This window comes from Falco cherrug, chromosome 13 (assembly GCF_023634085.1).
Source record: "Falco cherrug isolate bFalChe1 chromosome 13, bFalChe1.pri, whole genome shotgun sequence".
Taxonomy (NCBI): Eukaryota; Metazoa; Chordata; class Aves; order Falconiformes; family Falconidae; genus Falco; species Falco cherrug.
Genome location: NC_073709.1, coordinates 30,765,553 through 30,835,525, shown reverse-complemented (window position 1 = coordinate 30,835,525; position 69,973 = coordinate 30,765,553). Strand labels below are relative to the sequence as shown.

Sequence of the window (69,973 nt, the reverse complement as noted above, 5' to 3'; positions counted from 1 at the left end):
GTGTGCGGGGTTTGTGGAGCATTTTGAGAGGCTGCTTGTGGGATGAGTGCCACTTCTCGTAGCATCGGTTATGACTGTGCTCGCAACCTGCTTCGTCGGCTGTTGAGTGCTCTTTTTTTTTTTTTTTTTTTTTCTTGGGGGGTGGTGGTGAGTGCGGGGAGGAAGCCGTGGTGGTAGTTTCCCATATTGCAGAAACACCTCAACTGCAAGACAAAGCTGGTGGTGGCTGAGGCTGTGTTTGGAAAGACACCTTCCCACTCACAAACCCTCTGGCACCGTCTGCCTACTAAAAGGGAGTCCCCTCTACAAAACTGGCATGCAGGCTTTCTCCGCGAGCTGCGAAACGCCGAGCAGCTCTGCACACAGCATGGCGTGCTGTCCTGTGTGCGAGGATACATGGGTGCGTGCACCCAGCCGGGGCCCGGCACCGGCTGCACATTCCCGGCAGAGAGCGTGTCCCACACGCGCTGGTGAGCACGGGTGGCCTCGCACATGAGGAGGAGGAGGAGGAGGAGGAGGAAGAGGAGAGCCCCAGATCCAGACTGTTTTCCTTGCTCACCAGGGCTGCAGCTGCAGTTTCAGTGTGCCTGACACTGGTCCAGAATGACTCAAAGACCTGGGCGAGCATCAGCTTGTGCCGCCGGTGCAGCTCTGGAGGCAATTTTCCCCTGACACGCTTTCTGCAGGAAGTTCAGTGCCCAGGTTTCAGTGGCGGGTAGGGGGGCTGTCCTCCTCTATGAGCATGGGGTGGGATGGGGGCCGCTGTGTGTCCTGGGTACCCTCAGCAGCTGGGAGTGGTACCTGCAAAGGGGTGGGATTTCCCCTGGTGCAATTGCGCTGAGATCAGTAGAAGTAAAGGTAGGTGAGCAAAGAGTTTGTCTCTTTTTTTGTGGCACAACTGAGCTGGATGATGACAATTTTTCAACAGTAGTGACAGATTTGAGATAAAGCCCATCCCTCCCCCCGTGGGCTGACGTCTGGCTGGCCAGAGGACAGCAGCTACCAGGCCACTTCCTACCATGGCAAGTACCCAGAGCTGTGTAAAACTGGCCACAGTGATCCTCAAGACTGTGTCCCACCCCCACATGTGTAACCATATGGGATGTGAGGAGCTAGGGCCAGGGCCCTTTCCCTGTGGCTTTGGGAATGGCAGGAGTAGCAGCCGATGAGGGGAGGGAGAAACCGTCCTGCCACGTTGATATTCTGGGCAGTGGGTCATGAAGCAGGGAGGGAGATGCCTCACTGGGAGCAGGAACCCCTGTTGGGACCAGGTCACAGCCTTTGGAGACGGAGAGAAGAGCTGCCACTGACTAGGCATGGGACTGGAGATCTGAGCTACCTTAGCTGTTCATTCCTCAAGTCCCTGAAGAAGCAATTACCGCAGCAACCCCATCTTAGCGAGCTCTTGGTGCAGAAGACAAAAGGATAACTAGCCTCTGCTTTTAAGTAGGAAGCTGAGGATTTTATGGGACTACTTCTTTCTCCTTGAAAGATGTAGGTCTCTTTGAGTCAGAGTTAAGGTCAGTGCTGAGCATCATGGTTTGATTTATTAGGCACCAGTAAGAACCTTTCATCAAGACCAGGATGGGACAGGCTTATGACCATACAGACCACGCTGGCTTTTGCACGCATGTGCACATGCAGGAGAGAGCAGGGACAGAAGCATCACCAAGTCCCATGCAGTCAAAGTCCTTCTCTCTGGAGTGCCTGGATCTGCCCCCCGAGCCCACCTGTCCCACAAACCCAGGGGAGCTGGGTGCCTGCGAGGAGTCACACCTTCCCAGCGCATCCCAGTCCGGGTGTCCTCTGCCCCCCAGCTGCTCTGTGGCCAGAGCTCTTCTAGTCTGCCTTTAAAAGGCTGTTATCCCACAACCAGTGGAGCCTGGGGCTCAGTGCTGGGTGAGCAACTATCCTCCTAACTTCATTAAATGTTCAGGACTGATTTTCTCTCCTCAGTCCTTTCAACTCTTCTTGACAAAGCTCCCATGGACTGCCTTGCACCCACCCGTTCAGCCTCTCCCATGCTTTGTGGTGGGGCTGCAACGGTTTGCCTGTGCTTACAGCAGCCACAGCCAGAGCATTGGCTAGTTATATCAGGGCAGATGTGCCTGACATTGATAACGTTAGTCTTCTTGCCATGCAAAAATAGTATTACTGGTATAAAAGCTGCTTTGTGCTATTATAGCAGCAGCTACAGCGCAGGGCTGGGTTGCTTTAATTACAGCAACAGAGCCCAAGAAGTACAGCAGCAGAGACGAGATCCTACAGAAGCAATAAACTCCCCAGGTCAGCTTCTGTGTTTTGGTGCCTTCTTGATGCTTGGGTCTAGATGTTGCCTTTCTCCCTCTTAGGCAGGGGACTCGCCTCTGTGCTCTGCGTTTCTCAGGCCCCCGCAGTCCCCCCGGTGCTAGCAAGTGACCTGCCAGAAAGTGGGAAGGGCTGGTGCTGCCTCTAGGGTCAGCTCTTCTCAGGGAACTACTCATCTGACCAACAGATGGAAAAAGAGAAATAAATACCAGCAGGACACCCTGTTAAAAGAAATAAACCTATTAATAAACAAGACCTTAGCCTAATGAAAAGGTGAAATGCAGTGATTCAGTGAAGGATTCAATTTTTAAAATGAAAATATCTTCCATACACTGATTCCAGCCAAAATGCATTTCACTTTCCCTGACAGAATATAAATATTAACCCAGACACTCTTTGTTCTTAACGTGTCCTTTTGTCTTGGCATGAGCTGGAGCCACACTGAGAGCTCACATCTCCTGCTGGCTTTCTGGTGGATGCCAGGTCCTCCGTGCATCTCCAGAGCAGGCTGGTGAGGACCCGTTTCCCCCCCCCTGAACACGGGGCTCTGCTGCTCATCCATGCCGTTTCAGAGCGGATCTGCCAGTGCCGCCGGGGTTCAGCGGAAGGATGGTGACACCTCCTTTCGCAGGAACCTGAAGGAGGTGCTAGTGGGACATCTAAGCCCTGTGAAGTCCCCATCAAACCCCCATGCCCAGGGTTTCAAGCCCGATTCGCTGCTGCTCAGTGGACTTCACCTTATTGCAAAATGGCTCTGAAAGTCTGGTGGGAGCGGTGGGCAAGGGAGGGAGCCAGGGAAGAGGAAAGATGCTGTTTCAGCATTTCAGCTGTGGGCTCCAAGAAAGACATCCCACCCCATCCCCAAGCAATCACTAGTTCTCAGCAGCACATAAAGCGAGGGCACAGACTCATTTATACCCCCCTTCTCTGCCCCTCTCCCCATCCTCCATGATTTTTATGTTGTGGCTGCACAGAAATTCAGGGACGAGCTTTGCAAGCAGCGCCTTTCCCTTGTCCCCATCACAGAGACAAACCCCGAGTGACAGACGTGCCTGGGAAGCCATAGGCTACGTGGGGGCATGTCCAGGACCAGGCGCTGCTTGAAACACTGGTCAGGATGGACATGGGGCTAACAAGCTGCGCTATCTTTAGCAACAGAGAAGAAAAGTGGGGTAAACCATGAAAAGGACAGGGTCATCATAGTTTAGGTTTCTTGAATCAGAGATGTGACTGGGTCCTCCAGTCTGTCACTGCATCATTCCCTCTCCTCCAGCTTAGCTATGGCAGCTGCCACCACGCAAGCAAAGGCCCCAGTTCAGCAAAGCCCTTAAGCACAAACTTAATTATCAAGACAAGCTTAAGGGCTTTGCTGAGCTGGGCCTGCAGAGCTGGATGGCAACCTGCTGAGCCACCCCAGGCCAGGCCCTCCGCCGTGGGCTCGGCTCCACCACGGCCCCATCACAGCAGAGGTGATGCTGCAAAAGCAGATGCAATTCCCAGCCCCTTAGCAGCCCACCCAGCTCCATTAGATCAAACCCCTCCACTCTGCCAGCTGTACCCATCCTCCTCACTTCTTGACATGGGGCACAAACCCCATTTTCCCTCTCTGTTCCCCAGCCCACCTCACAGCCAGCCGCACGGGGCAGGACGGCCACGTGTCGAGTGACTTTTCCTTCTCCAGCACCATCTGGAAGTCACCGCGAAATGCGATGCTGTGTGGAAAGCAGCTGGAAAGAATGACACTGTGAGAGCCTATTTTTTTTCCAAGGAAATAAATAGACTGTGCACCAGAAGCACGGAGAGGAGAGGGTTCGTGCCAGGTCAGGCGCAGGTAGGGCCATGCAGGGACAGCCCAGCGTTTGCCTGAGCAGTAGTCACTGCCTCTTCGGAAGTTTTTGCTGGGCAAAGGCATACAGGACAGTCTCTGGTGATGCTACCAAGGTGGCAGGCTGTGGGTGGCAGTGGTTTCAACCTGTCCCTAGCACCCCTGGGCATGCAAACTATTTATATGGGGCTATAAAACACGGGGGAGCAAAGCAAGCTATGGCATGCTGCATGGCAGCTCCCATGTGTGCAGGTATCAGGGAGAGGCTGCCCACCACTGCCCTCTCAGCCGAGGAGGGGGGCTTTAATGTCCCGGGTGCTGGCAGGGGTGTCAGACAAGCTGGAGCTCGAGGCCTGGCTCCGATATGGTTGTGGCAATGGCCTGGATTCAACTATTTCAAAGGGCACCAGCCGGTCAAATCGAGCCCCAAATTTAAATTTGTTAAAATAACTTTTTGCAAAACATTAGGATGGAGATAAATGTTTCCATGGTTTTGTTTTTAAATTCCAAGTGGGAAGAGTTTATTTTTTCACTAGGAAACTTTCCCTGTAGGATTTGCAACGCTGGCTGAGAGACAAGAGCCAGCAAGCTCCTCTCCCGAATGGAGGTGACCGCAGAGGTGACCCTGTGTTGGTCACGTCGCCTCACGCAGCCTTACTTACCCCCTCGGCTAAAGGGATATGGCAACGCGCATGGCTGCAGGGGGTCTGGGATGCCAGCGCTGCTGCAGGGATGCTCAGCCCCACAGCTATCGTGTGGCTGGCCCCTGCGGCTGCTGGGTTAAAATCCAGACAAGTAGTATGGTTATATTTGCATCGTTGGAGGTAAATGCAACAAAATCTCTTACACTGAAAGCATGTTAGAGGAAAAGCTGGGGAAGTGACCCCCCAGTAGTTTTATTTCTGCTTGGCTCTGGTTAGGCACAAATGCCTTCTGTGGGGAGAGCGATGGTCTGTTCTTCACCAGCATGCTGCTCCTGCTAGGCTGCTGCCAATTCGCAATGTACAAGCAAACAGCTGTTATCACTTGTTTGTCTTCTGTTGGTTTATACTGTCCTGAAAAACAAAATATTATAGAGATTTATAAAATTAACTGAAGAAAAAAAGAAGCCACGAGGGCTCATCTGGTTTCAATCAGCTCAGCGCCCTGGAAATCAGTTTACCCGAGCTGAGAGTCCAAGTGATGCTGCGCCTGCCCCCAGGTGACCAGGTAGTCCCAAGCGTTTAATGCAAAACCACACAGGGCTGGAACAGGGGTCTGGTGAGCACTTGAGAGCAGGAAAGGAGTGAAAAGCAGGGCAGGCTGTTTACCAGAACTGGCTGAAAACAAAAGGCAAAAAAATGGTGATGTGAAGTGCTTACATCTTGCTCCTATCACTGGAGCAGAGGAGGAGCACAGTGGTTCATTCTCATTTGCAATTAAATACTTTGATGTGATCCTGTTTTATCCTCTCCTCCCGGGTACTGCTGCATGGCTGCGGAGCCCTAGATAGCAGGAAACTCCTCTTGCTTTGCTCCCCAAGAGGAGCAAGAATTTGGCCTTTTAGGATCTGGGATGTAATGAAAACTGATTGTTGGGCATGTGGATTTCTAAGATGGAGGCTCAGCAGCTCGGGGGTTAACGGGGCTCCCTCACTTTCCACCCAGAGCTTGGTATAAAGGCTTATCTACAAGGGAAAGCTCGTTCTTGTTAAGGCAGGTGCTGCAGCTGAGGGTGCAACAGCTCCTCCTGCTTCGCCACTGTAGCCCCAGCTTCTGACCCTGGTGGGGGCAAGCACAGAAGGAGGAGGCACAGCTATTACAGGACAACTACCCTGCATGGAGAACACCTCCCCAGGCTTCTAAAACATCCTTCATCCCTGCAATACCTGAATACCTTCTCAAAGGCCTCCCTTGGAAGCAGCGTTCCTGGTATACACCTCACGCAAGAAACATTACACTTCTGGCGGGGGGCGGGGAGGGGGGTTTAAGCCACCCCTGATCCAGCCAAGCACCCGAGCGGTTGATGGAAACCATGGGAGGTGTGCCTTTTCTTTCAAAACGATTATTAACGTGCTTATGGTTAATCACACGAATAAATCTCACCGTGGCTTACAGCCAAAGCGAGCAATAAAAGCACCGATCCCCAGGCCTCCCGATGGGAATTGGCCAGGGCTTGGGCTGATGTTCTCACCAAGTCGCTGGGAAGTAATCCGTGCCATACGTGCCTGGGGGTTTTTATTCGTTTGTTGGTTTGGTATTTTTTTCCCCCCAAAAGGCTGTTATCTAGGTAGAAGCTCAAAACTATCTGCCCGTGCCAGCTGGGATGGCGAGGCAGGCACCCAGAGGGTGTGGGTGAGGAGTGGAGCTGAGCTGCTTTTTCTGGGTGGTGGCTGAGCGGAGGGGAGGGTGGAGAACCCAGGGAGACCCCTGTCCCTAGGTCTGCTCTGGGGCTTAGATATTTAAAGGAATGTGTTTTCCAGTGAGGGGAAAACCTTGAACCTCAAGCCCTGCCAATTTAGGGAGACAACTCGGCGTGCCTGGTGCAAGAGGGAATTGAGGCCATGTGGAGTTTTCACTTTTTGTAAGGATAAGACCAGGAAATCCATAGTGATACGTGTACGTCTGAGGGGGACAGGCAGAACATCACAGGGAATCGAGCTATGGCCCCCTCTCGTGTCCCAGGTTTCAGCTGGACACCGTGGAAGACAAGAGCACTGGGGGCAGGTGGTGAAGTTGATTTTAAGAGACCTCATAATATGGATCGACACTGCCCGAAGCAGCACCCGGCCTCTGTCCTTCTCCCAGAGCAGTCTCCCATCCCTTCTGCGTACCGCCAGGCACCAGCTTAGACCCTTCAGCTTCAAAAAAGTCTTCAGAATGTCAAGTCCTGGTGCTCTCTTAGGGCAGAAATTAGCAAAGCTGGTAAGCGTGAGTGCATGCATCCTGGGGTGTGCGGTGGGAGGCAGTGTGCTGGTGGCCAGGCCAGCGAGTCCCATAGGAGCCATTTCCCCAGCACTTTAGAGACTTGCTTGTCCTCTCACTTCTCTCCCTCACCCCAAACTTTGTTATCAGGAGGCTCAACGGGAGCAAGGGACTGTGTGCGCTGAGTCCACCCTGCTGCCTCCCTCCCATCAAGCCTGGGGACGGCTGCTGGTGGTCCTCTGCAGCGAGCTCATGTGCACCCACCTGAATTTCCTCACTCAGCTCCTTGTGATTCATTTTAATCTGGCACAAAGCAGCAGCTTGCTGAAGCCTGATGTAAAACACCCACGTATGCTCCCATTATATAATATGAATCTAAGAAGATTAAATTATCCGGTCCAAGGAAACACATGCACGTATGTATGTACATATTTATATACAGCCTGGGGGGGTGTGGCGGAGTGGAGCTTAGGGCAAAGCTTCCCTTCAGAAACACTGAACTGGCACTTGTTAGAGCTTAAACGACAGGGCACAGGGTATGTGCATCTCCCTGTGCACAGGCATGTACCCCGGGGTGCTGCAGCCGTGATAGAAGGGGAGAAGCATTCGTAGTTGTGTGATTGGTTTGCTGCTTTGCCAGTAAAGTCTGAGCAGCAGCCGGGAGCAACAGGTGGAACAGAACCCAGTCCCCGTGCCAAACCTCACCTGCCAGCGTGCAGCAGGGTAGTGCTCACCGGGATAGCAAACTGGGGGAGCGGGGGGCACTTCCCAAGACCACCGAGCATCTCTCAGCAGCCTCGGAGGGGCCTACGCCGTGGCCAAGAGCCCAACTGGGCACCTGTCCTGGGTGCAGCCGGTCCCTTGGGAGGCTGCATGAGCACCACCAGGGATTGCGCAGACGGGCAGGCCTCGAGCTGGGTTTGGGGGTGCCCAGGCCTGTTGCCCAAAGGTGCGTTTTGCAGCTTCACCTCGGGAGGGGATGGTTGGAAAGGCGCTACACCTACAGCTGCGCGCGGTGCTGGCGCTTGCTGGGCAGCGGATGGATTGGCCTGCTTCTTCCCATCCCTGATCCACATCGTTTTGCTAAATATAGCTCGGCCTCGTGGGGCTTCTCGCTCTGCTTCTGCTCCAGCTAAAGGTGCTGGGCACCGCCTGGCGCTGCCCCTGCCCTGGGCCGGTGCCCCCCCGGCTTTGCCCCCCGCCTGCCCCAGTCCCACCGCCCCCGGCGGGGGGGGCGCCTCCGGCAGGTGCAGCCTGGCCCGGGCCGCCCTCGGGGCAGCGCTGGCTGCATCACCGGCTCGGGGAGGCGGGGGGGGCTGCACCCCAGCGCGCCCAGGGCAGCCGAACAACGAACCCGCCGAGCCGAGCCGAGCCCAGCCTTGCCCAGCCGAGCCGGGACAACTACGGTGACACACTACCCCCGCCCGGCGAGGGCGGTGCGCGCCGAAGCCATTCATGAAAATACTGACGTCAAGCGAGGGGGCGGGGCTCAGGCCAGACCCCGCCCCCCGGGGCTATTTAAGGCGGCGCGGGGCCGCCGCTCGGCTCAGACGGGAGGCGGCGGCAGCGGCGGGCGGGTGGTCTCGGCCGGCAGCAGCGCATAGTCCCGCAGCCGGTGCCGCTCGGCTGTTCTGCTCGCGGGGCAGCGCATCTGCCACCCCCCACCCCTGAGGGCGCGGGGCAGCCTCCGCCGGGACTTCATGTCTGTGCTGTGTCCCCTGCCCTGGTGAGTGGGTGCTTCCCGTGTGTGGGGGGTGGCGCGACCCAGGGGCGGGGGGCGGCTGTACCCCTGCGGGTGGCCGGGGTGTGTTTGAAGCGGAGCCGCTGAGGGTCCAGCCGCCCCCTGTTACCCCGATAGGAGGCGGTGCGTGAAGCCCCGGGCCGTGGTTTCCCGAAGGCGGGGGGAAGGGGCTAGCAGCGGCGGCGCGAGCCGAGCGGCAGCGGGGATGAGCTGCGAACTGGGAATACACTTTCTGGGGCTGGAAATGCCATTAAGGCTGTAAAAGCAGACCTGGGCTTGGCGCCGTGCGCTCCGCTGGTGTGGAAGCCCCTGAGGTTGTAAAATAAGTCAGCAGGAGCGAAAGCACACCAGCGTAAAAAAAAAAACCCAAACAAAAAAATTCCCAACCGACCAAACCCCAGCGCTTTTACATATTTACTGTGGTTTTTTACTTCCCCCCCCCCCTTAGGGGGCAGAGCTGGAGGTAGCGGAGTTACAAGAGGCTCCAGCCCGCCGAGATGTTCCCGAGCCCAGCTCTTGGGGACAAAGCCAGGGACTTGCTCCCGGAGTGAGGGATGTAGCGCTGGTTTATGAGGCACTGAGCTTTTTTTCATCCCCTTGCAAGGGGGTGGGTGGGGGGGGAGGGCAGGAAGGAAGGGACCAGAAATAGGCTGCTGACAGCCTCCTCTGCTTGCTTTGCTTTCCTTATCCTACTTGCATGTTGCTCAGGCCTCCTGGAGTCCGTCAGACCATTTGAACACTGTCTTTTGTTTCTAGCTCTGATTATCTGAGATCAGCTGAAATGACTGAAGTGATGATGAACACCCCAGCCATAGATGAGATTGGGCTAAGCCCTCGCAAGGATGGCCTGTCATATCAGGTAAGTGCTTTGCTGGCTCCTTAGGCAGTAATCCTCTATGGAATTGCCTGGGCTGGACTGCAAACTGGGGCTGATACACCTTTCCATAGCCTGACCTAGTAGCGGCAGGTCTTGCTGTAGTGAGAGCTAGTCGACAGGCTGGAATGTTTGCTTGGCAGGAGCCGGTTGTCTAAAATACCGTTCTGTATCAGACCAGGTTGGCAGAGGACTCTGTTGTTTCTGAAGTGATCGAGCCCCGACTCATTGAGCATTTGTGGGGGCTCAGTGGGAGATGGGGAGGTCAGTTGAAGATGTTTGCACCACTCACCGGGCTGAGAGGGCTCCCGAGATGAGATAGCTTTTTAACATGCCATACAAATGAGCTGCCTAGACTAGGCAGGAGGGAATTGTTTATATGGCACTTAAGTGGTTTTTTTAAATTTACTTTTTGGTTTTCCTGAATGATGGACCCATTTGAGAGGGTTAACGAGTCTTCCATACAATACAGTGAGGCTGGAGGCAGCCTGAGCAAACAAGCCTTGGGAAATGTTACTGGAGATAGCAGTACCTGCAGGTGTGAGTTGCATTCATTCTGAAAGTTCTAAGCAATGTTAATTAGCTGCTAGGACTGGGGCGAAGAGGTGCTCTTAACTAGCTTGAGCCTTGATTCTTTAGTCTCAATAGCCCTTTCATTTCCTAGGGTATAGTTAATCAAAGGGCAGGTTGTGCAGCTTGAGCCTGCTAGATCCGTGTGTCCCTGCTCTTCCGGAGACCTGTTGATGAGGTTTAACATGGGTGCTGAGTGCATGCAGATGACTTGTGTTGGGGGACTCTTTAACGGCAGACCCCGATGCAGGGTTTTTCCTTTGCAGATGTTACACAACCTGCACAGAGGCAGTTGGTCTTAAGTGTGCATTCAAATGAGGTGTGCTGTTGTATGCTTGCATATTTAGGTTTGAAGAATGAGCTGCAAGGCAGTAACAGTGCTCTGAAGCATGAAATCGACTGAACTTTGGGCCATGGCTGAGGCTTCCAGCAGAAGCCAAAGCTGCGGGGAGGAAAAGGGGATGCATTGCTTTTTTTGGTCAGAATTCTGGCTCTAGATAGGGCAAGTTTGGTTTATTGCCTGTGTGTGGAAATAGCTGTGCTGTGCTTGAGATAGTGGAATGCATATGGCCTCTTTCCTGCAGAGGGAGTGTATAGTGATGAGAGTGGTGGTTAAACCTGAAGCAGACTAGTCCGCATGGGGTGTTCAGTTGTCTTTATGGGTCACCATGTGAAGAGGCTTAACCCAGTCAGGTCAAAGGCCTTTATTTACCTATCCAGATTTTCCACTGAGAGACAGAATCTAGGTGCCCTGCTTGTTCTAACAATTGCTTCAGTGAGTTGTTCCCCAGGTGCTAATGACTTTGATAAGTCTGCTTGGGCCAACTGGGGAACAAGCCTGTTCAGTTTTGAGTGGATCATCTGAACCTGAAGGTGTGTGAGTCATCATAAATGCTGACAATTCATATCTATGCAGAGCTTTTGCATCCTGGATCTCTTGTCTGTAGTGGTCTAGTCATAGATGACTTCCTTCAAATGCCTACAAGAGCTGGGAGCTGCCTGCTGGCGCTTCACCTTGATGTAAGCCGCACTGATGGCAGCACGGGCTGCAGTGTTGGAATGGAAGATCCTGATGGGGCACTGGTGGTGTGTGGGCTGTGTATGAGGTCTGCCTCTAAAATCGGGTTAGGGGAAAGAGGATTTGGGAGCAGGTTCCAGCCTTCCTCCTCTAGCTGCTGGGCTGAGAATGTCACAGTGTAAATCTAAGCTGAAAGCATCCTTAAAGGGTTGGAAACTCAAGGTAGAGCAGCAAGGACGAATCTGATGCAAACAGCACCGTGAACTCTTTGTTCTACCTCAGATTTCAGCACTTTGTGCTTCATCTTGCTGATGGAGAGTTTGGGATGTGGGAAATTGTGTGCTAGTGTGAGGGCTGTAGTGCCATAACTTAAAACCAGACAGGGCTACTGGAGCATGACTGCTCCTACACTGGGGCTGCTTCTTCTAAGCTGCAACATCTTCCTCCACTCCTCTGCAGTGTCCGGTGCTCATGATGTGAGTGTAACAGCCTTTGGCTGATGGTGAAAGGAAAAAAAAAAGGTGGAGCCAGAACTGGGAGAGGCAAGCTTTCAGTTTCAGAAGTTTCACTTGTTTTAATAGTAGGACTTGAATTTGTTTTACTGCAGAGATGACCTCAAACTGAGGTTTGCAATGTCCCCCCTTTGGGCCGCGTAGAGCAGGGTCTGCCTGGGAGTCGGTCTGTAGATTGCTTGCTGTGAGCCTGGGGGCTGCCCCTGCCACCCTGTGCAGGCATGAAACTGCCTCACCACAGGAGAGGCTACAGCAGCTTTGCTGGAACTGTAAAGTACATCAGTGTCTGTCTATGGCAGATTTGTCTCCTACCAGTGGTACTTTTCAAAGTATTTCTGCCTTTAAAGTAAACTGAGGAAGCAAACTCATACCATGAATATAAACTTCAAACTCCTCTGTCTGGTGGAGTTCACTGAACTTCAGGGCTCTGGGCTGCGTCCCTGGTTATGGAGGGAACTTGGTCTGACTTTTTCCTTCTGCCTCGTTCACCCCCTTGCTGCTGCTCATGCTCTGGAGTGTCTGTCTAGACATCACCTGAATTGTGCATCCCCCAGTGAAGTTTCCTGGCCTTTGGTGGGCTGGCCATCACCGCTCTGCAAGCGATGATGCGAAAACTCGAGACTGCAGAAGTTGTCACTGGTAACCGTGATTTGTACGGCTGCATTTGCGAAATGTGCTTTCTCAGCACATTAATTTTCCAGTTAATATGCAAAATGCTTGTAAGCTAATGTGTTCATTTCAAAACCTTTCTGTGAAAAGCAGCTTTTATTACTGTATTTGTGTGGTGAAGCTGCTTTCTGAGCCTCCTGAAGATGGTTCAGCCAACAGATCTCAAGTGCCTGCGCAGAAGTGAATGGTGAAATTGGGGCATGAGTCTCAGAGCAGGGTGGCACAGACAAAATAGAAGATGTGGCTGGAGAGATGATGTCATGTTGGGTCTTGTGCCTGCAGTGAAGAGCTATTTCTGGGTCTTTAATAGATGTCCCATAATTCCCATGGGACTTACTAAACAAAAAACTCATTGAAATGCAGCTGGTAGCTCAAGATGCCCCTGCTACAAACAGATGTGCCCGTGGAGGGATTCATGTGCTTCTTGCATGGCGGTCTCTGGTACCAGCCAGAGCTAATGCACTCTTTGCTGTTTTCCAGCCCCTAGCTATACCTGTTCTTGAGAAGCTTCATCAGCACTCTGCCAGCTTGTCCTCTGATGCCATGTCACAGCAGCACGAATGATTTGGCTGAAACAGAGAGGCAATTAATCATTTCACAGAGCTGTTGTCAAAACAGCACCTTGACCTGAATCCTCCCTTGCTTCTTGGAACTGGAGCGGGGTTTGAGCACAACTGAAAACACTTTGGTGCCCAAGGTGTTTATTTTTGAGCAAAGGCTGTGTCCTCAGTGAAGTGTGCTGCTTTGCTGTGACAGCTGGCTGGCCGGCTTGTTGGTCCTCTGGGACCTTAGGCTGCCTTTTAGGAGCCTGGCCTGTGGAGGCTGAGGTTGCCTTGTGCCGTCAGCTGGAGTTTGGTTGTCATGGGGAGCTTGAGCTCCTTTAACTCATGATCGCATCACACTGGGATCTGTCTGGGTTAATCATGGCCGCAGCTTGCTGTGAACCGTGTCAGGCTGACTGAGTCTTGGTAAATAGGCTTAATGCTCTGTCCAGTGTCTATAGCAAAACCTTAGGGTTGCCAGCCTTGTTGGGGATGTGGGTTTTGGTGAATGCAACACCTCTTCACCAGCACCAGTGAGGCACTGGCTTTCCCAAGGAGCTGTGGTGCTTGGTGCTGGGTGGTTTGAGCTGCATCCCCACCCCACGGAACTGGGGAACCAACATGTTACTGATGCAAGGGCTGATGGCAAAGGGTGGAAACTGAGCTTCCTCTGTAACTGCCTGGTTTGCTTTTAAGATGCTTCATGTCCCTGCAGCCTGGATTTGTGCACAAGTCCTGTGTCAGAGCTGGCACTTGCTGTTGTGGAAGGTCTTGAGACTGGGCTGCAGGAAGGTGGTGATAGCAAGCGAGGTTAGGATAACTTGTTCACACAGCGCAGCAGAGGCACGGTTACTAGACAAGATTAGTAGGCTGAGTCAATGTGTATTCCAGGGCTTGGGACCTTAAAGGAAGGCAGAAGCAGGATATGGGATAAACAGCCCAAACTAATCATGTTCGTAGCTATACTATGCCAGAAAGTGTTCCACTGAAATGCAAACTGAAGACAGCAGCTAACCGGAATGTCTCGGTGCGTGTTTTTTCCTCCTTACTTGATGCTTTGTTAGCCTGATGGAAAGTTGTTGCAACGTGTGAAGCTTCCCTGCTGCTGTCCCCCAAGCCAGGGCAATCTGTCACTCAGGAGCTGGCATAGTTCATAAACCTGAGTGCTGCGTGCGTGCTGTATGGAGCTGGGCTTGGAGTTGCAACGACTGTGTGAGTGAATGTGTATGTGCTAGCACTGTTCCTTAGAGCCGGAAAATTTCTCCGAAGAGGCTGCTGAGAGATGATTTAAATATTTCCTGAAATGAGCTTGCCTTGCTTCTCAATGGCAGTAAAGCTTTATTTTAAGAAACTTAAACACTGATTTGGAATATTGGCTTGATGCTGCTGAGGAGGCACAAAAGTTAGCTTTTTAGTACTGTATGGGTAAGTGATGTGTATATGTTGGGGGTGGGTCCTGTACCTGAAGGGTAATGCCTCTTGTATGAGACTGAGAAGTCTGTACCAGCATTACCACAATGAAGCAAAACTTTTCCCTAGACCAGTAACTTAATTTGGAAAGATCTCGTTGCTTTAGTTCTCCTGTAATATAGTTGAAATGGTGTTCAGCTCTGGGGGTGGGGGGAGACAAGTATTTTAACTATGGGTGTTGGTATGGGGTACACATGTGGAAGTTGTTTTGAATTTACAAGTGTCACTTGGATTATGGTAGTGCTGAGCTAATCCTCTTAATTGTCTGACATATCTCCTGCTTTTGGTGTTTCTCCATCCCTGTGAATGCTGAGAGAGGGTATGAGCTTCCCCAGGGCAATGAAAACTTTCCATTCTTGTTGCCAAGACTTCGTTCAAGGATAGTAAGCTAGATCATCTGAAACAGAGGCAAACTTTTGTTTCAAGTTCTGCTTTTCACTGCCCTTTTCCCAGCTGCAAGGCGAGAGTTTGGTTGATTTGTGTGTGATCTGGGTCAGTCTGTGAGGAGAGCAGTTCCCAAAACAGGATCTGGAGAGGGCTGTGAAAACCAGGCTTGCTGTGAGTGAGAAACTGAGTAGTGCAAGAAGCGGTGTATGTGTCCTCTGTGGGCTCTGAAGGTCTCCCTGTGGGCCAGGAGCTGGGGCTCAGCTATGGAAGGGGTGGTGGGAGCTCTGCAGAAGCAGCTGCAGCCCCTCATGCTGTATCATGCAGGTGAGGGTGAGAAGGAAACCTTTGAATAGCTACATTAGCTTTTAGGTAGCCTTCACAACCAGTGGTGGTTGTCACTTGTCCCCCATCAAGTGAGCAGATCAGCCAGAAGCTGGCATCCGCCTCTGCTGTGTGCGAGGTGGCTCCTGATAAATGAAGGGGAGAAGTGAACCAGTTGCTGCTGTGGTCTTTGGATGCTGGGGAGATGAAAAGTCTTCCTCCCCCACGCCTGAGCTGGGTGATGTGAACAAGACGGGCTCGTAGGCAGGTTTTGCTAGGCAAGCTGTCCTGGCTGCTGTGCAAAAGGGTGCGGAGCTGAGCCGCTGCATTTCCAGTGGGGACCCTGCTGCAAATTTTAGTTGTTTAGTTTTTGGTTTTTTTTTCCTTCCCATTGTCTAAATCTGGAGTGGGACCAGATGAAGCATATGGGACCAACAACTGCAGCATGGCACTGCTGGTGCCGGGCAGCAGAAAGCTGGTGCTTATCTTTTTTTTTTTACAAATAAGCTCGCAGTGCAGTTCAACCAGCCTCTGCACTTACTCCAAAATGGGGTAACTCTTCCACCTGGCCTCCCCAGATGTACAGTCTTAATCTGAAACCTTTTTTCCTTCAGTCCCTAGGCTTAGCTTGCTGTGTTGCCCCGCTTGTCACATGCAAGGAAATCTGCCTTTGTGTATTCTTTCCATTGACAATCCACACCCCTTGAAAGTGCGGTTGCAACATCTTGCTTCATGCTGCCTCAACGATTAAAAAGCATGACTTAGTGGAAAAAATCCTGACCTTCTTGGGTTCGGCCTGTCCTGCAGCTGTTTGAGATAAGATTGTGCTAGGGTTTTTCTTTTTTATTATTAAAAAAGCTGCACACCACATTTTGAGGATATTTGTTTGTAAGGAAATGACTACTACTTAGTTTCTGGAAAAAAAATATCTGGCAGGCTATTTCCAAAGAAATTGCTCCAATTTGACCTAATGTGCTTAAAATGATAGCAGCCAAAGGTTAGTTTAATTATTATACTGCTATTTTTCTTGCATGGGAGGCTATTTTCATGACATTATCAGCTTATGTAACCTCCTGAACCACACTTCTTTTTCCACTGCGACCTTCTACACCATGTAATGTCAAGGGTGTTTTTTTTCCTATCCGCAGTTCAGATAATGAGTTGATGCTTAAGAGCCACTGACTGTATTTCCAGTAATGCAGAATGTGTCTGAAACTGCCTTTGTTTGACCAGGCAGAAGCCACAGTGCTCCAAGAAAAAGTTACTGTCTCCCTTGCGCCGGGAGTGACTAATAGCAAGCAGCTCATGCTGCAATGCCCGTGTTAACGTGGCCACGTTCAAAGATCTCGCTTGCTCTTGTGCACCTGAATGGCAGTATGGATGGTGGGTGCGGGAGCTGGGCTCCTACATTGCTCTCCCCGGGACCAGATGGATGTGTGCAAGCAGCTCCTGCATTGTGCATTACCCCCAGTTACCTTGCCTGACTTTGCATTAAGGAGCAACCTGGTGGCTTTCTCAGGTTGGTAACCTGGTTGCCACAGAGCTTTGGATGTGAGGGAGGAAGGTGGCTGAACAGGAGAAGACTGAATATTGGTGAGGAGGTGGTGGTGTGGTTAATAGTTGCTAGGCAGAAGCACAAGTTGATAGGATGTTGTTCCACTTCGGGGTTTGGGCCAGGGCTTCCTAAGGTGGTGGGTACCTGCATGGCTGGGTGAGGAGAATGATGCTTCATGGTTAGTGCTCAGGGCTCCGGCATGGGGAACCTGCTTTCGTAACTGGAACCACAATCAAAGCTGATCAGATTTTGCTCTGAGGCACCCATGAGCAGCATGCCTGTCTGAAGCTGGCAGTGATGTTGCCTGCAAGGATGCTCTTACAGCTCGCTTGAATGGTGAAAAAGAAAAGAAAAAGTACAGTGCCTGACTTCTTGCCCCATCTGCAACCTTGAAGGGAAAATGCATTTTGTCACGTATCTTCTTTGGGATGTTTATATGCAACTGTAATGTGAAATGGGTGTTCTTATAAAATAGTTTGAAATAGGTGGTTATTGTTTGATCTTCTGTTACCAACCAGGGGATCTGATGTTGCAACTGGTTCTTGTCATCCAGCAGTTCTTTTCCAGATGAGCTGGGGTTTAAGGTGGTTCCTCTAACAGGGCATCCCTATAAGTAACAGCAACTTTTTCTGTTCACGTTGCAATGTAAACAGGAGCTTTGCATGACTAAATTGCAATTTAGTCATGCAAAGCTCCTGCTAACACTGCCCTGCAATGGCAAGTTTTTCTTCTGCCCATGTCTTTACCCCAGTTCCCAGTAGGATCATAGTGTGCAGCCCAGTGGCACTGCCAGCAAGTATGGGTCCTGGCGGTGCTGCAGCACTTGAGCTTGTGCATCCATATGGCAAGCTGGGGGTGGGGGGGAAAGGGGTAGGGCACTGCTCTGTGCACCGTGTGGGGCTGGAGATAAGGGGGTCCTCATATTCCTTGCACAAGGAATATGGTGAGTCACTGCTGGCTATGCCACAGGTACCTCCTGCCTGAAGAAATACGGTCCAGTCTCCAACCCTTCAATAAAATGTGTGTCCTCCTGCTGAGTTTCACTGCCGATGTATGGAAGCAGTAGCATGCGGAACACTGCCAGAATTATCTCTAAAATGCAGCTGAACTTCTCTTTCAGTCTGGTGCTGTGGCAGTGGAATGATACCAGATGCAAGTCCTTGCTGCAAGGGGCTTGGACTGCTCTAGGCTGGGTTGCCGTGTGCCTCCTCTCCCTTGTAGCAGCGGAGGCTGCAGCACCAGCCTGTTCTTGTGTGCAGCATGGCCAGCAGCAGGAAATGACATCTCGGCATCTTGGATCGAGATAGCTCAGTGTGCACACTCACGAGTGTTAATGCAAAAGTGGGGTGTACGTGGGGCGTTTGGATGAATATCCAAAAGGGCAGATGCCAGTTTGCTGAGCGCTACCCAGACAAGCGTGTGCTTTGGAAGCCTCTCAAGCAGCGCTCATTTCCAATACTTGGAGATTAGAGAAGCTTTTTTACAAGTTCAAGAGCCTTCCCATCACTCAGTGGCTTATGCTGCGTCCAGACTAGTTTGCCTTGAAGACCCAAGTGCCTTGAGTTGGGTTTGGGCTAAGACTGCTTGAACATGGCCCCTCTCACAGTGTGTTTCTTGGTTCTTTCAGATCTTCCCTGATCCCTCAGACTTCGACCGTTACTGTAAGCTGAAGGACCGCCTGCCCTCCATCGTGGTGGAGCCAACGGAGGGCGATGTGGAGAGCGGCGAGCTGAGATGGCCACCTGAAGAGTTCCTTGTGCAGGAGGAGGAGGAAGAGGAGGAAGAAAACTGTGACGGCGCAAAGAAGGACAACAAGGAGCAATAAATGGCATCTGAGGAAAGGCAAGGGACTGCACCCTTCTGAAGGAAGAGCCACACTTCTTTTGAAAGTCTTTTTTTTAAAAAAAGACAAGTTCAATTTTGCACCTGCGAGATCTTAGTTTTTTTGTATTCTCTGTATTGAGAACTGAAGCCCTCGGTGTCACCAGACCTCCTGAGGAAGGAAGGAAGTAACGCAGAGAAATGTTTGCTGTTCTCGAGATCACTATCTGTATTTTTCCGAGGCGGAGGCAGCAGTGAAATTCCAAGCACATGGCAGAGGGTGACTACGCGAGGACTGCTGGAGGGGGGAGCTTGGGGAGGGGAAGGAAAGTGGGAGGCAGCAGCATTTGGCCAGGAGCTGCCTCTGGCTAAAAGCATGAGAGCAGAGCTGTAATCTCTCAGATTTGCCTTTCTTACAGCTTCCATTTTATGTGTTGGGGGGTCGAAGTGTGTCCGTAGCAAAGCATGGCTAAACGCTCTACTGATGAGGGGCCTGTAGCTCTCCCCGGTTGGGCACCTCCTAGGGTAACATAAGTGTCCGTGGGAGTCATCTGGTTTCTTGCTCTTGCTGTTGAGCCTGTTTTCCAGCCACTTTTCCCAAAGCTGTTTTCTCCCCCTCTGTTTGCCTTTAGACTCTTCAACGCTGAACAGCTGTATTTGCAGGGTAATGTTAGGCTGCTGCTTGTCATCTCCGCTGTGAGGCCCTTGTTTATCTTGCAGGTGGTTAGTGTGAGGCAATGGGCATTGGATGTGAAGGGGCTTCTGTCTGCAGCAAGAGCTCATGTAGGTTTGAACACCGTGGATTTTTCTCTCCTATTTGCTGAGGCAGCTGTGGTCTTTCTCATTTCGGACGCTGCCCAAAGCCAGTGGGTGGAGGTTGTGCCTCCTTACCTTGGCATCTTTGAGGGTTTCATGTGTCTGACTTGCTGGTCAATGGGCTTGAGAGGGCTGGGGTGGGGGATCTCCTCTAGCTTGGCGCTGCAGAGGCTCCTCAGTGTGGAATGGGCATGGTGAGGAGTGCTGGCAGACCTGGAGGTAATCCAAAAATGAAACACTGGTGAGATCTGGTGTGGATCACCAGTGGAAAAGGGGGGTTTGCAGGGGGGGTCTGTGGGGAGAGGATTGGCCTGGGTGTCCTGAGGCAAGATGTGTTTTGGCTTCTTGGCAAGGGCAAAACATTCATGGGTGTTTAATGAAGTGCAGACTGGCTTGCAGAGTCTGTGGTTGTGTCCTCATCACCATGTCCTGCTTCAAGGAGAAGTCATCTGTCCCTGTTTGGGGGGGGGGGGGGCAGTCTGCTGCCAGACAGGGTCACCCACTGCTTTCCTGGGAAGTGATGGTCTTGCAGCTTTGGGCACTAGCTCAGGAGTTGGTTGGTCTTGGGATAGGATGAGAACAGTTACCACCTAAACCAAATCTGGGGTCATGGAAGACAAAAATGTCAAGGCCTTAACCAAACTTTCATAATAATCCCAACGCCACCCCCTTTGCTTGTAACTGGTTCCATTTTTAAAATCTATTTGGACATGTGTGTATTTGTATTTTTATTACCTCATGAGTAGTTGAACGCTGGTGGGGGTTGGGAACTGCTTTTAACATGTTGGCAGGAATGTTTTAGTCTTGTCTTGCTTGTGTTTAAACATAATGGCAATAATTTATCAGCTCTGCATAACTGTTTCAGACAGATAGGAGTTTGGAGATGAGTTAGCACAAAGCAGGAGAAATGCAGCGTTCCTACGCTGCGCTGGTCTCTGGTCCAGCAGTGCAGACCCGGTTCTACGCGCTCCCTGCCCGTCTTGGTGGACGGTTGATCACCGAATGGTCATGATGTGGTGATGCCATTTTCTCTAGTGATGGATTCAGCTGTTGTATCTGTAACGCTTGTTCTAGTCTTGCTGTCTTACTGGAATGAGCTTGTACACCTGCATACCAGCCAGTCGTCTTATTTCTAAGTGTTACTCTCTATTGGTCTCTATCATCTGTACCACCAAGTCAAAGCTGTATATCAAAGATATTACCATGTGGGCAGCAATGGGATGGCAATCCTTGGACTTCAGACCTGCCGTCTGCCCTAAAGACTTGCATATTTCTGTCTGCATCCTTTTTTTGGAAGTATTGTGTATATTTCTATTTGTTGTTGAGCGTATCTAAAGAACAAAGCACTCCAGTAAAACTCCTCCTGTTGTATGATATACATTCTATATTTCTGTAATTCTTTTTTGAGCCTCAGGGAGAAGCTAGCATTTTTTTCAAACTACATTTTTGTCACTGTGACAGTTGTAAATAAAGTTTGAAAATGCTTTCCAAACGTACCGGCTTTGTTCTTACTGCCGAAATGGGTTGGGATGGTCAACCTTCTGGATAATGGCTGGTGCTTGTGTTTCAGGTCTGAGGTGTGCTGGCTTGCAAGGCTAATGCAAGTATCTGAGGAGACTTGGGTCTGTCAGTTGAGGTTGTTCTGTGAAGCTGGAGACACTTGGTTCGTGCCCGTGGCAGACCTCAGAGCATGCCCTATGGGACTGTAAACCTAAATCAAGAGTGAGGGGCGAGCAGCCTCGCCTTCCATTTTCTTGCAGTTGCTTATTGCTGTGTGAGAGGCTGCAGCGAAGTGGTGCTCCAACTTACTCCGTCCTGAGAAATTTGTATATCTATAATTACCTTTATTGGTAACCTGTTTCTAACCCCTTAACCTTGCAGAGCATGAAGCCTTGGACAGTGGAGGCTATTCACAGCTGCTCTTGGGACTAATGCAGTACCTGTGCGTGCTCTTACCCTAACCCTGAGCAACAGGCACGAAAGCAAGTCTGGCCATGCTGTGTGCTGGTGGGGTCACAGCCAGCCTGCCTGGGCTTGTCTGCTTTGGCTGTCCTGGGTCTAGAGGTCAACTCCGCTTGAGTAGTTGGTTGTACCTTGCCACACGCTGATGGCTGTGTGCTACAGCACACAGTGCTGCCAGAGGGGGACCTGGAGGAAAAGGCATTTCTGAGTGTGATTCTGAACTCGTTTGGTACCAAGGCACTGTCCTGGCTGTAGAAATCTGACCAGGATTCAGTAATTTAAATTGTGTGCTTAATGGGATTAAATTTTCCACTAAAACCAGGTGATCTGAAGCAAATGCCCTGGAATACTCCTATCTTTCAGATACATGGAGAAGTGGTTCCTGTGATTTGGCAAGTAACAGACTTTAATCTTACCTAGGCAAACAAGCTGGGCTGAGGCTGGAGTGTTACATTTACATGAGACTGATTTAAATGGGAAATGACCCTCGTTTAATGTTTGAACTGAGGGCATGCTCGACATGAGCCCCACAGTTCAAAGATGAATTGTATTGTGCTCAACCCTCGTGGATGTTTTATGCCATAGTAACATAAATATGATGTTGGAGCTTGCCTCTCCTTTTCTTCAATCATCCTCTAAAGTGCCTTGATTTCTTCTCCTCCTTAGGCATGGAGTTACTTTCTTTGTAGAAGCTGCTGCAGCATTTCAAAGATGAAATGCTGGTCTGAAATCGGTGAGGTTGAATCCTGCCCCAGGTTTCTGATTAAAATACAGCCCTGGTTAGGGAAGCTGCAAATGAATAGAACTTGCATGTGCTTCGCATGAACAGGTTTTTCAGGCTCATGTCAGAGTGAAGCCACTTGCTTTGGTTCCTGATGCATCATGCTATTTTAGGGCCAGACCAGAAGGGCTGGTCTCAGGGGAGGGTCTGCCCTGTATCAGCCTGGAGCAGTGCTGGCAGGGCAGCTGTGGTGGGAAGGGGGCTCTTCCCTGGTCCTTGTCTCCAGCTGTTACAGTCAAACTGGAACTTGTGTCACTACGTGAAAATGGCCTTGCTGCTGAACGGGTGACCCAAGAACTTGATGGGTGGCATAAGGGCCTTCCTTTTCACATGGAACAATTTTTCTTCTTATGGCTCTCGTTTAAACTGGAGGCGTTTGTCCTCAGAGCTTTGCCCTGTAGTGGCAACTGATGACAAAGCAAGCTGTGCACTGCTGCCCTTCCTTCAGCCTGCTTTATTTCTTGGTTTGTTGGGGTTTTTTTATATATACTATATCTCCGAAGTTATTTCTTGTTTTCAGTGTGTATCTGCTGCTGTTTGGCTTCATCAAAGCATGCAGTCACTTCAAGCACACTGTGGAGGTGAACTTTTGGAATCTGACTTTGCCTGTGTTTGGGTGCAGTTGGGTGAAATTGTTGCTCTGCTGGAGCACAAAGGTAATTAATTCGCCATCAGCACTGCATGGGGGGAGCAGCCACCCCCTGCATGCATGTCCCCTTAATGCAGGGCCAAGTCCTGCTCTGGTGTAACCACGTTTCTCCTTACCATTGCAAGCAACAGGAGAACCAGCCTTCTTCCAGCTACCAGGCGAGCTGTCTCCTTCCCGTTTTAATCCCTGTAGGAAGTTCCCAGCAGCTGAGGACATGGAGTTTCATCCTTGTGATGTTGATCTGCTTTGAGATGCCTTGAAGCAAAACCAAAGCAAAATCCCCCAAATGCTAGCCTAGTCGCCTGGAACAAGCAGCGGGATGCAAGGAGCAACAGCCTGTAACGCACATGCTCTGAGCTCTCAGAAAGCAATCCTGGGCACCAAGCATCTCTATAAACAAGATCAATTACTTCCCCTAATTCCTTGCTGGAGGAGAAAAGGTCTGGGTGCTTCATGGTTCAAATGATGCCTTTTTGCTTATGTTTGAACAGAAAAGGAACAGTTTTAGGAAAGCAAAGATCTGGGTGGGCCTGGACCTGAGAGAAGCACCCCAGGATTTAATGATACACCTGTCCAATGCCCCCGTGGTTGGTGGCATCTGTGCTTTTAGGAGCATGCTGCAGGTACGTGTCTTCCTGCAATGTCATCACTGCTGTGTTTCAGAGTCTCCTGGTGAAAAGCTGGATTAAGGGATGGGGTGGGTGGGTACTGCTGTCACCCATTTAGGGTTTCTTTGCCCTGGGTATGCTTGGGCAGGGGTGAAGTGTGCTGGAGCTCCCGGCAGCAGAAGGGCTGCTGGTGACGGTGTGGGGCATCCCTTGAGTGCTCATCGTGGCCAGCAGTGTTGAGAGCACAGCAGCATCGTTTTTTCAGCCACTCTGGTTAAAAAGGTGTCTCTTCTACCATCCACCTTCAGAAAGGGCTGAGAGAGCCTGGCTGGAGGGTGGCTCTGCTTCAGTCTGAGTGGAAGCTCAACCCGGTCATAAAAATAATGAAAGCTTGTGAGCATTGTTTTTAGGAGGGGGAGGGAGGAGGTTTCAGGCCCCAAACTGAGGCGGGGAAACGAGCACAGCGAAACCTGCTTCGCCCAGGCAGTGCCCAGGACTGGTGGCAGTGCTGTACGTGAACACAGTGGTGAGCAGAGCTGGGGAAATGAGAGCTGCCACAAAGTGAGGCAGGGAGGGGAGGAGGATGGGATGGGGCTGTAAGGTGTGATAGTGGGGGCTGCGCTGCCGAAGGGCCTTTGTGGCTCCATGGTTTCATGCCTGGAGGGCTGGTTGTGCAGGCAGGAGGTACTCTGGGGCTCCTAACATTCGCTCGGTGGACGGTCACCTGGAGGAAGGGGCAAGTGGGGCTGGGCTTTGTCATGCTGCGCTGATGGCCACAGCACAAGCTGAAAGCCTGGGGTAGCTGCTTGTAATACCCTCATGTGCTTTGGGTGCCAAAGCTGGAGACAGACTGACCAGGGAAGAGCTTCAGAGCCTGAAAATGTCTTCAAGTACAATAAGCCATAACCCTTGCTAGTGAAACACCATCAACAGAAGTTACTTTGGTGGGGCTGGAGGATGGATAAATCCACTGATGAGGCTCTGGTACCCCCCCAGGAGACGTGGGTCGTTGCTGCCTGGGGCTGGTGGGAAGTCCTGAGAGATGAACTGGTCCCCACAGTGTAGGGCAGAGCACCAGCCTTTATCCTCTGCTCCCACCATCCCTATAATGACTCTAAAAGGGGAAGAAGCAGACTCAAGGCAAGGAAGTACTTTTTTTTTTTTTTTTTTTTTTTTTTTATTCAAATCAGACTTTATCCTGTCAATGCAGAGCTTTTTTTCCCTGAACGACATTATCAGCCCCAGAGTTGTTTTGTGCTTTTTCCACATTAAAACAAAAAACCCCAGCCCCGTGCTTGGGCTCAGAGACCTATGCCTTGCCCACTGAAGGCAGCAAAGGCAGGTCAAGAAGAGGGGGAAGGCAGCAGCGGGTGGTGGAACAAGTGAGTGGAGCCTGGAAGGGTGAACCCCTGCCCATCACAACAGGCAGTGTTCACAACTGAGGCATAACAAAGTCGAAGACACTATTTTGAGAGCCTTGAGGGGTGGGAAGACAGAGCGGGGAGGGAAGCCGCAAAGGAAACATGCATTGAACACTTGTTCACTGCCAGAGCTGTAACCACACAGGGTTACCGTAGCAGCAAACATCGGCTTCATCTGATAAAAATAAGCAAGGAAGTCAAGTGTACGAGAGGGAGAGGATGTCAGAAGCCAACCATGAAAATGTCATAGCAGCTCTGCTTTTATTTTCAATACTTTCTTCTTTATTCTGCCCTTGGCTGGCTCAGGAGCCTAGCTATTTCCTTGCTCCATCAGTCCCAAAGTGTGTCCTGCCACTAAGTGCTTCTGTCCCAAACATCCCCCTGGCCCATGTGGCTCCATGGCCACATGCTGGTGTGCACGATACCCTGCCATACCTGCTGGGAGCTGCACGCACACAGACACGGCTCTGCTGCAAGCTGCAGGGATGGAGCAGCGGCCAGGTCCTCGGCCGGTTGCAGCGAGGCAGCTTCCCCAGCTCCTCTGGGCTCCTGGCGGCTGATGCCTTTGGCTCTGGCCTGCAAAGGTGGGGATCAATACAAGGGAAAACACGGGAATGAAATCCCAGCGTGTTCGCTGCCACCTGACAGCCCACTCCTGTGCTCCGTGCTGGGAGTAGCTCAGCTGGGGCGAGGAAACAGCCCAGGACTGCAGCTTTCTCCAGCTGCACCAGGGGAGGAAAAAAGGGTGGCTGCATTATTGGGGGGGTTTAAGCTCTTCCCCACAGGTTCTCTGCATTCAGAAGCATGAGCCAGGCAGGTTATAATTAGCTTAACAAATATTTGTCAAGCGCAAGCCTTCCTGAGCGGTGTTTGACACCTCCTTTCCACTGCAGTTGTTGCCAGCGCTGTGGCTGTCAGGTCTGCTTTGGATGCTGCCTGGGGGGGTGAGGACCGACCCTTGCTTCCACAAGAGCCGCCATGGGATTTCTCTTTGGTAAAACGGTGCCTGTTTGGTGGCCAAGGTGGCAACACCCTTGTATCCCATGGGGTGGAGTTGACCTGGCTGAAGTTGGGTGGTCAGGCAAGCTGCAGAGGTGGAGCTACTCTCCAGGCACCCTTGGGTGGGGAAACCCATTCCAGTGTGCTGAAATGGCCGTGCACATGTGTGCCCATGTGTGCATGTGGGATTTGCCTCTCAGCCCTCCTACCCTCTTCTGGTTTGGTGCCCACAGCTTGCTTTACCCTCTGCACAGCCTTTTAAGTAATTGGCACATTCTGACATTGAACTGGTAGGTTTAATCTGGTAATGGTCCAGCTGATGGGATTTGGGATACCCTCGTGAGAGGGGGAGACGGGGAGCTTTAGAGCAGGGCCTCGTGCATAAACTCGCTCCGACGATGGAACGGAGGGGAGGCTTTGTAGGGGCTTGTCAGTCCCCGCCAGGCTCAGCCGATCTGTGCCAGGGTTATTATCCCCTGCACCCGAGGACAAAGGGACTTTGTAGTGTTCAATCTCATGACCCGTCTATCCTTGAGATGCTCAGCTGAGCTGGAATGGGGTTTGCCAAAATCCGCAGCACTCGGATGCCAACCCCTGTCTGGGTCTGCTGTAGGTGCCTGTGTGCGGTACAGGGGAGGGCCTGTGGGCATTCATATAGGGCAGGCGAGAGCCGTGCTGTGTGTCACCATGCACCCCGCTGGCACTTCTGGACAGATATTCAGGCTGTCCTGGCCCATTCCAGGGCCTTTATGAGCTGCCCGGCAGGTGTTTGGTGCAGCATGTTTCACAGACCACATCCTGCCCCTGTGCTCCTCTCCATGCAGCATCCTTTTAGGTTTTCCCAGTAGCAGCCCAAGAGATTTCTCCAGGGCCTCCTCCTCTCTCTGCCTTGCTTAATCTGAGCAGCTAAACCTCTGTAACTATTACTGACCTCTGTAAAATAGGACTGGCCACAGTTTGCCTGAAGTATAATATTTAACTTAAGTATTTGGTGCTTTGTAGGGACTTGCCATCAGTGACTTTCCATACCTTTGTCTTCCAACAAACCGTAGATGTTTGTCTACAGGGGAAGTTCCCAGTGGGATGAAACAGCTGTCAGTTTTGAGGAAACCTGATCAGAAGAAATCTCCAGAGACACTGCTGTCAGGAGAGATGTTTTTTTTGGCTGAGTTTCAGCCAGGGAGCCAACACAAAGCTCCCAGCTGCAGAGCCTGTGATGCCACCTCCCACCCTGGCATTGGGCTGGTCATGCTGAACTGCCTCCATTGCAATTAAAACTTGGGTGTCTAGCCTGAGATAGTTGTTTAGTCTTCTCCTGTACTCCACAGCAGGAGGTAAACACCTCCAGAAGGTGATTCATTTTAACAGCCTATCTGAAAAGAAAGACTTCTTGGAGGTCCATTAGCAAGAAGATGTAGATTACCATGTGGTTTGCATGCCTGACTCTCAGGTAGCTGAAGCTAGGTGAGATGAACCTCATTTTTAATTTCTTTTGTACTTCTGCCTTCTTGGCCCCTTCACATGTCAATTCCTGCATTTCTATACATCCGTGGCCAACCATTCTGTGTGCACCCAGTGCACTGGGTTCACTGTAAAATTCACATTCCTTGATCGCCAAAAAAACCCACCCCAAACTAGCGAGGTGTTGGTGACATGAAGTGACACAACCAGGTGAAAAAAAATCTCAACGAGGAATGGAAGAATGAGGAAAACATGGGAGGAGGGTGCAATGAAGACCATGAAGGTGGAAGGAGAGGTTGCAGGGGCACAGCACATGCAGCTTGTGCCACCTGCATGCTGCTTGTGCTGGCTTAGCTTGGGGGAGCAGGGTAGGGAGGAAGGCAGAACTGTCCTCTGCCTCCCAGCCAGGTCCAGTTCAGGGGCACGCTCATTCCCAGTCACAACTGCCCAACCCACGGACATCCCATTGACTTTGATCGTGCTGAAAGTCCGACACGTGCTGGAGATGCTACCCATCACAGGAGGGAGCTTTCCTGAAGTGTGGCCACACAGTGCGGGGCTCCCTTTAGCCCAGGAAGCATATGGTTTAAATAGCAGCAGTCTCTCCTAGGGGGAAATAGTTCAAAGTGTAAGAAAACGGGGTCTGTGAACTCATTTTCTGAACCCAAAATTAGCTAGAGAGGTTCACAAACCCTTGAACTTCATGAGGCTCATCCTGCCTGAGCTGAGGAAAGCAGTGAGACCGAGAACGTTGAATACACTCCCCGTCTTTTGTTGCCAGCCCAGCTGTAGGGCTTGATCCTGTTTGCTCCCTTGCTCCCATACACATGGTTTCCCTCCTGAAGAAACCTCTGGCTGCAGGTGGGTCTGGCACAGTGCTGCTGTCTTTCTGCACGTACCAAAGTGTCACCGCAACAAGCGGCAGACAAGCCCAATCTACTTACCAGGAATCACTTGAATTATTCAGGAAAAGTTGTTCTTTCCACTCTAATTTTTCATACTAAGATGTTGTGGACTTCAGTATTTCTCTTGAGCATTTTTCTGTCCCCACACGTGCCAGTCCAAGTGCTACCAGCAGTGGCTCACCCGTGCGGGTTGGCTGGACCAGCGTCTTCCCATGGATTTCAAGGGGAGGCTGATGGTTCAACCTCCTCTGCTCTGGTCTTGCAACTCGTCTGTCCCACCAGAGAAGAAAATATGGGGGCCGCCAGCATGCTTGAGGGAACAGCGGCCTTGCCTGTCTCCTCGTGAAACGTAGGCTCCATAACCCCCTGTGCAGCGTTCCGTAGGCTGAACGCCCGTGAGCGGTGGTAAGGAGCAGATTGCCCTTCGTCTGGCTGCGGATGCAGCGGTACGTGGCGATGTACAGGGAGTGAAGCGCATTGTGAGCAAGGCAGATGAAAGCCACTGTAAAAGCATGGTAGGAGAATTGTTGTTAGCAAGGACAGTATTTTCACTTTGCATCCTTCAGTGCCTGCCTAGCCATAACTAGAAAGAGAAGTGAGAAAACGATGCCTCTAAAGTTTTATTTCATGTCTTGCTTGCTATTTACCATGCTATGTAAAGACCCAGTCTGGAGCTACTTCAGTGTTCAGGTGCTTAAATGAAGATGTGTGGAAGGGCTTGCAGGTTTAGGACCTATTTTGCTCACTTGGCCGCCTCGGCCCTCTGGACAAAAGCAAGCCTTGGGAAATGACTGCCAAAGCTTTGCCTGTGACCAAAACACAGCGGAGGACTGGCGGGTTACCGACAGGAGCTGATAACAAGCTTGCTTGGCTAATTACTGTTTTTAAAGTCCAAAGTCATTGGAAAAAATGACTAAAGTTATATTTCACACAGCGACGACAAGAAGAAAGAGCGCTGGAATGTCTGAGTCACTACTCTGAGCACTCTTAATTATACAGAGATATAGATTTCATATGCTGCGTTACATATTACAAGCGTGTGGATGCTCAGAGAAGCCTGGTGGCTGTCATTATGCATGTTGTTTACCAGGAGATTCGAGGCTGGGTGAGGTGACCCAGCGGGCTGTAGTTAGAGGGAGTTTTTTTGGTTGGGTTTTGTTGGTGGTTTTTTTGCAGGTGATTTTATTGGTTTTACAGAAATTGGAGCAAAGCCTGAAACAAGCAAACTGAAATAGTAGGTAATGATTTTCTTCCAGACCTGATGCACAGCACGTGGGAGCGTGGCTCACCCACCCAGCTGCTTCATGCACGTGTGCTCCATGCAAGCACACGCTCACACGTGACATGCTTTCTACGCTGCGTCTGTACGGTGCTTGGCTCAAAACCTGCCACCGTGCTTGGTCCCTTGGGAGTTACTGGGGGTGTGCAGCCCAAGTGGCCTGTGGAAACCAGCCGCTGGTCCAAACTTCCCAGATGGAATCGAAGCGACCGCACCAGTCAGGGCACGGCTGGTCCCCGCTGATGGTGAGCCCTTGGCAAGGGGTGGCAGACCTGGGGAGGTCTGTCCGGTGTCCTGGTGCATCTGGGTGGTGCACAGTAAAGGTATGGCTGCCTCTGCAAGAGGATGCTGCCCTGGTAGGTCCTGGACCATATCTGCCAGCCCTGGGTAGGTGCCTCAGGCAGCCAAAGGCATTTCAGAAAGCAGTATACGGTACCTAGGCACAGGCTCCCGCATACCTCCTTGGCCATCACGTGGGCTTCCTGGACAATCCCAGGGCAAAGGGCATGTGGGCTCTGCTATGAGCCGTTTCCTGCAGGGCACGTGGACCAGGAGCTGGAGAGCCAGCGCCAGTCTGCACTGAGAACTGTGAAGATGCCCTTTTGCTGAGTGACCTCCTGGGATGCTGGTCCCGAGGTTGTGGGCAGAGTTCAATACCAAAGGCAGTGCCAGCCCCTGTAATTGGGCATGCTGATAGTACTTTTCCTGGATTACCTTTGCACCCATGTGACTGAGCTTTCCCAACAAAGCATGCAAGCAATTAAGGAGCTGAAGGCTCATTAAAAAAAAACCCAACAACAACCAGCCACACAGCTGGGCTTGTGACTGGTCGCTGGTGTCTCCAGCACCCAATAAGCATAAGGCTTTGGAAAAATCCAGCATGGAAAGGGTTAGGAGCTCAGTTACGTAATTCCTTTAATAAGTTGTTTTGTCATAAGCCATATCATAAACAGGCAGGAACAGGGACAGGAGGACAAGAAAGAGGAGGAGGAGGAGGAGGAGGATGGAAGGCTTCTCATAGCCTCCACTGCAGGCTGAGGAGGCTATAGGTCATTTGCTGGGTGGTGACTAATGTCATTATCTATTTTTCCCCCTTGAAGTGGTAATATTTCATCTGTGGTTTGGCCTTTTTATTCTTCTGTTCAAAACATGCCTGTTTGCCTTTTTCTTGCAGCCCTCATCACCCCCCTCCCTTGGGATGGGAGGGATGCACGGGGCAGCTCCCAGGGTCCCAAGGGCAAGGATGTGCAGCCCCAAACAGTGGGCTGGGGTTGAAAGGAGGTATAAATCTGGGAAGAAAAAAGGCAGTTTATGAGTTTTGGACCCCAGGTTTGCATGCTCTCCAGCAGCGCTGGCAGCGTCTGCAGCAAGGACCTCAACCCCTCCCGCTTCACTGCTGCCAAAATTTCCCCAGCCCACAGGCAGATGCATCAAGAGAGGCCAACGTTGCACTGCAGTGAGGGTTTGGGGGTTTCATAACATAACCTGTGAAAATAAGGCCTGCTGGGTGGACTGGCTTTCTGCTGGCCCAGGCTCCCAGGAAACACAGTGGTGGGCACCCCATGCCCCCCCAGCTCCCAGGGAAGAAGGTGGCTGATAACCAGAGCTGCTAATTGCTGCGAGGAGCTGGAGACAGGCAATTAGTCACTTCTGCGATGGCCAAGCCCCGTCAAATGCATTAGTTAAGCTGGTGTCCCCGGGTGCTTGGTTAGTCCCCCTGCGCCTGGCTTTCCACTGCACCAGGGTTTTTTTTAGAACATTCGTATTTTCCATCCTCTGGCAGGGATGATGCCTGCTTATTAGTGTCACCGTCGCCCCGAGAGGGAGAGATGCACTCAGGCACGGGTACCAGCAGGAGGGCTGGAGGTGCCTTGGTGGCGCTTGTGCTTTCCAACAAAATCCAGGGAAAGCAAGGGGCAGGGGGAGGGCAGCACTGCCCGGTGGTGATCCCATGGGCAGTGACATGCCCGTGCACGTGGGAGCATCTCAGCATCTTGTCTTTGCACTCACATGTGTGTGCACGTGTGCATGTGGATGTTCAGCTAGCCCCTCGTGAGGCGAGGTTTCCCCGTGGTGCCCAGTGCTGGGAGGGCATGTGAGCACGTGTGTGTGGGGGGGTGTCACTGGGTCTTCCCCCTGCTCCCCAGGGTGTACCACAGCAAGGCAGGCCTGATCTCTCCTGCAGGAAAAAAATCTAACCAGCTTGAATGACATAAGAAATGACCTGAAACATAGAGCTGAGACACGGGTAAGCATAATCAAAAAAATAATAGGAACTTTCTGGTAACGGCATGGCGGGGCCTGGGTTGTTTTATGGTGTCAGGTCAGTGCCCTGAGACAGGCAAGGAGGGAGGGAAGGGGCCCCTCTCCCAGCTCCTGCCTGCTTTTTCCCTTTAGGGAAGGCGTTGCTTTTACATTTGACATCCAAACACTTCTCTCCCAGCTGCCACCCCAAGCTGTGAGCGTTGTACTCTTCTCTTTGAGGGGGTCAAGGAGGGGGTTGAACGGCGAGCCTGGATGCGAAGGTGCAAATTCAGCCTCAGCAGTGCAGACAGTACCAAAGGAGCCACAGCTCCTTCTGCTTCTGGAGGGATAATTAATCCCCAGAGGTGGCTGCTGGCCGCTGTTTTGGGAAACCAGCTTACAAGTCAGGGGCTAGAGCACTGAGGACCAGCTACTAGAGGTGGCTGGGGTTGCAGAAGAGGAGGAGGACTTTAATTTAAAACAAGTGTTTGAAGCTTGGGGCTGGAGTGGCTGTGCCTGTGAGAAGGGAACGGAGCAGGGATCTAATTTTTAAATAAGCACCGTCCGACCTCTGCCTCGTGCCAGCCACCCCACTCCACCCCGGTAACAGGCTCTTTACCACGACGCAGAAGGAAAAAAAAAAAAGAATAAAAAGAGAACAGGGAAATTCTTGAGATTCTTTCCAATGGAAAAAATGTCTCCACTTATCACTCAGTGTCAACAGCAGCAGACACCTGTGTTTGAACACCCAGCAGTGAGTGGCCAGGCAAAAGGTAACTTAAAGCTTCTGCTTCCACCTCCCTGCACACACGCAGGTGGGACGATGGACTTGGACACCTCTCGTCAGCCCAGTGGGGCTGCGGCCAGTGTCCGGAGGCAAGCTCAGAGGTGGCAAAGCTGGCAGCATCCCGTGGCCAGGAAATGCCAGCAGCCTGACTGCCGACGTGAGGCGTTATCATACGTTCCTTAATTAGACCGTCACCGACTTACCCCTCCCTCCTCCCCATCCTCCCTCCAACTCTTGCTTCATCGCATGCAGCGGTAAGCCCTGGTGCTCGCTATTTTCCCTGCTGGCCAGCCAGTGTGGGAAGCTCAGGAAGGAGGATGAAGGATGTGGCACAGCGTGGTGGGAAGTACTGGGAAACCCAGTGCGCTTCCCCCAGCCTGGGGATGCACGGAGTCTATACTCTGGGGTGAAGTGATGCTCTGTGAGTGGCACAGTTATTTGCTCTTGTGGCATCACAGCATGGCACACCAAAGCCATGTGCTGCTGATCTTCACCAGCCGGGAAGGCTGGGCACATCACGTACTTGTGGCACAAGGATTTCTTGGTCAATCCATCAAAGCTTCTGCTCTTCCCACCACTCCGTCCATCGCTCTCCCTGCTAACCAGCACCTGTGAAGCAGAGATGAGGGCCTACAAAGATTTTCCTCTATTCCCTTCCCACCTTCGCTCAAGTTCTTGTCCATTACAAATGTCAAAGTTTTGGGGAAGAGGACCTCCAAACGTCACAGCAGCCTTGTGTTTTACAGGTTCTATGCAATGCTAAGGTGCTGGTAGGAAGCCACTACCACGTGATGGTCTGTTTGGGGGAACACCTACTTCCCATCCCTCAGTCCTCCCCTGTTACCTGCATGATCTTGAGCAAGCTGCTTATCTTCTGCATTAATTTCTTAATTAACGCTTAATTTCAGCTTGATTCCTACATGTAAAGAACAGAAATAATAACAATACTGAAGCCCATTCACAGAGTGTGCAGCAATACCCTGCACGTGAACACATAGAGATGGTCAGCGATTAGTGAACATATATATGAAATCATAGAATGGTTTGGGTTGGAAGGGACCTTTAAAGGTCACCTAGTCCAACCCCCCTGCAATGAGCATACATCACCCGGCATCACTGACCACATATCCATTGTGTTTCTTTTGTTATTTCTATTGCTGCTGTTTTTCTTTTGGCTTGTTAGCGATAATGCTCCTGAGATGTTTTCTAAATATTTTTTTGAACAAAAAAAAAAAAGAAAAGAATTTCTTGTAGTCACTATGAGATAATTTATCAAGCTAGGAAGATGCGTCTTGGTTAAGTTCCATGCATCCCACAGCATCTGAGCCACAGAAAGGAAACACTGGCTCACACCTGCCTCCAAGGCTGGTTCATCCTGACTGATGCGTGTTACCTGAAGTGCTTGGATTCAGCGTGTGGTCACTCTCGGCACCTCCTACAGCAACGCAGGTGCTCCAGAGCAGGGTGTATAAATATGGTGGGTTGAAATGTTCTCTAAAAGCAGAGGTCCTTTGCCAGCGCAGGTTTAACTGTTTAAAATGAGATTCCTCTGGTCCAGCCCTATCATGCAGCTGAAGGAAGAATCCCATTTTTTTTACCAATAGAGTTGAAAGCAGTGAAAGCTTTTGCTAGCATTCCCGTATCATTTGGAGAAGTGATTTTTTTCTCATGTTTTCCAACATTTTTCCCCATATCAATCCACTAAGCAAAGTCCGCTAAGTGCTGCATAATTCAGCATCATTTGGTGCCTGTAATGCTACAATTACTCTTCAAGGCTCATTTGCTTCAAGGTCTTCAGGCTGTAAAGTTATGGGAGTGCGGTTAGTTGATTTTCAGGAATGTCTGCTCTCTGGCAGGGGCTGGAGAAGGAAGGAACTGAAAAGAAATGCATGCAAATTCAATGACATAGCAGGAACTTTAGAGGCATTTCAACACTGCGATACCCACAGGCAAAGAAATCATAATTGTTCAGAGGAAATACAGCCTTGCCAACTCCTACGATTTTATCAGGAGTCTTGTAATTTTCAGTGTCCTTAAAAGCCCAGCTTCTGGAGTCATCCCATTGTCAGGGAGTCTCAGCTTCCTTTTAAATGAAAAAGAATGTTTCCAGCCTTTTTTTTTTTTTTTTTAACCCTCCAGAGAAAACCTTTAGAAAGTATGCTGAAGGTTCAGAAATGGAAGGAAAAGAGAACCCAGGTCATATTAAAACAAGCAGAAAACCAACACAAAAGTGCATGCTTAAAAATATGCTCACTCTGTGGGTTTTTTTGGAAAAACTCAATGCCAAAATCACATCTATTGCCATTTTTATCTGGACACCTGATTTGCAGATGCTTGTGCTTGGCTCTCCCAGCCTTGTGCACTTACCTCACAAAGGCTCAGGTAGCCTTTGGTGGCTCCCGGATGGGGCAGGATGAGATGCTGAGGCTCCACTCTTGCTCTTTCTCTTTGTCTTCTCCCCATTTTCACCTGTGACTTGCTGTTCCCCAGCTCTCAGAGGCATTGTCAGCCCTAAAAGTCTGTCTGCCCTGACACAAATGCTTGTTGCTTTGCTACTGGCCTTGTCAACTACTTGTATATCATCTTTGGGCAGTACCTGCTTAGGTATTCCTCACTGCCCTTACAGTGTAGATGATGGTGGGCATCCAACGTGAATCGCTGTCCTGCATCCCTTCCACCTCTCTGTGCGGTGGCTTAGCCACCTGGCATTGCTTAGTTCCCTGAAGGCACCGCTTTCCTCTGTGTTTCCATCCAAGTTCACATCTACAGGGATGCCTTGGCATGCACTGCCCGTGTTCCCTGGCCTCAGCTGGCACCTGGCTGCTCACTCAGCTCTCCCCATCGTGAGCATCACCCCAGCCCCAGGGCCTGTGCTGCAGTGGGATCTGCTTCCCTGGGTGTCGGGCACCTGGGACAAAGGGTGCACAGGGTGGCTGATGGAGGGCATTGGCTTCACTAGAGCCAGTGAGAATTTGGCGAGACCTGAGGAGAGTTAACCTTCATGGGGAGGCTTGAAGGCACTTTGGTAGGGGAGGAGCAGGCTGCTATGGCTGGCGTGGACAGTTTTTTGAGAGCTAAAGTAGTGGTGTGGAAAGTTGGCTGTGCTTTGCCTTCCGTCATGGCTGCAAAGTCAAAATCATGACAAGCACGGGGGAAGGTGGAGGAGTTGTATCTCCCCGGTGTTGTGGCAACGAGGTCAGGCGAGGGGATTGCAAACCAGCTGCAAAGGCATGGTTATGCTTGCAGGGTAGCTGGGCCCTTAATTATGTGAGTAATCTTCCCGAGCGGGCTTGTGCAGATACAAGGGATGAGTAAGTGCGCAGGGCCACGTTTGCAAGAGGCACGTAGGCTGGAGGGCCAGCCAAAGCCTGCACATGGACGTAGAGGAGAGGCAAGGGCAGCAGGGAGGCGGGTGAGCAGCAGGGCGAGGGGAGGACGGTGGTCAGTCTTGACCAGAGGGCATCACCTGCCTTTCCTGGGAGGGTCATTGTAAAGACCTGAGGTGAGATGCCAAACTGGAAGTGAGGAGACTATGATTTTTTAAGCAATGCGCCCTTCCGTTCAGAAAACGGTGCTGGGCTTTTCTGTGAGAGGCCGTGAGCCTTTGCCGCACCTTTCAGCAGCACCGTGTGTCTGTCCCCTCACTGCTCAAGGCAGCGGCTCAGGCAAGGCTGGAGATAAATATAGCCAGGGATGGGAAAACTTCACGTCTTTAGAAGCTTCACTCAGCACTGGATCAGCACCAGAAGGTTTCAGCACCTATTTTGAGCACATTTCGACTTAACTGGGTCTCCTGCCTCCTGGAGGCAAAAAATAAGCTTTGTCACAGCATTTGTTCTGCTTCCCACAGGCTTGTGGCGATGCAAGCACAATTCTGCTTTCCTCTAGCCCTCTGAAATAGCCCTTTGGCTACCCAAGGAGCCTCCCCATGCACGGAAGCTGCGACTTTAATAATTTCCTAGCGAGCTGTTGGCTGTCACAGGGGAGGTACATGTATGATGCTCTCTCCATGGCTTTGCTGCTGGTCCAAAATAGAAATCCCCAAATTCCAGAATGGGTTTCCCCCTTCGTGTGTGTGGAGGTATGAAGTGTTGCAATACTGCAGGCTGCTTATGGAGGTGTAGCAGTTGCGATGTGAGGAACTGTTCAACGGGACTGCACAAGCCCAAGGTACTGCAGCCTGAGCCCTTCCCCGCGCTGCCTGTGCAGCATGGGCTCCGCAAACACCTCTGGGAAGGACTCCCGCGCCCTTCGTGCGACGCTGAGCTGCAATCCCCTTTGCTCTTCATATTTCAATGAAGTCTCTCTTTCTGTCTCCCTGCCTGTGCGATTCTGCCAAAGGTTTGGATTCGTAATGCTGCCAAAATGTCTTGCTGAAATCAAAGAGTGAAAATATTTCTGTTTCTGAAAGGATGGGCATTGCTGCTGACAAGGAGTGAACTCTTTCTTTCCATAGACAAACCCCCAAATGTCTGTTCTGGCTTTAAGTAGATATTAGCTTCAGCCTAAGGAAAACAGCAACAAATCAGGAAAACCGAGTTTCCTGCAGAAAGCCCGGTGTTTGTCTGTCCGGTAACGGACTGCTAATTCCAGGAATAAAACAGCTGCTATCCTTGCACGCAGGCAGTTGTCTTGGACTTTAAAGAGGAAATGAAATGGGGAAAGGAAACAAAAAATATTAAAACATCACGTATAAAACCATGCCAAAGGTATAGAGAAGCAGAAGTTCTCATTCAGTGAAGCATTACATGATTGTTCGATAGGTCAGCAAGTACTGCAGGTGAAATTCTGAGTTCTCTGAAGCGGATTGTTAAACCTTGGAGGCTGGGGCTTGCTCACATTTTGCCTAAAATGCTTAGCCTGCTTTCATGCTGTTCATGGGGGAGACTGAGTCCTGACCCATGGAAAAACGATGCCTGAGATGCAACCGGCACTAAGTCAAGGTGGTCCCACAAGTACAAATTCAGGAAACAAGTACAAAATCTAGGAAAAAGCGATCAGCAAGACAGTTTCTGCTATTGATTGGGTTGAAACAGAAAGTTTTAATTCTGTGGGAACTTGCATAGCCCCCATTACGTTATCATCTTGGTGGTGCTTTATCACCTGTATTGCATTCATTCTCATGCAGCCGTAGGAGATGCAGGTGTCTCCTGGCACAGGTGAAGAACATAATGAGAGACAACAGAGAGAGATTTACTAACATCCCTCAGCCTGGCTGGTCTTGCCTGTAAAAGGTCTTGCCTTTGGTTGTGGTTTAAGTGTTGATGCAGGGTCTTTTCTTGGTGTACTTTTCTGCTGTCTCTGCCCCTTCCTGGCATCAAGAGCAGATTGGCTTCCTCTGTAGTAGGGATGCTGTGTGACACTGAAGAGCAACATCCTGAGGTAAGTCCCCAAATGGCATTTGTTCATGCTGTGCTGCTGCTTGCTGAGAGCTCCTGGCTTCCCTTTGCCACATCTGCTTTACCCTTCTGCCCCCCATTCCCCTCTTCTCCAGAAATCCCTTCTGCGAGACCCCTGTTTGCTTCTCCCTCCTGGCCTCTGCTTTCCTGTCCGTCCCCACTGATGTGTGTGACCAGGGTGGGGTGGGATGGAGGGGTCTGCTCCCTCCCCCTGGGCTGCACTGGGACCCTGCTGGCATGCCCTCCCTTTGCAGGGGGCTCCAGGCATCCTTGTGGTGTGACATTGATCTGTGTCCATCGGAAAACATAATGGCTTTGGAGAAGGGATGGCTTTGAACCATCTGAGAAGCTGACATCCCTCAAAAGGTTTTAAAGCTCCTGTCATTGGATCTACAAGGACTTTAGAGCGCATTTGCAACTTCTAGATTGCCAGAGAAGAAAACCTTCTGCTGTACTTCTTGCTTTTCTGCTGTCAGAAGATGCCTGGGGAGGGAGAAGCTGCGCTCCCAGCCCTCTGACCACCCCTCTCTGCGCTGCTCCCGGAGCAGGAGGTGGAAAATCACCGACTTTACTGGTGCCTTTTGCTTTGTCTCTCTCTTCCTCTCCCCTGGCAGCCTCCTGACAGCATGGGAACAATGGGATGACGTGACCGGAGCCCTGTAAATGCTAATTCCCCTTTGAGGCTCTTGCACCAAACAGGAAGCACAAACTGCCCCGGAATAGAAATCCAGTCCTTGCTCCGCTCCTCAGCAGAGCCTGCTCCCAAATAATGCCACCTGGCAGGCCCCTCTCTGCGTGGCCGAGCTGCTCTGCCCCTCGCCGTGCTCCCCAGCCCCACTGCTCTGGCTGGCCATGCTCACCAGGGGGTCGTCTCCTGCCCGGGGCTGGCAGGCAGGTGGGTTTGGGGATGGGACTCGCCCTGGCAGAGCTGGGGCTGCCAAGTGGTGTTGTTGGAAGAGGGCAGAGGTATGTTGGGAGAGTAGCAGGAGCCTTGGGAAGCTGAGCTAGGCAGTGATGCCGGTTTTGAGGATGGATCGTGGAAGGGAGGCTGTCTGCACCTGCTCATGTTACCCCTGCTCTGAGGTAGGCTGCTTGGTGCCAGAATGACAAGCATCATGTTGACCTGCCAATAACCTACCCTCTTCAAAACTAATTTTCCTTTTCACACTGAACAGTGGGGCGTTAGCGTGCAAACTTGCAATTGCTCCTGGGCTGTTGTTCCCTCTGTAACACATTTGCTGGGACATCTGCTGCAATCAATAGATCATTAGGAAGTACCCTGTAAGGAGCGAAGTGTTGATCCAAGTGAGGATGCAACCCAGGTGGAGGGTTTGGATGTGTCAGCTGGATTGCAGGGCCTCTGCTAAAGCAAAACTTCCATGCCTGCTCCCTTTAAACTGCCTTGAGCATTCAGAGCAATCCCTTTGCTTCCTTCGCTTGTCCTTCGCATGTGGTGTATTTGCAGTTCCTGCGGGTGGGCATGCTGCATTTAAATGAGGCTTCAGTCATCGCAACCTGCCGCTCCTTATCCTGCAGTCCAGCAGTGATGTGACAGGGCTGGATTTTGGATGTCGGAAGATTAATTGCCACAGAGCAAGTGCTGCTCGGTGGTGCAGAGACAATGCTGTGCAGGTCAGTGGTGCTGAGTGGGTGCAGAAGCATGGTGGTGCAGTGTGGTGACGCATGCGGTCTTGAGGACATTCACAGACTTTTCAGGAAAATCCTTTTCTCTCCTGAGCTTTGACTGACTCTCCATAAATTGAGGACAGTAGGTCTCTATCTATTAGACTGAGCTGTTTGGAGCAGGTACCATCTCCTGGTCTTTGTGCAGTAGCAAAGCCCCTTACCCTGGAAAGTGAGGTATTACCTGCAGCACTGGCAGTATAAAGGCAGGAGCTGTGCTGTAGTCAGAGCTAAATCTTTGGTGTTGACTTCAGCAGAAAGTGCTTGGGCTGGGAGGGGGCTCACAAGAGACAGTTACAAGAAAAGTGTCCCAGTGTGGGCAGATGAGTTCCTCCTCTGGGTGAGGAGGGATGCAGTGATGTGTTCCTGGAGGATGCAGGTCTGCTCCCTAGCTCAGGACCCACCAAACCACAAAGTTTCCCTGAAGGCTGATGGGCTCTGGGTGTGCAGATGGACTATGGAGTTGTAAACATGTCCTCCCCTGCCAACCTGGCTACCCGACAGCATGGCAGGTCTTGCCTCTACCCATCTTGAGTCTCTCCATCAGTGTCTAGATTGCTTTAGGCTTTGCTGGGTTAGGAGAAGAGTTGAGGGGCTGGTGACAGGCAAAAGTGTTCCTCCCTTCATGCCGCTGACATGTTTTAGCATGGTTTTATCTGGTATTTCCTAGAGGTAGCCCTGAGCAGCTAAATGGAAGTAAAAATGGAGACGTCCACATGGAGGAAGAATACTAGGCTTGGTAAGCCCCAGCCTGGCTTTTTGGATGGCTTCAGTCAGCCTTTTAAAGACCCACTTCTAGGGGCTTTCTCTGAAAATGGGGACATCCTGACCGGTACTGGTTACAGAGGCCACAGATTTACTTGGCTTCCCTGGCTGCCTTCTGTGCTTCTGTATCATTTCCATTACTGGTTCTTTAACCTCAGCCTTGCCACCTCTTCACCGCTCTCCAAAAAGTGCAGCAGTGACGGTGACATGCTGCTTTCATCTGCACAGCACGCTGGTACATCCACATGATGAAAACGGGCGTGAGATTCTGCTGTACTGCTGGTAGGGGAGGGATCTTCTGCCCTGGCACTGCCAGGCTTCCCTTGCACGTGTAGGTAGTCAGGAGGGTCACCAAGCCTGCGGAGTTTCAAGATGGGAGCAAGATATTTCCCATAATGATCTCTAATCATTATTTTAACTAAGGGAGAAGGGATTGAGCTTGTTGCTTGTGTGAGGCTGAAGACGCATCTAGTTTTCAGCAAGCGGTTTGTAGGATCGCAGCCCTCTGGGAGTTAGGCTGAGATAAAAGAAGACATCCCTGCATCCTCCCATGGCTGTGCCTGAAGTTTCCAGGTTACACCACTTATTCTCAGCTTCTTGCCTACAGCACTACTGCTAATGCGTGTTTCCAGCTTCCATCAATGCACGAGGTTAAACGTGACATCTCCTTAAATGCTGAGTGTCGTCTTCCCTGCACCCTGAAGGTGACGGGCTGGGAGCAGATCTGCTGAGGAGGAAAAAAAAAAAAAAAAAAAGGGACTTGAAGACAGGAAGATGTGTTTTTACACTCTGTTTCCAAGCTGAGATTGGAGGAGAAAAAGAGCAGGGACCAAGGTTCTGAGTAGCATGGTGATCTGTCAGGAGCCGTGGCAGCTGGGACCTGCATGGCTCGGGGGCTGGGTAATGGGCTGTGCAGTCCTTCACCTCCGGGTCCACAATGTTCATCCAGGCACTGGCCGGCAGCGAGGGAATAGTGTTGCTCTGGCAGAGCTGCTCAGCAGTTTCTGTGAAAATAAAAGGACTCGCTGCTGCCTGACAAGCCCTGTTCCTGCCGTGGCTCCTAGCAAGTGCCTGGGGAACCGAGAGTGGGTGTTAGCAAGACCCTTTGGAAATTACCGGGAGAAATGGCTCCAGTTAGACCAGCTGATACTGGTGTGCGCTTGGGCACACAAATGTTTTCTCATCTATTTGGTGCCAGATGAGGAAATCGGTATGCTCAGATCAAAGGAACGGAAGAGATGGGCTAGATATCAGAAGCAGTAACTGGGTGGACCAGCAAGACAAGAAGGGAATGGGAGTGTGTTCATATGGGCTGGTCAAACCTTGCTGGTGGTAGCTGAGAGCCTGGTAAATAGCTCAGCTTTACAACCGAGTCCTTGATGGTCCCTTCCTGGACTTCACATGTTGATGGAAACTACTACACACTCTTGTTATTGGTACTTTATCAAAATGTTGCTGTGCCAGATCCTGGAGAAATTTGCACCCAAGATAGAGAACTTCCTAGCTGAAGGACCATCTGGCTTGATGCTCAGAAAGGAAGTGCGCTATTCCAGGGAGTGCTGGGAAGGTGGTGGGTGCTTTTGGTAACTGTGCAGGTGTCAGCAGTGATAAAGCGCAAACCTCCCTGAGTAAGGCTGGGGGTGGCAAAAACACGGAAAGGCTGGTGACAGGTGTGAGTGTTGCAGTGGCTGTGGGCAAGGAGCGGGATAATTGGCTTGACCTTAGGATAGGTGTCAGGCAGGCTTGTGCTCCAGCACCGGCTTGTTTGGAGAGACACTGGGGAAAAAAGATGTTCAAAAGAACCACTGATGGGAAATCTGCAGGAGGGTGCTTTGTAGCCCTCTGGGGATGGGGGAGTAGTTTACTGTACGCTTTACTGATGAGACTGGCCTGACCGGACCTTCGCGGGAAGACTGATGAAAATTTTTAGGAAGGAGGTTCAGAAGAAGATGCATTAGATCTAGAGAGCTAATGAGGAATGACAGTGGTAATATCCACCTTGGCATATGTTTTCCTAGGCAGATCTTGAGAGATTGCAATGTTTTACCCTTCCTGTGTATCTTGGGCATCCTGGCAATGAGGTGACAAGGAACTTTAAGCACTGCCTCAAAATCTGGTGTCGAGCTGGCTGTGTGACCCTGCTCCAGCTAAACTCACCTGCTTTTCGAATAGGTCACCACGCTACAAAGCTGTGTAAAATTGAGCTGGTGGTGCCTGGGTCAGGATCCTTGTACTGCATGTGAGACAGGCATGGAGAAAACCTGGCATTGGGAAGCTCTCTGAACTGGGAAGATAAGGAATGGCAAAGTGTGGCTGCAGCCTGGTTTTACAGCAGCTTCAGTGGTGATGGGCATCAGGGTTAAGGGAGTGAAGGGCTGCAGCCAGTGAGCCGAGGGGGCTGGGGGCCACTGAGTGGGGTGCCCTGGTGAAGCAGTGACCTGGCTGAAGAGCCTGGAAGCACGCAGAGGTGGTGAAGGATGGAGATGGCTGACCACTGGCTTCCATGTGTGCAATCTGCTGCTGGCAGTGCTGACACTGGGCTGAGCTGTGTGGTGTAAGGCAGGAGGGAAGGGATGGGACACCCAGCCTGTTGTGCGGGTGCAGGTGGCAGTGGCATCTTTGAGGTTGGGGGACCTGCTGTCGTGGCACGAAATCCTTCTGTCAGGGATCAGGGGAGGGGCTGGGGCTCTTCTGTTTACCTTGGCATCCTGCACCCACTCCCTGGAGCTCCTTGGGTCTTTGTGAGCCTGTGCATCGCATTACTGCAGCGACCTTTCTTGAATTGCTTTGGGCTCAGTATCAGCACAGTCTAGCCCTGTCTACATTGGAAATAGGATTACTTTCTACTTTCCACCTCGAGAGGCAAATTGGAGTCCACAGAGCAGGATTTAAGCCGTTAAGGCATTCCTATTAATTAGTCTCCTTTCCAGCAAACTGCCTGGATGGAAAAAGAAAAAAGCTGAGAGGTAAGGTGTACAGCCCCTCATCTCTGGGGTGGGCTCTGCCAGAGTTGTTGAGATTTTTTTTTTTATCGGTTTATTCTGCTTCTGAGGTAAGTATGCTCACTAATGTCTCGTGGGGGAGAAGTAGGGTTTAGCAAACAAAGCCCTGTGAAAAGGGAGAGCCAGAAATAGAAAGGCTGTGAATATAGAAGCCCCAGGCAGTGTCTTCCTCTGCCTGGAAGACTCTTTCCTTGTCACAAAAGCCACCCTCCGACTGGCTTTCCATGGCCCCAAGCAGTCAGGGGAAAGCAAGGCCATCAGAGAGGCAATCTTTTTTTTTTTTTTTGAGGCACAGTAAAGACCTATTCATGAAAGAAGCAGCAGGAGGGAAGGTGGGGAAGGGAGGAGGGAAACAAAGGGAGGTAGTAGGCAGACCTTTCAGTCTGAAAACTGTCTTGCTATTAACCTTTTGCAGTGCTCTGAGCATCCTCAAGCCCTGGGAATCTCCTAATTAATCCACAGGCTTTTATAAAGGTAATGGGGAAGTGGGAACTGAAGCCTGCAGATTTTGGTGGATTATCAATCACCACTCTGCCCATCCTGGCAGGCAACAGTGTCGTTCCCAGCAGGTGTATTCCTGCGAAGGACAGATCTTCTGGTGCAGAAGACTTCAAAGCTCTTTCAAGGACAGCGGAAACTCTCCTACCTTTGAGTTTTGTTCCAAATGAGAAACTTGCCTGCTGGTTTGAACTTTCTGGTGTGTCCCAGCGGTCTTCAATGAAGCTGGCTTTTTTCAGCAAGAAATTGGTGAACACCTTGCACAGGATCCAACCTGGGACTATGTTTTGCTGAAGAAGTGCTCTGCTTGCGCTTGATGCTTAAAAATAGAAGTGTGGGACGAAGGAGAAAGTTCCAGGGACATAAGTTTGCATGGCTGAAAGGAGGCAAATCACTTGGAAGAAAGCTTGGGGGAGATCGGTCAGTGTAAGGCTGCTGAGTCCACGTGCCCATGTTAAGGGCATGGACATGAAGCTGTTTCTGGAGAGACTGTGGCAAGTATTAAATGGTTTTAAAAAAACACCTCACAAGGCAAAGGGAGTTCTGGGCTTTACAAAATGATGCTCAGTGTAGTTAGTGGCGCCCACAGAAGACATTGTTCTACAATATGCCTGTAACGCTCCACATCTCAGGGTTTTTTTTAAAGAAACATTTTGTATTTTTAGGGGGGAAGTAATAGAAATTCATAGGAAACGTGAAAAAGCTGCTCTCAAATGGATTTCCAGGGATTTTTCTAAAAACAGGCTTTGATTTTTTTGCAGGTAGTGGTAGTCAGTCACGCAATCACAGCGCGCACATGACTATGCACAGCATGCAGCATCCCAGTGCCTTCTCTGCTAATACCTTTCAGCTGGATTATGCCTTAACATCAGATATGAAAGGGCTACAACCATGTTTTTTGTGCCTTAGGTGCCCCAATGGGCTTCTGAGGGACTGCTCCACACCAGTAGCAATACCTCTGTTCTGGGGAGAAGGGATTGCGGAGATCCACCACAGAACTGCAAACTCCAAACACAACTCCTCCTCGCTGACCCCTTCCCAGCTCTTGTGGCCCTGCTCTACCTGAAGCAAATGCCGTGCTTGTGTCCTTACGCGCCCAGCAGGGCTCCGGCGGGGGATACCCTGTCCACATGGAGTAGGCATGGGGCAAACAGACCAAGCAGCTCCAGCAGGAAGCTCAGGGGGGGATGTGGAGTTCATTCCTTGTGCACAAGTGGCTCGCTCCGTAGGTTTGATCCACTGATGCTACATTTCTTGCTGATAGAACATCATTGGGTAATTCAAGCCCTGAAATAAGGGGCATCTGAAAGGCATAGCATGTCTATAGGGGTGCCATGTAAGTTTCTAACCTGAATTACTTGCACCTGAGGCATGTCAGAAATGGGTATGGCAGCTAAATACAGTTAGAGCTGCTCAGGGTGGTGGGGTTGTGGAGGAAGGGTTAAGTAGAAACAATGGAATAAACTGGCCGAGGGGAAATGTAGGCTGAATACTAGGAAAACATTTCTTCACGCTAAGGTCACTTGTGCTACGAGAGGGGGAAGTGGCAGCTCACCCGGGCTGCCTTCTCCAGGCGTGGGATGGCTGGGGATGCTGAGGCAAGAGGGAATGGTTTCTACAGAGATGCAGGCTGCCTAGCATGTGTTTTCTGCTTCTGAGCGCTCGTGAGCAGCTGGAAAGGGAAATGTCCTAATGCTGGTGCCCCCTGAGGGTTTTTGCTGCAGTCCAGCAGCACGGTTGGGATCTGACATAAGAAAGAAGGAAAACCAGGGAGTGAGTAAGGAAAAGGAGTGACCTTAAAAGGAATTAATTGGAAACATTTCCCTGAATAGACTGCAACCGTTGCCCAGAAATATCTGCAAAGAGATGTGAAAGGGACACCTTTGGCCTTGTGTGGGGCTGACCGGGGGTCCCTGTGGGGCAGAGCAAGGTGGGGGGCTGGCCTCATGCTCAGGGCTGGCACTGCGGTGCCAGGGCAGTTTGGGCTGTAACGTTTTCCTGCAACCCCTGCCCTGGTCAGGTCAGCGCAGCTGCAGACACTCATGCCTCTGCAGCCTGATCTTCTGCCCTGATGGAAGTAGAATGGGTTGGTCTAAACTGTGCCTGGGTAGCCATAGGCTGCAGTGTGGATGTGCAGAGGTAAACTGTCGTGTGCAGGTATGAGGGAGTTTGTCTGTGAGGAAATAAATAGAATAAATATAGAATCTTGGAAGAATAATTTTCTTCATTTAGCTTTTGGGGCTATTCAGCCCTTTGTGCTGAAGACAGTTTACGATACACAAGTAAAAGGAAACGAGGTTCCAATAATACTGGCATGTGCCCTGGCTTTTCTGTATTGCACCGTTCTACTGAAAATAACTTTGGAAACCTGATTTTCCTCCTGCTCTAAATGTTTATGCAGAATATTTTTGGGTCAAGCCTTTCGTCGTCCCTTGGAAGGGTGTCTGAGTGGAGATGGTCTTTGTGTGCTGAAGTTTGGCTCCTCTGCCTTCTGAAAGGTCACTGTCACAGTGCAGAGCAGAGGCGGCTGGCACTGAAATTAATTCTGCAGTAATTCAGTGACTGGTCAGCTCATGCAGTTGTACTCCTGCGTTTAGTATAAGTGGTGCTCTGGTTACTAGAAATCCTCTTTAATTCTTCATTCTTGGTTGCTAACTCAAGTATCAACTGGAGCTGTACAAGAAGAAAATGGAAAGACCAACGTTCATTACTTGAAGTGACTTGAGAACTGCTCAAGGTGTATTTATACACCTGGGCAGTGTGGGTGAAGCCACTGAGCTATTAGCGTTAGCAGGGGAGCTGTAACCAGGAGACCTCAGAAAACCATCAAGTGATTTCAGTCCTTCTCTAAAGCTTTCAGAAGAGGAGGCCAGATGGGAAAGGGATTTATTATTGAATCTGAGGATATTGGCATCTGGTTTTTGTTCTGGCCTGGGCGCAAAACATCTGAGGACAGTTAGTATTTGAAGGCTACTCTGCTGCAGAAATTGTGTGGAGGAGACTTGGTCTTGTCCCACTCCCTGATCTAACTGGCCTCCTTTTAATTCAGCTTTAGTAAAGATGTTGCTGCCTGGAAAGGGAACCTGAGCCTGGGGGGAACCTGAGCATCCTTCCTCTCTGCAGTGTCAGAGGTGAAGAACTGGTTTGGGTTGTTCACTTTCAGGACTAGAATGGGCATCGTTTCCACACTGTGGGGGGACGTGCTTGTTGACTCACTCCTTGGCTTGGCCATCCCAGTCTCACTGGTGAGGCTGATGGTTCTGTGGTCTGAACACCTGGATGCTCCCAGCTGGTGACCAGGCAGCTCCGGAGTGACACTGCCTGCTGGCCATGGGTGATAAGCACGACTTTTGTTCAAGACCGCTCACCGGCACTAAGAAATACAAAACAGGTGTCATTGGTGGGCTGAAATGTGACACTTCCATATGGATATGCTGGTAGTGCTGCAAGCCCTCTGCAAGGGGGTGAGCCAAGAACAGCACAAACAGTATTAGAAGGGATTGCACTGGCTGAGAATGCATTAGGGCAAATGCAGGTTTCACCTTTTCTGCTGCTAGTGACACCAGGGCAACAATGTGAGTGGCCAGGCATTGCAGTCTGCCCAACCTACCAGACCCTCCTGCCTGCCCAGAACTCCCTCGAGAACAGGTATGGCTGCAGGCAGCGACTGAAAAGAAATGATGTGGTTAACAAATGGGAGAAAATCAAGTTGGTGAGATGTACTCGTCATCTGAGCTGGTGGCAGAGCGTGGATAAGTGATGGTGGGGTACAACAGCTGGTCCTGGAGCAGCCTAGGAGAGCAGGCGGTGTTTGGCTGGATGCTGCGCTAAGTGATCATCATTTTGCTTACTTGCTGGAAATCCTCCTTCTGCTCAGAGGTCCTCTCTGTCTCCTTTGGTTTTCCTCTCTGTGTTGTAGTAATTCTGCTTGGGTGAGACAGAACTTGTTTTGCTTTCAACAGCAGAGGAAAGCCACCAAACAGTGTTAAAATTGGGATGCAATATGCTTGTTCTGTAATGGTGAGTGGGTGGCTGAGAGACTCTCAGGGGATGCCTGGGGATGCTAGAGGAGAGGAAACAGCAATAGGAAGTCCCTACCCAAACAGAACTAAGAGCAGAGTGCTAAACTATGGTTGTAAGACAAGCAAATAGGGAAAAGCCTCCATGATATTGCACAAAGTTTAAAGCTTTGGCTTCATCGCTGTGGAAGCCCCTCATGGGGTTTGTAGGGAGAGAGAGCCTTAAGAAAGGGGACTGAATGTCTTGAACCACAGCGTCCAACAGGATGGAGAGTGCTTGTGTCCCACAGGGGCCAGCTCCTAAACCTGGTAGGAACGATCTCCAGTACTCTGTCGGCTGGGGAAAGCAAACCACTGCAGCAGGGTTACTGCAGAGCTTGAGATTTGCAAGGGAATGTCAGCATTTTATTTTGTTTCTCTTTCCTTTTTAAAGCAGAGCTAAGCTGTTCCTTCCTCCTCAAACCACTGGACTGAAGTTCCAGTCTAGCTTGCACCCACAAAACCACGCTGACTTCAGCGCATGAGCTGAATTTAGCCTTTGGCCCTAACCCCCATGGTAGCAGAGACACCTCAGGTCTGTGCTGGCTGGCCCCTGTGGCTGTGTGCTCCCAGCTCTGGGAAGTGGGGGAGGAGAAGCTGCTGCCACCTTGCTTTTTACCCCTTCAGGTTTTGCTGACTTTCACAGAGCTCACCTCTATTCTAGCAAAGGCATCGACACACCAGCATGGTAAATGGCAGCGTGGGTTTTGGCCAAGCTCCATTATGCAACAGGAAACAAGACATTGTAGCTGAGAGCAAGAGATCAGGGCTTCAGAGAACCTACTGGGACACTTTCATCCCTTTTTTTTTTTTTTTTTTATTTTTTTATTATTACAGGAAGGCCTGGTGGGTTTTTTGTTTGCTTTCTGATATCTACTTTCCCACCATGTTAGTGCACGGAGAGCCTGGTCCCTGCAGCGTGTGCTCGTGCAGAGCGAGCGTGGATGCTCATTTCCAGAGCTAGCGCTGGCTGGAAGCAGCTCTGACTTTCCTGCCTGGTGCAGTGATGGAGCCCAGCCAGAAGCAGGGCAACTGGGAGCCACAGGGCCAGTGCTAGCCCCAGCACGGCTGTGCTTGGCCACAGCCACCGAAGCTCTGCCAGCAGGGAGTCACGCAGCATCCCTGTGTGCTCCTGCTCCGTGCGGTACCCATCCTGCCTGCTTGCCCTGGGCATCCTCTTCCTCCTGTGCCCCAGACAGTGGGGAACTAACCAGAGGAGCAGAGTGGCTGTGGCCTCTCTCAAACATTTTCTGCCACCGTGCACTTCAATAAGCTGTGGTCCTTTTTCCACAGGGAAGAAGTTTTGGGTATCACAGTTTATAACCAATAAAAACTGAGATTTTGTTGGCCTGATGTGGCCCCTGTCTGACTGTAGTTGTAGCGTGGGTGTTTGCTGCTCTCAGGATCAGGGCATCAATGTGCTGGTCTGGGGGACTTGACATTGCAGCTCCTGGATCCAGGAGCCCATCCTGGGAACCTTCCTGTGGTAGCTGGAAGCATAAAACTACAGGTGGGAGGAAACGCAACTATTTTCTGTCCTGTTTCTGCTGTCTCCTCAGCCTTTGAAGGACTCTGAAACTCTGAGAACAAGGGAGTCCAGAACTCTGGGTTACCAATATTCAATATATTCTCCACACTGGCGTAAGCCCTTCGACAGTTGTTGTTCTTTGGGCAACTGAATGAAGGAAATACAGGCTTCTTGCACCGAGAGAAGGATGAGCTTGCAGGTTTTGGTGGAGAACTAGGCTGGACTGGTCTCCTCTGACACAGACTTTTGGCATGACCACAGACAAAGCACTTAACATCTGGCCCCGCTGAATGCAGTGACAGAAGACTTATTTTAACAGGATGGGAAATCAGCTGGTTACAAAAATACTATATATTTGATGATTGCTCATAGGAAGTGATGTCTGTTGTCAGACCCGAGGTCTGTACAGGCTTATGTCTTTAACACTGGGCAGCAGTGAAAGGTTGGGGACAAGGACATAAAGAACAAGGCACCAGTAGGACAATCACTTTTAGATTTGTAGGTGTTTTTTTTTGCCCCATAACATGCTTGCTAACGTCTTAGCAAATCTGGCATTTGAGTTATTCTCTTCTCTCTGTCTCTTCTTGGTTATCTCTTTGCTCCTGGTGAGAATGATTTGACGTGCAGCAAAGCCAGCGGTGTTTCCAGCCCCTCGCCTCTGCCTGCTGTCCAGCCTGGGACGCAGTGTTAGATGTTATCGCAAGCTGAGCAAAGAGCCCTCCCCAAGCTTTGAATCAGATGCTTTCAGAACAAGCCCCAAGTTCTTAGGAATATTTAAAGCAGCACACAGGATTGTTTGTGTGGTTTTTTTTTTTATTTTTTATTTTTTAGCTCAGCATTGACATTCCTGTGTTATCAACCTCTAGAGCTTGTTGCTTGCGCAGGAAGGAGGGCCATGAATGGTCCAGGCATGTGATGTTCCACTCACTTAACCCTATCTCTTATCAGCACACAGGAGGCTGCTGTGTCTTGTGGAGAGTTTTTCCATTGCCATTAGCAGCTTGTTGCTGCTCCTAAAGCTGCTATTCATTTTATATATATCCTGCCTGTTCCCCTCCCCAAGGTACTCATCCAGCTGTAACTGCAGCTCCCTCATTTTCTTTGAAATCTCTTTTTTTCCCTGCCTGCTCCTGCACGCCCAGGGCAGGTATGCTGGCTTGCTCTGGGGACACCCAGCCGGTGGTCTTCCCTACCTCATAACTTCGGAAAGAGCCTTCCCTGAGGCAGTGGTGTGTGCTTCAGAGGGTGGTGATGGGCAGGAGGACTGGTGGTGTGGGTGGTGGCTCTTCCCTACCTCATAACTTCGGAAAGAGCCTTCCCTGAGGCAGTGGTGTGTGCTTCAGAGGGTGGTGATGGGCAGGAGGACTGGTGGTGTGGGTGGTGGCTCCCCACAGCCAAAAATCACCCCCATGTGTACCCTGGTAGCACGATGGTGAGTGAGATTAAAGCAGGGGCAATAAGCTGGTATCTATATCTCTATGTATAACGTACAGGCAGATAGCTGTAGGGAATTATGTCCTTACAGGACACGGGATCAAGCAATGACTCCAAGGGCCAGACTGTGCCTTGTGCATCAGTTACAGCTTGATTACCATGACTGGGACATGTGGTGGTGCTCGGACAACCTGACCCTGAAAGAATCCTTTGGAGAGACTGATGAAAACAACCAGGCCATAAAAAAAACCCAAAAAACCAACCAACCCACAACCCCAAAAGCAACCAACTATCAACTTTGGTATTTGTTTAAGAGATTAGATAAGCTGACAGAAATGCAGAAGATAATTATTTACTCACGAACGAAGACACATATACCAGGAAGAAAATTCTTTTCCAAAAATAGCCACTTACTCTTTATTTATAGCTTCCCCACTCCCACCCCCCGCCCCCTGTCCTTTCTTCTGAGATAGAGCAGAACATTTACATAAGGGGCAAGGAGATCTCATGATGAATAACCATTTCTTGTGCAGAGCAAAGTCCTCATTAGACCTGCCAGCAGGGATAGATGTCTGGACCTAGCAGAGCACCAGAATTAGCAAATATCATTTAACTGCCTGAAGTCTTTAACTGACAGTAGATGATCTCCTAGAAGTTCAGTGGGTTTTTTTCAAAGCATCTAAATGATAACAGGCCTGATTTGTTCAGTGTAAGAAGTTTCACAGGACAGAAGCAAAGGCTTAGCTTGTGCCTGAGCTACACCCAGTTCATTTTGGCTCCTGCTCCCATCTCCTTGGTCATGTCCCAGTGAACAAGAAATGTGTAATGCCAGCGCTGGGGCAGCGAGGGCTATGCTGCCACCTGAATTTTACGGAGGGAGGAACCGAGGCACACTGACTTTTGCTGTTTGGCCATCTCCTGAAGGCCTTTCTGCAGACCTTTGTGGGGATCTGTGCCGAAGGTACTGACTCAAGATCGCTCCGAAAATTGTGGGCAGAGCAGAGAAGCGATAATGCTGCATTGCCTGGTCCCCTCTACGTGCTGCTCTGAGACAGGAGGATGGACCTGCGGGGCTCTTGCTTCCTTATAGCACTGACTTCTGCTAAAACAAAGCAGCTGTTCACCATGGAGCTGCCGGTGGGCTCACAGCCCCTTGTGCCACCCTCACCTGGCTTGCAGGACATCCTTCTTCCCTGTCATCTGGGGTCACAATGCTGTTGCTTTGCAGAAAGGACTTTGCAGCCAGCAGGTGAGGGCTGCCGGGCACTGAGCACAGTCTGGTTGCAGAGCTGCAGCAGTTGCCTGTGGCTACCTTAAGTTAATCTTATTTTGTGCTGCAATGTTGCTGCTACATTTTTGTGACCAAAGTGCTTGTGGTCCTGAGTGCAGGATTGTGGTCTCGGAGGATGATGAAGGGAGTGGAGGAGGCTGGTTATGAAGGAGGAGCCTCGATCTTCACAGTGCACATAAACCTATGGTAGATGCTGCCACCAGGAAGAAGATTGCTGGAGAAAGGGCACGGCTGATTGATGAGTTTTAGAAACATGTTCTTTTTAGCTTTGTGTGCATGTATTTTTAGTCTCGTAGGGTACAGAACTAAACTTTGAGCAAAAATAGCGATCGGCTTACATAACATCCTTGCTTACAAAACTCCCCCTGCTTCAGCTCTCCGGAGGCTTGTGGAGCGGAGGGCTGTCAATCACAGCGAAGCCATGACTCAGGCGCCTTCGCACAGCTCAGCAGCGCAAAGTCAAGATCTGCCGTGTTTACACGGGATGCTCTGCACAAGGCACGTGATGGCAAAGCAGCATCCCAGCTCCACTACCTCACAGGCAAGGCGGGGTGTTGACCAGAGCAGAGAGGTGCAGCTGGGGCAGTGTTTCCCCTTTCTTCCCACGTGCCCGTGACAGGGGGAAGAAAGGATGAGGGAAAGTTTTTCATTCTATGGGTTACTGTTTTGTTTTGGTTTTTTTTTTTTTTTGTTTAGGTTGTCTTGTAGAGTAGGCAGTCCAGACACTGAGCCTTTGCTCTCAGTTGCCTTGCAGTGGGAGTTGTGGGTCATCTGGTACAGCCCAGTTTGCATCCCTGCATCCCTGCCACTGCTGTGATTAGCAGTCCTAGCCAAGAAGCTCTGGAGCTGAAGAGGTTTGGAGTCACAGCTCTCCTTGACCCTCTGCTTAGGACAGAGGCCTAGTCGTGCTATGGGGAAAGTTACCGGGTCACAGCCAGGGCTTCATTTATTCCAGTGATAAACAGGGGAGTGTAGTGTCAAGGGTGTTCATTCTTTCCATTTGCACTTTGAACATGCGTGGTTAGAGATTAATAATGTGTCATCCTTTCTTCATCCTGTTTTCCCTTGGCAGCCATGCTGTACGTGGATGAGCCCGGGCAAGTAGGTGATACTGGTTTGGTTGCCAAAAGTAACATTATGTTGTGATAGTACATGTTGACTCTAAAGAACCGATTCTGCTGAACACGCTTGTTTTCCTGAGACACCAAGGTGGAATGGGTTTCGGTTAAAAATAACTGACCTCCCCTTGCTAAGCCTGAGCATTTCTTCCTGGGAAGCCATTTTTAACCACAGATGATCACCAGATGCAGTGGTTTTCAAGGAGATCAAAGTTGGAAGCCCACCATGGGGATGAGCTGAATTCTTTCCTTTTGCTATCAGACCTTCTCAAGTGGAACACCTTCTTGGCTGTCCTCTGGCGTGAAGAGAAAGGTCTGTTTGGGGGGGAACGTGTGGGAACCATCAGGTCAAGGAGAGACGTGCCGTGGTGTGTGTGCATGCATGCTTAGTAACAAACATTTACTGGGACGCTGATGGATTCTGAGAAAGCCAGGGCTGTCCGCTCCGTCTTGAAATAGCTCATGAAAACAGACAGCCTTACACTGCTTCCATACTCTGCGATGGAGATGTACAGCCCTGAAACGTAATTGGTTATGCAATTTATCGTAATAGTTATCCTCCAGGGGCTTTAGAGCCTTAGTGAGAAGAGACAAGGAAAAACTAGGGACTAGCTTTCTTCAGTGGGATAAACAGTAAATTGTTTTCTGAATGCTTGGGAGTGATTTTATTGGGAGTCTTATTCGACCTCGGAATACAGTGGTGCATTTATAGAAAGGTTATTTTTGTCTTAGCTATGTGGAGGGTGGTGCTAAAACTTCCATATTGTTAGTGGCTGTGAAGAGAGTATCTTCCAGTTCCCTGTCTTTTCAACAGCGTTGGATGCTGTTGTAGATCAGGTCTCTCCTGTCTTTCTTGCAGCAGCATGCACACCCATCACATGGAGGGACGCACATTCGGTCTGTGGTCATATACATCAGGGAGAAAGCACAGTCTGGCAGACTGGGCACTAAACAGATTCACTTTTTACACTACTTCAATGAATCAGAGCAGGTGTATGGCTTGCCCACAGACACCAAAATGTGGGGAGCCCTTCCCTGTGTCCCAGGTGTGCTGTGATGACAGGATCCATAGCTGCTATGGAGGTGCCATCAGGTGGTCCTTATCTCTTGTGTAGCGAGGCTGAGCTGTTTGCGTGCAGGTACCATCATTTGCTTCCCCCTTGCTTTGGAATCAGCCACCAGCCTGACATATCTCAGGTTGGCTTTTTCCACCTCCATATGTATATATATATATTTCATTTATTTAGAGACATTCAGACATTTCTGAAAATAAAAGTAATAAAAATCTGGTGTTCTTCCCCAGTTAAAATTCTGGCAAATTTCTTCTAGAATACCTCTTATACTGCTGGGAATTTTGAAATGTGTTGTGGTCTGGTCTGTTTGCCAGCCTAGTACCTCTAGGTTATGCTATGTGAAACCTCTGGCAGGGGGGAGGTAATTTGCATATGCTCATATGGATTTTGTAGAGAAATTCCCAGAAGATTTTATATGCTTTATGCAAGTCCAAGCCAGGGACTGAGTAAGACTTTGGCAGCTGGCGGGTCTGTGTCCAAATACCTGAGCTGGAGGCAAGGAGGCTTTCTCCCTGGGCTGCTGGTGTTTGCCCCGTTAACACACAAAGATGAGATAAAAATCCCTGAGAATATTAACGGACCTGCCTTTGGAGCGGTCTGAGTACGGTACGATAAAAAGGCAAACGGAGGGGTGTAAAGTAAAATCCTGAGTTTGTATTCAGTGAGGGATCACGATCCAGGATAGGAGCTGAGTGTGGGAGCGGGAGGCGGTCTGCAGTCGTGTGGTTGATGATGATGTGGTACTACCTGCGCAGTGAGTTACGGAGCACGCTCCTAAGCGTTTCGCTTCATAGGCTAGGCAAAAAGAGTTATCTTTTGGTGTAGGCTGCTGTGGCATGCATGCCCCCCAGGGATGTGTGCAGTGCATCCTCTTTAGGGTGGCTGCTCTATTTTAGTGGGTACCTCTGCACATACCAACACAGGTACGTGTGTTTATAAAAGCTGGCCCTGCTGGTATGTGTGCGGGAGGAGGGGGCATGAGTAGGTTTACACCTCCACGGAGCAAAACGCTGTGGCCCTGGTAGTCTGCGTGGGCTCTTCGTGAAGACCCCTGTGTTGTCCAAGCCACTCAAAGGTGTTCTGCGAGCTCCCTCGATACCTCGGTTTTGGAGGAAACAAGCCCCAAAGGCCTTTGGAAGCTCTTACTGAGCAATAACTCCTGTAGCTCTTCTCTAATGCTAGCTTTGTCTGCAAAATTTGCTGTTTCCATGGCCTGGCTAGAGCGCAGGATCCAGGAAGGTTTTGCAATTGATGTTTACAGGACCGAGATGTTGCTGTAGGTGTTTAGCACCGCTGCTATAGCTGTGCAACCTGACATCTCTGCCTAGGCAGGCTACAGCAATAAAGCAAATGCGTTCACCCCAAAAGCGCTTCCCCACTGGTCCAGCACTCACTGCGCCATGAGAGGGCTTTCCCTCCCTGTGCAGTGGTCTTTCCTAGGATGTCCAAAGTATTAAGAGGGCCGATTTTCACCCATGAGCCTGTCGCAGATAGATCTGATCCCTAGCACTTTGTTACAACTGGGAGAACAGAACTAGCGTGGAAATGCTGTTCCCTTGCCCACATTGAGCAACACCTTGAGTGCTTACAGAAGGGGAGCAAGGGCCAGGTACCATCAAAAGTGGCACATGGTGCACAACCGGCATCTTCTTTTATTTAAAGCTCCATGTAATCGAGTGAGCTTTTCTCAGCAGAGGACAGTCAGATACGTGCTGGCTCTTGTTTGTACCCACAATGCTATGCACACGTTCCTAACTTTTTATAGAAACACTCTTGATTCTCTGGGTGTGGGTTGGTTTTGTTTTTCTTCATCTGTGGGGATTTATCCCACCAGTTGGCCTAATCAGCTCCCAAAATTGAGTGATCATGGGAAGTTGTGCAGTGAAAATAACTCGTGAGAACCAAAAAAGAAAAATGCTCAGGACATCCAGGCTATTAATAAAAGCAAGTGTCGCAGAGCCCTGTATAAGCTCGCTGCATCAAGGACGCAGAAGTAGCTACCCAAACTATTTTGGCTCTTCCAGCCAACAGAGCACTTTCAGCTCATGAAGTTGTGATGTTCCAGCATCCATCTGGTGCAAGAGGAGCTGGTGCAAACCTGCCTCAGGGGCAGGGCTCCAGCACAGCCTCCCTCCTGCTGAGAGCCATGGAGCACCCTGGGGGGCACCTCTCCCGCAGAGGCAGCAGGCTCGCCACTGATTTTGGCATGGCTACACCTGCAGTTGGCTTTGGAGAACCTCAGCCGACAACATGGCCAGGTTTCTTCCACCCTTACCTGTGGACGTGCACGCTTCTTTAATCCAGCGCCAGGCTTCTTACTTCTTCTTAAAGTTCTCACAGCATCGATTTCCAGTTTTTGCACTATGGGAATAATAACTAACCGAGCTGTAATGCTTTCCATTGCATATTTAACTTTGTATGTGTGGCGTGTCATTGCCAGAGCTTGTATTTTCAATTCCGCAGCCCAAGGAACGCATGCACAAGGTACGTCTTTAGCAAAGGAACCGGTTCAAAGCGATGCTTTCTCCACAACAATTTTAAAGATCAGCGCGCAAATAAATAGCTGAGCTTCCGACAGGGTGCTGCTGTAAGCATCGGAAGATCCACCTCTTCCAGTCAGATCCCAGCCCCCGCCCTCCGCTCCCCTCCATATAGTGCTGATGCCAAATCAGCAAATGTTCAGAGAAACAGGATAAGGCCACAGCTGTAAACCAGCGATGGCATCTTGTGCATCGGGTTGTTGTGTGTTGTTGGGTTTTTTTTGTGGGGTTTTTTTTTTTTTTTTTGGTAGTGTGAAAGACTGGAGTACTGCAACACTGAAATTACATTGGCTAGGATAATAAATGGATCAGACAAATATAGCCGGGCATATGCTGAGTGTGGGTGTGGGGTTTTAATTTCCCTTCTTCAAACTGAGGTCTATAATAAGATGTTTCCTGGCTTGTATGTGAGTGTTTTTTAATAGCTTCTTTTTCTTTTTTTTTTTTTTTTTTTTTTCTTGCTGGATACTTCTGGATGTGGCTGTACTAGCCAAGCTCTGCACGGTAGCTAAGTGAATATTGTTTTATAGCTCTGAGCGGAGAATACAGTAGGTGCCATAAACTGTACTTCGAGTCTGCTCTGTCAACGGGTGAGCGCATTAGCAGCCTTTCTTTGCAAAGCGAAGCGGCGTTGGGGATGGCAGAGGAAAGAGGTTTTGTTTGCAAGAGAAGACTTCGCTTCTCCTCAGCTGGATGGTGGTTGTTGGAGCAAGGGAGGGTGTGCTTTTATTTTATCTGCCCCTGCAGTCACAACAGGTCGTGGAGGTTGCTCCTTGATCTTCTCCCTCGCCGATCCCAAATCCAGTCCAGCCTGGCTCCCAGCTCTCTCCGCAGACCCCGTGCAGCCCCCAGGAGCTGCTGCAGCATTGGGGACAGGAGGAGCTGGCAAGCAGGAGGCTTCACACAGTGCCATGCACACACACGCTGGCAGTGGTTAGCACCACGGGCTTGCCTGGAACCACTCCTCACATAAGCTTTGCCGAGTCCGTCTGGTGTCCTTTCTCTCTCAGGCCGAGCTAATGCAGATTTGCACTCACCATCCCTGCTCCATGTTACCGAGGTGGGATTCCCAGAGGGTCACAGCTTGCAGCAGCACAGAGCCCTGGCTGTTGCTGGCCGCCGTGTTTCTCCATCATTGCAAGGGCTGGTATGTCACCTACATGTAAAGTAGGATCTCAGGGCTGGAGCGAGGCACATACAGTGACCACTCCTTGCACAGGACTTCGAAGTACCTGCCAGTGGAGGAAGCTTGTTAGAAACTCTACAAAATGTGTGTACTTGCTTCAAATTGTATCATCAGATGTCATTTGGATGACGAATCTCAGCTCTCACTTAAAATGATGAAAAATCCAGCTTTAGGAGCTCTGACCTCAGTGGCTCAGAAACCTGAAGGTGTATCTGAGGTACGCTCTGATTTTAACCCACAGGATTTATTTTTGAAGCCAGTGTCATGGCTGGGAGAGGCCTGAGTTGTAGTTGTCTTCAGACTGGAGCTAGTTCCCATGTCTCAGGTAGGACATTTCTAAGCCTCCTACGTAACACTTGAACTTGATGTGAGTCAGCATTGTGATGACGTTATGAAAAAGGAAAACACTGTACCAGGAGCATGGCCTGTGAGAAAAGATCAAGCTAGCCAGACCTACTGAGACTGAAAGAAGAGAAAGTTGGGGGAAGGACAAATCTCCAGGGCATCACAGGCCACCTGAGAGAGGGAGACACGTTGCTGCTGTCATACTATGACACCTGCATCCCACCTCCATGAAGTCAAGTACATGGACATCCCTGATTGAAAAGGGAAGATGGAGCAGAGGTGGAGCATTAGCCCCTGCTCTGACAAAGGCTTCCCTGGGGAAATACTTTTGTATCTCTGCTCCTCGTCTCAGGAGTGGGAATGTCAACGTTGTTCTGCCTTATGCACATTAAGGCACCAAGTAATCAGATGTTGTAATTTCAGGACCACGTCAGTCCCTCTGATATGCAACTTGATAGCTCCAAGTGGCTTTGGGAAAACCTGAGCATGAGTGTGGGCTCTCCCACGGGTGGAGAAGCCACCACCTGGTCAGCTGCGCTGTTCCCTTCTGCAGGCAATAGTGCACATTTCCCCTGGACCTCTGGAGCAGTTAAGAGGGGGAAAGGGAGGAAAACAGGACCCAAACCAAGCATTTCTATAAGGACATCATTCCCACCTCTGTCTTAAATGCCAGCTCCCATTATGGTCTTGCCACTGCATCCCCAGTGTGACCCCAGCTCTGATGAGCTGAGCCCTGATGGTCCTTCTTTGCAGCCGCGTGCGTAGGGCAGCGTGTCTGGAATCAGCTTTGCAAAGGGGGGCTGTCTCCCCCTTCCCTCCATATCCAGCTGGGCCGTGCTCAGCTGCTGGGACAAGGAGAGCTGGGAGCAACTGCCGGGGCAGCTGCACCGCCGAGGAGCGTATCCCTTATGCTTGGCATTGGCCACTCCATGCTGTCCCCATGGCCGTGCCGCTGTCCCCATGGCTGTGCTGCCATCCCTGGGGCCCTGGGCTCAGCTGCGCGTTCGTTAGGACTGGCTGCAGACACGGCTGCAAGCGTCCACAGCTGGGCAAGTGCTGCTGCTAGGAAGGTGGCCCAGTGGTGGATGCTGAACAGATTTTGCCCTTAGAGAAAGGGCTTTCCTGGAAGGCTCCCTGGGCTGGCTGACATGTGTGGTGCGTTGCTGAGGGCTCTCACCTGCTTGCCCTGCACTGTGGCTGAAGCTGCGATGGAGGGAAAAGTCACATTATCCTGCAATATATTGGAATTTGTCTCTGTTCCTTGGACCTGTTGGGTACCAGGGCTACCTGGGCTTGCTTTTCACCTTTGGGCTGAAGTGTTCCATGGCCAGCCTGCTGTCAGTGACACATTTTGTCTGCACGCAGCTGATCTAGCACAGCCTCAGTATTGTCTCTGTCCTCATTCATTCTCCTGTTGTGCTGGTTTTGGCTGGGATAGAGTTAATTTTCTTCGCAGTACGTTGTATAGGGCTATGGTTTGGATTTGTGAAGAAAACGGTGTTGGTAATTCAGGGATGTTTTAGTTATGGGTGAGCAGTGCTTGCACAGTGCCAAGGCCTTTTCTGCTCCACACACTGCCCCAGCAGCGAGTCACCTGGGGGGCACAAGATGTTGGGGGACACGCAGCATGTTGGGGGGGGATACAGCTGGGACAGACCCCCACTGACCAAAGGGATATGCCATACCATATGGCGTCATGCTTAGCATACAAAGCTGGGGGAAGAAGAAGGAAGGGGGGGACATTGAGCGTGATGGTGTTGGTCTTCCTGAGTCCCTGTTACGTGTGATGGATCCTGGCTGCCCTGGGCATGGCTGAGCGCCTGCCTGCCCATGGGGAGTGGCGAACAAATTTCCTTGGTTTGCTTTGCTTGTGTGTGCATCTTTTGCTTTACCTATTAAACTGTCTTTATCTCAACCCACAAGTTTTCTCACTTTTACTCTTACAATTCCCCGCCCCATCCCACTGAGGGCAGAGTAAGCGAGTGGCTGCGTTGAGCTTGGTTGAGACTCAGGGTTAAACCACAACACCTATATATACCAGGTTATATATATATGTGCCAGGGTGTCTCCATGGCAGAAGTGAATCCTGGGGTGAGGTGCATCGCTGTCCTGGTACAAAAGGCTGGAGCCACGTGGGCACAGGCTCTGCTGGGGTTTACCAACATACTCGGCACGCAGCGGGCACCCTAGACACAGGCTTCCGCTCACAAACATACTCGTGGTGTTTGTGTTCTCTTCCTCCAACAGCTCTTGCTTCCCAGGCATTACCAACACATCCATGCATCCCTTTGCAACAGCAAACCAAGGCCCAGGGTTTGTGCACGCCCCCCCAGGTCATGCAGTGATTCGTGGGTGTCTCTCTGTCCGTGCTGGGCCCCGTCTCTTCCTACAGATGTGGTGCAAACCAGGAGTTAAGATTGCATGACGCTTGCTTAATAGCGCAGATACACCTCTGTTTTGGGAGGGCGCTTAGGAAATCCTTCCTGCTCAAATCAGCCCGCAGCTGGCTGCTTTCCTCCTGTGCAGTCTTGTGCCGGGCGGTCGCTTCCCATTTTTCTCTATTCCAGCTTTGCAGATGCGCAGGGACACCTCACGCTGGCCTGAGAGCAAGCCAATGCATGGAGACCGTTGCACCTGTGAAAGCCTGCATATGCAAACCATCTTGTACAAGCAGTAATTCGCTCTGTGATTACTTCTGTTGCTGCCGCAGCATCGTCCGCTCTCAGTACGTCAATCATCGCCTTCCCTCCAGGAGCCGTTTTGGTTTTCCAGGAGGTTGCAAAGCTTTGACCGCCCACCATGGGAGCGGTGCATAGCACATAGCCATCCGTGAGCCCTTCAGACACTGACACCAAGCAAGACCAAAACTTGCTGGCAATGGTCCAGCAATGACACTGCCCGAGGGGAGATGGGAGATGCTTTCCCTGTCCCTCGAGCAAGTGGGGTTGGTAGCAACATCCTTCCTCTTAAGCCATGGTGGGAGAAGGGGTTAATCCGCCACTGACACCAAGTGCTAAAATGTTTTATCTGGCAGGCGGTAATACACTTTCGACAGAGAGATATGTAAAATGAAGCGGTGACCCAAGGAGGTGTAATTAGCTCTGCTGTCACATAGGAAAGAACATGTTTCTACAGCTTATTTCGAATTTCTGGCAACACCTGCTCACTTGCTTTAACCAGCTTTCTCAAACCAGGGACTAATTAGCACTTCCTTGGAAGCCCAGCTCTCTCCAGGCAATGGCTTTACCTCTCAATCGGTATTCCTTCTGCAGGAAGGCACATTAATTACTGTATCAGGAAAACCTGATGGAAGCAGGAGACCATCTTCATGCCTAAAACTAATTAAATGAAAAGGCAGAGCTCACTAGACCTGGAGTTCCTCGTTCATGCAAGGGGTGAGGGCTGCGCGGTGAGTTTCCTTCTCTGCATCCTTGAAGGAAAATGGTATTTTGCACATTCATGATTTCTGAGGGCGGTGGGTGAGGGCCATGTGGTGCTGTTCCCCCAGGGTTTGAGCCCAGCAGTGGCACAGAGCTAACCCTGCCCCCTCCAGGGTGGCTTGGGACCAAGGGGAGCCCCCATAGAATCTGTGCTGGCCAGGGCTCCTCTTTTTTTTTTTTTTTTTTTTTTTTTTTTTGTAGCAAACATAACTATGAGCAAGGCTCTGGCCATAGTTAGGTATTAAGTCCAATTTGGGAGTTCCTAGTGTTAATCAATGGACCTGTTTGTAGAGCATGGTCTAGCGAACCCCTTCCTAAAGCGGAGGATGGTGAAGAAGGTAATGAGGGAGGCGGGGGAGGGGTGCGAGGATGCTGCAGGTGAGTGTGCCAAGGCACAGGGTGTTAGTGACTGGCCAGGGCAGTCCTCCCAGGCCAGCCCTTCATCCCTGCTACCAACCACCAGCTCTGCTGAAGCTTTATAGCAAGGAAACCCCTTTTGAAAGCCTTCTGCTTTCCTCTCCTGCAGGAAGGGATGAGGCGCAGCCATCTGACTTGGCTGTCCCCAGCCCTTCTCTCCTTGTGAGAGGTGGGGGTGATGCTTCTTATCCCAGGACACAGTCCTGGAGCTGTTCGACACCCTTATCCATTAAATCAATACTCTTTCGATTGCTGCAGTTTGGTGACTTCCAGTCTTTAGGCAAATACATGTTTTTGGGAAGCGATTTGTACTGAACCGACTCCCTGAGAGTCTGCCATACGCTGTCTGCCGAGCACAAGGGGAGAAAGTACGGCCAGTCCCACCTTCCCCGTGTTTCAGGCCATGCAGCCACACCTCATCCCTCGTGCACTCCGTCTGTTAGCTTGTTTTTTGGCTAAAACATGTTTTCCAGGCAGATATCCAAGCTGGCTTTGACCGTCTCAAACGATGAAGACTCTGCTCTTCCCTTTGCTGTTTGTCTCCGACTCCCAGGCTTGCTCTGTTGATGTATTTCTTCCTTAGTTTGTCCAGCTTCGGTCCACAGCTTTTACTTTTTATTCTTCCTTTTTCTGACAGGGCATTTTAGTGCCTGGAGTTACGTGCTCGTGCACGGTAATTGAATCCACCACCTCAGTGAGATAGATGGCTCGCCCGACGCCTCCCCATAAGTGTCTTCTCCAGCTCTGAAGCTGCTTTTGTGGCCTGATTCTGCCACCCTCTCTATTTTACTGTGTCTTTTTGCAGCCACGGGCACCAGGGCATGGATGATGTGTTTTGGATCCAGGTTAAAATCTCTCCTGAATATATATGCAAGGATATATAACACTTTGTGCTACAGCATCGCTTGCTGTTCACCTGCAGTTTGCCTGCATCTCCTTCCCTGCTTTCCTCTCCTACCTGGATTGCACTGAACTCTTGAACACTAAAAGCAGTAGAAAAGGCATAATTTTAAAGGATTTAATTTATTTATATATACATATAAATATAAATATGTATGAAAAACTTTAAGGAAACCATTTTCCCACCCCCTACCCATCTTATGTGGAACTTGCTGCCGTAAAACAAAAGTGAGGCCAAGCAGGGCAAGATGTCCACAAATAATAGAGACATCTACAGAAATAACCGTAATTTATTTTTTTTTATTTTATTGGAGAGCTTCCAGAGACCTGTGAGTCCTTAAACCCTCTGGCAGTCTTAACTGGTGGGGGCTTCAGAGAAGTTCAGGGGGGCTTGTGCAGTGCAGCGCCTGGCAGTGCTGATTGCCAGGTAGGAAGGAGAAGGACCAGCAGGCTGAGCCAGCAGGGCAGCTCCCACATACCTGTGCTTGCTGTCATGTCCCTCCGAGAGAGGTGTGTGACCTTCCAGAGAACAGAAATCCCTGTTCCCCAGCTGACCTAGTTTATTTCCACGCATCATTTAACATGCCTTATAATATTTTATAGACTCGCTTCTGTAACTCAACGTTGAGCTATTATTTAATGAAATGATCCCCAGTAGGGACCTTAGGAGAGCTAATCGTATATGAAAGCTTTGAGGGTGGGGCAGTGGGAAGCATCCACAAATGCTTTAAATACTGAAGTTTGCTTCTCTTAATATTTATTTATGTATTTATTTTTAGCTTCAACTGTGGTTGCAATTCTGCAGATACACATCAGCAGTGATATTGATGATACCTCTGGTGCCAGTGCAAACCAGCATCAGAATCAGGCGCAGAGAAGCAATATTTTAATTCTTCTATGCCTGTTTTGCCAGCTGGAACCTTATTTTAATGGCATTGGTAGATGTGTGAAAAAAAAAACCTGTTGCAGAAGACTTCTAAGGAGGGAGAAATTCAAAGAAGTCCCTTTATCAGCGGGTCTGAGAGTTTGGATGTTTCCAGGCAGCTCTGCTTGAGGTCTCCCTATGAATCTCTGTCCGCATCCGAAGCAGCAGGAGGCTGAGCCATGGGTCAGGCAGTGCTGGAGGGAACCCCCTTGCGAGAAAGGAACATCTTATTTATTATTTTTTTCCTGCTTTTTTCTCAACACAAAATTTGCAAAATAAATATGATTGATTGCTTTTTGATGACTGCTCTGATGCTTTGCAAAAATATGATGAAACATTATTTTTATTATTGATATTCTTTATTATTCATATTCTATATTCTTTCATTATCTCTGATATTCAGCAGATGTGTAAGTGTTCCAGCAGACCCCAGGGAAGTCTGGTGTTTGACACAACTCGCAAAGGATCGCATGAAGTTTCCCACCAGGACTTTGCATTGGGGAGTGAGGAACGAAATGGAGCAAATCTTACCCTCCGGGACTGGAGGACAAAGAAACCTAAGGAGCACCTGAGTGCTATCGATGGTATGAAATGCCAGAGGACATAGGAGCTCTGCTTCTCTGGTCCCATGGAGGCTTTTTAGCATGAATCATGCTAAAGCAGCAATCCCCATGAAATGAGGACAGCTTCCAGCACAGGCTGACGAGTAGATATTTTTCCTCCTGCTGCTGAAGCCATTGGAAAAGTCTGATTGATCCAGGATGTCATGTCAGAGCCTAATTCCCCTTTTTGCAAACGCCCATATGCTCATGTTTAGTGCTTAATAAAAGGTAAGCTCCAGTCAATGGGAAAATGTGCTTAAGAGCTTTATTCGCTTTCTTAAGTGCTTTGCTGGGTCTGGCCCCATGCAACGTGTCAAGCACCCATTAGTCTCATCTTTTATTGCTGTAATACAGATAGCTCCTCGGAAATAACCCTTTCAACACAAAGGTGGGGTTTTTTTGGAGGGAAAGCCACCCTGTGCACGTGCACTTACTAATAATGACATGCGTTTGGGTGATGCTCTGGCTTTCTGCTCTGAGGAAATAAAGGGAGGAAACATGATGGTCTTGGAGTAGGTACAAAGCTGTCAGGCGCCTGGCTCGGGTGAAGTTGCAGAAAGCGTTTCTCTTTGTGTTGCAGGGCCTGGCAGCCTGGTGAGATAATAAAAGATAAAGCAAACTGTACGACAATGGAAAATGCTGAGCTCCCTGAGTAATTAAAGGTTGTGTAAGATGGTCGCATGGCTTGTGAGGCTTATTAATACAGTCACGTTTGCATTATATAAAGGGTAATTAAAATGCAGCCTGCTTACCATTGATTACGCCCTTTGCCTGGTGTTTGTAGCAGTGGGTGCACAGCCAGGCTGCAAAGGCGGCACAGGAGGCAGCAACTGCCAGCAAGAGGAGAGGCTGAGGGGGGGCGGGATGCCCGAGCTTGTGGGACCAACGCTGTGCCATGGCTTTGGACAAACCCCGGACAAATTGCCCTGCAGATGTACCTTCTCCTCCCAGCGCTGTGCCGCAGCCACCGCAGCTTGCCTACCAGAGCCTTTTGGGGTCTGGCGAACGTGAGGGGTGGGGGGGTTATAAGCAGCTCCCGACAGAAAGCTAAGCTGGCCGTGGGTTACAGATTGGTGCAGCTGAAGAAACTTTTCCAGGGTAACCTACGGGATGTCTGACACGGAGAGAGGTCACCGTGCAGCTGGGAACCAGCTTAGCCCGCCGCAGGCTGCACTGGTTTGCCAGTCCGGGTGGCCGGGCATCGGAGCGCCGTGGGTACCACGCGATGCTCTCGGGGTGGCACGGGCCATCGCAGAGCAGCTCCCCGCGGCAGTGCAGAGCGGACCCAGGCTGCAGATGCCAGCCGGCCCCATTGCGATTCCCAAAGCCCAGTTCATTAGTGACACGTGAAAGATGGGAGTGGGCCTGGCTGTGGCTTTCTGGCAGCCCCACCTCAAAAGTGAAGGGCAGCTTCACTTGTATGGTGCTGCGCATGGAAGTGCAAGCTAAGGGGAGTCTGAAGTGATGTGTTACCTGCGTGGGGGTTGCAGAAAACATTTTCCACTGGCTTTCGCAGCAGGGAGAGTTTGCCCAGATGGAGGAGAAAGGAGTGTAAACTCCCTGATGTCAGCTCCTGTGGGCCCTTGAACTCCTGGTTTGCATTTTCTATTACCTAAGGTACCTCTTGGTGCCAAAGAGGGGTTCCAGCAGAGCTGGGCAGTCTTGCTCTCTGCAGGACATTCTGCTTTTTGGAGGTCTGTGCTGTCTGCTCCTGGCAGGGCTTGCAAAGGGAACGCCTCAAACCCATGTACAAGGCTGTCGGGATGCTATGAGCACACCGTGTCTCTACATTCCTGATTATTTCTCTGTGTTACTGATTATTTCCTGGGGCTCCTGTCCTTGGTGCTTTTGGAGCAGCAGCAAAGGCAGCGCATCTGAGGGAGCTGGAGATAAGAGTACACATGAGAATGAGCTGGACCGACTGTATCTCCATGGAAACATGATTGGCACTCAGCTGTTGGGTCCAGTAAATCCAATTATGGCTGTAGACAGAAACGTGTTTAAAAAATAATACTAAATAATACTAAAAAAAAAAGACTACAAGCCAAGCTGGTGTAAATAAAAATATAACCATGTGCTTTAGAATTGTCGGGGCTATTTTTTTGATTTTTACAGACTCAGCTTGTGGGGTGTGAGTGGTGAGGGATGTTTCCCGTGGTGCCTCGTGGAGCCGTGGCACACCACCCCTGCCCTGTGGTGGCAGACGCTGGTCCTGGTAGCGCTCCTTCTGAGAGCAGGTGAATTATGGTGCCAGCCAGCCAGCCAACGCCAGATGTGTAAAGAGGGAGGTATTTCCACAAAGTCATTTCCCATGCAATGTGCCTGAATAACCAAACACTGAGCTCCTGGAGATGACAGCTGGGAACCCGTAGCCTTCCTTCCAGCCACTCCTGCCACAACAGCCCTCCAGTGGCAAATAAGACATCATTTTTAAATACATATTAGTGTTCCTTGCAATGCCAGGGACCCTTTTTGGACACTTGAACTATGCAAAGAAATGCTGCGAGGTGAGGCAGCCACAGCCTGAGTTTGCAGACCCTGGTTACAGGTGGATGCCTGGCCAAAATACCTGCCGTGAGCTTTCTCCTTGTAGTTTTGTAATTCCCTGTCCCCACAGGTGATGTGTTCTCTGCTGGGTTGGGGGTGAAAATAATTTCTTGCAGCTAAAATGCGACCACTAGAATCTGAAATTTTTTTTTTTCTTCAAAAAAACCCCATGCAAATTAACATCACAAGTTCTCCCAGCCTCAGCCGTACCCTTGATGCAGCGTTTCAGCCCACCCAGCCCTGGGTGGCACTGCCAGCACCTTCCGCTCCCTGGAGCACCACACCAGGCGGGGGAAAAGCCCTTCATGCTGCCTTTTCTCATTTGCAGGTCACGGGGAGGAATCTGCTAGCAAAGCCACAGGCTTCAAAACCATTTTTTCCTGTCCGTGGAAGGAATTAATTGCTTTAAATGCATGTTGCGGCAGGTACAATTTGCTGTCTTTTGAATTGGCATCTCATCTGCACTTTCAGCATTCCCTTGTGACCGGTTTGAGGTCTGTTTTGCTTGTTTAGTCCCTGGGTGGCAAAGCTGTGGAGAAGTCAGGAGATGTGGGTGGCTTTTCCAATACTGCTACTGACTTTTCCTGACTGGCTTTCAGATGCTTATCCAAAATATGACTCGATTCCCCCATCCATAAAATGGAGGTTGTTGCTTCATCCCCTTCAAAAACTGCTCTGAGAGCTTGGGGTAGAAACCAGCCAGTGGGTTCCAAGTTGAGTGAGTTTCTATTTTCCAGATCTGTGACAGTTTTCTCTTAATTCTGTGTTTTGAAGTACAGAGAAGTATGGAAATACTCAACCTTTTCTTTTCTTGGTTTGGTTTTTTGTTTTGGGTTTTTTTGTTTGTTTTTTTGAGGGGATGAGTTTTAAAAGCTCTATAATATGGATATGGTGGAAAACTTAAAAAAAAAAAAATAATAAAAAAATATTCTTCCCACAGCATTTTAGCCTTGCACTGGACCAAATCTTGAAGGAAGCAGTATCAGTGTGGGTTATAATTGTCGGGCTTCGGTATTTCTCTGTTGTGGAAACCAAGTATCAGGGTTAGACATAAGGTCTCGTCCCAGTCATACTGTGCTTTCTCATCTCGGTTATTCCTGACAGAAAGCAATAAAACATCCAAATGGATACACTCCAGGCTTTCTGGGGAGGAAATGCCACCCGGCGGTGAGAGGCAGCTCCCCTGCAGAGGAGCACGCTGGCACGGCAGCCAGGCACGCTCCTGCACCTTGGAGCATGGGAAGGAAACACACGGCTTTTCCAGGTGGACTCCATCCCCCAAATCCAAGCCCGTCCAGCCGCTCTGGAGAAGTCATTCCGCTCATCCTCCCAGAGTTGGGTGGGTCCAGGTGTCATTCCATGGATTGAATGACGATTGATTGATGAACCCCTTAAATCGCCGATGCCCTTTGCAGACCCTGGGCAGGTGGGGCTCCATCCTGCTTTGCCAGCAGCTGGAGCAGCCCCCAGCCCGGAACAGCAGGGTGTTCATTCCCAGGACCATCCCTCTCCTGCCCCAGTGGTAGGTCCAGGCTGGAAGGAGACACTGTGGCATGTGGCCACAGGAGGTTCTCTGGTTGCCCAGGTGGCCCCACGCAGGTAGTTTTGCTTAATGGTATTAAACAGAGGGTGATAATGTTACCTCTGGGGTCAAGTGGTGAGCTTTGTGTGGCAGGACCTGCGGCAGCAGCAGGAGCCTCTTGTGCCACAGAGAGGAGCAGGGTGTCACAGGGACCCAGCAGGTAGGGGAAGGAGGGTAATGCTCTGGAATGGGTGGGCTGCTTGCAATAAAACCCACCTGTTCCCAGATGTGCAGCCCCTCTGTTTCAGCCCAAGGGCTTAATTTCATTTTGTAGTATTTTAACTATTATTTAGGGGCCACCTCCGAACATGCTGAAGCCGCTCATGCCGCTCCATCTCCTCTTGCCCCAATCCATCATCAGCCCAGGGCCGCCTCTGAACACGCCAAAGCCACTCATCCTGCTCCATCTCCTCTTCCCACTGCTTCCCATGGCTGCCACTGCTGGAAATGAGCTCCATGGTTTAAAACGACAGCTTCAGAGGTGACTGTGGCTGTGGCTGTGTGTGTCCGGGGTGGGGGGGAACCAAACATCAAATAACTAATCAGTGAGGAGGTGGTATCAGGATCTGTTTCCTGACCCATGGGTTGAGGGGAGAAGGCCAATGTGCCCAGCAGTTGCTGGCTTGGCTCTGGTGATGCCGGCGACTTGCCCTGTGCCGTCCCCAAAAGGCTGGCCCCTGCTGGGCTGGGAGCCACAGCTGCCTGCCACCCCCCCACTGGGGCAGCTGGGCTTGGTGGTGCACAGTGCATCCAGCTATAGAAAGAAGATGCTATAAGGGGAAGTTATAGTATATATATGAAGTATATATACATAAAAAAAGTCTCTATATATGAAGTGCAGTTCATCTCCATTGCCAGCCCAGTAAATGGCAGATTCAGTGGCATTAAACCATGAAATAAGCTGCTCCCTTAACTTCTGGGAAGGCAGCATGAATTTCAGGCGGGTTTCTGTCAGAAGGGAGGGCTGATGAACTTTTGATGAACCGGGGCTGGAAGCAGACAGTCGCTCCTATTGAATCAGCACGGCGTAAGGCTGGCCTCATTAATGAATGTCAGGGAGCCTGCCTGAATCAGGGGTTTCAGGCCGCTGCTTTTTCTCCTTTAATTGCATTTTCCAGAGTTCACAGGCCAGAGTAAGCGGGGAAATTTGCGATGGGTCAGAAATGGCTGTGGTTTGGAAAGAATCTCAGGCATCCTTCATGTGACCTCCTCC

At 50.4% G+C, this 69,973-nt stretch overlaps 1 protein-coding gene and 1 long non-coding RNA gene across 8 annotated transcripts; both read left to right on the top strand.

The window, feature by feature from the left end:
- Positions 1 to 8,586: 8,586 nt before the first annotated feature.
- Positions 8,587 to 20,827, top strand: LBH (LBH regulator of WNT signaling pathway). Its single transcript, XM_055725672.1, has 3 exons — positions 8,587 to 8,761; positions 9,533 to 9,635; positions 18,322 to 20,827. The coding sequence occupies exons 1-3, from the start codon at positions 8,736 to 8,738 to the stop codon at positions 18,517 to 18,519; spliced, it is 327 nt and encodes a 108-aa protein (XP_055581647.1). The 5' UTR covers positions 8,587 to 8,735; the 3' UTR covers positions 18,520 to 20,827.
- Positions 20,828 to 36,815: 15,988 nt separating this feature from the next.
- Positions 36,816 to 66,642, top strand: LOC114014395 (uncharacterized). Of its 7 annotated transcripts, XR_008734935.1 has the most exons (5): positions 36,816 to 37,809; positions 58,244 to 58,327; positions 60,915 to 61,072; positions 61,620 to 61,756; positions 64,436 to 66,642. It is a non-coding gene; the product is annotated as an uncharacterized LOC114014395 (long non-coding RNA). The 7 variants fall into 7 exon arrangements; XR_008734937.1 differs by lacking the exon at positions 60,915 to 61,072; XR_008734934.1 differs by lacking the exon at positions 58,244 to 58,327 and having other exon boundaries at positions 36,825 to 37,809.
- Positions 66,643 to 69,973: the final 3,331 nt, after the last annotated feature.

Coding starts and splice junctions, on each gene's coding strand:
- LBH (XM_055725672.1), top strand. CDS start 8,736: ATGTCTGTGCTGTGTCCCCTGCCCTG. Junction 8,762..9,532: donor GTGCTGTGTCCCCTGCCCTG/GTGAGTGGGTGC, acceptor TTTTGTTTCTAG/CTCTGATTATCTGAGATCAG. Junction 9,636..18,321: donor AGGATGGCCTGTCATATCAG/GTAAGTGCTTTG, acceptor TGGTTCTTTCAG/ATCTTCCCTGATCCCTCAGA.